The sequence below is a fragment of the Quercus lobata genome, chromosome 8 (assembly GCF_001633185.2).
Source record: "Quercus lobata isolate SW786 chromosome 8, ValleyOak3.0 Primary Assembly, whole genome shotgun sequence".
Classification (NCBI taxonomy): Eukaryota; Viridiplantae; Streptophyta; class Magnoliopsida; order Fagales; family Fagaceae; genus Quercus; species Quercus lobata.
Window position 1 is genome coordinate 50612762 of NC_044911.1, and position 62857 is coordinate 50675618.

The 62857-nt window shown below is 34.9% G+C and overlaps 6 protein-coding genes across 7 annotated transcripts; 4 read left to right on the plus strand and 2 right to left on the minus strand.

The window, feature by feature from the left end:
• The first annotated feature begins 4905 nt into the window (after positions 1–4905).
• LOC115956056 (probable xyloglucan endotransglucosylase/hydrolase protein 27) lies at positions 4906–5987 on the plus strand. The gene has a single exon (XM_031074515.1). It carries the CDS (start codon positions 5041–5043, stop codon positions 5680–5682), a length of 642 nt encoding a protein of 213 aa, XP_030930375.1. The 5' UTR covers positions 4906–5040; the 3' UTR covers positions 5683–5987.
• Positions 5988–32768: 26781 nt separating this feature from the next.
• Positions 32769–35190, plus strand: LOC115954725 (putative RING-H2 finger protein ATL69). Its single transcript, XM_031072647.1, has 3 exons — positions 32769–33571; positions 34275–34372; positions 34587–35190. The coding sequence occupies exons 1-3, from the start codon at positions 33416–33418 to the stop codon at positions 34939–34941; spliced, it is 609 nt and encodes a 202-aa protein (XP_030928507.1). The 5' UTR covers positions 32769–33415; the 3' UTR covers positions 34942–35190.
• Positions 35191–36277: 1087 nt separating this feature from the next.
• On the plus strand, positions 36278–41047 carry LOC115958298 (protein-ribulosamine 3-kinase, chloroplastic). The gene is made up of 9 exons (XM_031076703.1): positions 36278–36558; positions 37374–37527; positions 37626–37716; positions 37823–37897; positions 37973–38061; positions 38234–38352; positions 39320–39460; positions 40363–40439; positions 40758–41047. The coding sequence occupies exons 1-9, from the start codon at positions 36462–36464 to the stop codon at positions 40902–40904; spliced, it is 990 nt and encodes a 329-aa protein (XP_030932563.1). The 5' UTR covers positions 36278–36461; the 3' UTR covers positions 40905–41047.
• A 2070-nt stretch (positions 41048–43117) lies between these two features.
• On the plus strand, positions 43118–44270 carry LOC115955909. The gene has a single exon (XM_031074305.1). It carries the CDS (start codon positions 43394–43396, stop codon positions 43937–43939), a length of 546 nt encoding a protein of 181 aa, XP_030930165.1. The 5' UTR covers positions 43118–43393; the 3' UTR covers positions 43940–44270.
• Positions 44271–44389: 119 nt separating this feature from the next.
• Positions 44390–51825, minus strand: LOC115955908 (ribosomal RNA small subunit methyltransferase, chloroplastic). 2 transcript variants are annotated; one of them, XM_031074302.1, is made up of 10 exons: positions 51461–51825; positions 51172–51321; positions 50648–50704; positions 49102–49203; positions 48688–48783; positions 47556–47640; positions 47175–47227; positions 45853–45936; positions 45399–45509; positions 44390–44886 (listed from the first exon to the last, which is right to left on the minus strand). In XM_031074302.1, the coding sequence occupies exons 1-10, from the start codon at positions 51704–51706 to the stop codon at positions 44821–44823; spliced, it is 1050 nt and encodes a 349-aa protein (XP_030930162.1). In that variant the 5' UTR covers positions 51707–51825; the 3' UTR covers positions 44390–44820. The 2 variants fall into 2 exon arrangements, with proteins under 2 accessions (XP_030930162.1, XP_030930163.1); XM_031074303.1 differs by having other exon boundaries at positions 45391–45509.
• Positions 51826–53375: 1550 nt separating this feature from the next.
• On the minus strand, positions 53376–55477 carry LOC115958607 (two-component response regulator ARR2-like). Its single transcript, XM_031077034.1, has 4 exons — positions 55385–55477; positions 54951–55280; positions 54717–54793; positions 53376–54255 (listed from the first exon to the last, which is right to left on the minus strand). The coding sequence occupies exons 1-4, from the start codon at positions 55449–55451 to the stop codon at positions 53476–53478; spliced, it is 1254 nt and encodes a 417-aa protein (XP_030932894.1). The 5' UTR covers positions 55452–55477; the 3' UTR covers positions 53376–53475.
• Between the last annotated feature and the right edge of the window lie 7380 nt (positions 55478–62857).

A 62857-nucleotide genomic window follows, 5' to 3' on the forward strand; every position in this document is an offset into this window, starting at 1 on the left:
AAGGATAATAGAATACATGGGTTTTTTTTTTTTTTTTTTTTTTTTTTTTTTTTTTAAATTTTAAGATGTGGTATTGGTTTCAAATTTTAAGGATTTAGTTGGGATTTTATGTGGGAAAGGACTATTGGCTAGAGATTGGAATTAGAAATGTGAGTGTTGTTGCTGAGGAAATAAAAATGTGAGAATATGGCAAAGAATAAAGTTGATTATTGAGTTGAATTTCACTACTTGTTTCTTATTTAAAGTATCGAGCAGCTTTGCAGTTTGACGAGTTAATGGAATGGTAGTTTCTAGTTTGTAAGATGTTTACTTTACTATGGATGTTTTTGATTGGAATAGGAGGGAACAGATTGGTGGGTATGGAATGAAGAGCTGGTGCTTGGGAGCTAAAGAAAAAGAAAGTGAAGTGTGATGTATAGGAGAAATGGGGTTGGTCTGAAAATAAATTAGAGCCGTTGGTGGGGGAGTAAAGTCTAAAGTGTGATGTGACAATGCTCTGACCCTGAGGCCACCAATTTGCCACCATAACTCTGTTTCTATAACTCAAAAACACCATTTTTTTTTTTTTTAAATTTTCACTAACTCATAACTCAAATTCGTGAGATTTGAGTGATAAAAACAGAAAATGAAAACTCATCCAAACAAGTGTAGCATGTATGGGACCTATAGATTTTGAGTGATGAGTGATGGAAAACACAAGATCCAAACACCCCATTAGTGTCTTGAATCTAATTCCAACCTTTAATTATAGAAACTCCTACTATTACAATAACGAGTATAATAATTATATGAATAAATGGGCTGTAATGCCCATTAATCTTAAGTAGGTCTTGTCAATCTATAAATAAGACTATTTGCATCATTCCTTACACACACATATGTATATGTATAAAAATATTTATAGATGTTTGATGTATATTTGAGAATGATTGGGCAAAGAAAGATGTTTTATTTGGTGGAGCTTTGGGCTAAGATAATGGTGCAAAATTAGTTTAAGCCACACGACAGTGTAGTCAAGCTACTGTATCTTGGGAGTAAACAAGTTAAACAGAGTTTCTAGTTTCTATTGCACCCATTTGTAGAATTTGCCATCCACAGAGAGCTTAAATCTCCTTAAATAAAGAAAAATTTCCGAGCCTCAGCCTAACTAGTTTCATTATAATTATTTATTTATTTATTTATATATCTCCAATTGGCTTTTTTCTAGTTTTAAATTTCATGTAATTTTTATTATATTTATATATCTCCAACTTCAGAAGAGAGAAAACTAATTAGTTATTACCACTACTCAAATTTATTACTACCTTACAAGACCCAATCCCCTCACTTAAAATTTTGGAGGATCTAAGATTAACCTACTCAGGTTGATCCCGATTTAGAAAGTTGGTTTGTTTGTTGTTCACATAAACTACCAATGAAGAGAAGTGCCAGACAACCATCGATCCCCAATTTGGTTGGAATCCTTGCTGTGATTCCTATATTTTCCGAACACACTGCTTTTTAAAGACATCGTATATTTGAAACAATTAAAATCAGATCGGTAATATACTCTCAATAGAGCTTTTGTTACAAGCTATGTATCAAAATTTTCTTTTTTCTTGGTCGGCATCTTTCAAAATTTAATGAATATATATATATACGCAGCCCAACATGGTGCATACTTAGGCCCAATTGAAACTATGGGAGCTCAAATAATTAAATTTAGTAATGCTATCAATGATCAGTGTTAATCATAAAAGGGCTATGCGGACCGCAGTGTCAAGCCCATGCTTTTTTTTGCACTTTCTAGCTAGGATTTTTTTTTTTTTTTTTTAAATAAATAATAAATATATATATATATATATATATTTTTTTTTTAAATTTTGAAGGTGGCATCTCTTACAGCACGATGTGGGCATCTCCACATGTGAGTCAAACACGAGCATTTTAAACCCCAAGTTTAGGCCTACTCACCCCACTTATTGGTGAGAGTCGAACCCAAGTGCTTATGGGAGTAATCCGAACTCATACCACCCCACTAAAGAGCTTCAGTGGTCAATTTCTAGCTAGATTAGTCTTGCACTTTTCTACTTCGAGTTTCTTCTTCAATGGATAATTGAGTAGCCAAAAGACAATTTACACGGCTTGGTGCACATATGACATATATAATGTCCCCTGATTGGATCAACAGATCATCAGTAACACACGTACTCCACTGTAATAATTAATTTCAAGTCCTTAGCTCTTTGTGTTGAGTCAAATTTAAAGAAGGTGTTTGATTAGTAAAGCCATACAAAAAAGGTTGGAAGCAGGAGGAGGCTTGTCTAAATTAAAAGCTAGTACTATTGGTGTTTCATATGAGGAACCAAACTCACTTATTGCAAGGCTCCAAATAATAACTTTGAAAAAGCTTCGAATGATAGATTCACTTCTATCTTTCTCTTTGGTTTGGGGTGGGGTGGGGGATTCTTGATATTGATAGGGTGGAAGTTAATGACCTGGCGATAAATAGACTTAGAGGTAGTTAGGTTCTTTCATTTTACTAAAAAATTGACATAATCGTAATGTGATTGGTACTATATTAATATCATAAATAAATTGACATAATCCTGAAGGTGATTAGTATTATATTAATAATATCATGAATAATTTTTTAGTAATGCTACAGCCACAAACTATTTTACAATATTTTTATAAAATGTTGATGTAACCAACTTTTTATTGGTTTTCATTTAAGCCCATCATTAATATCATTTTTTCATTTGCCAATAATCACTCACCACACTAGCCGTTTATAAATTTTTTTTGTAAAATAGTTTATATCTCTAGCATAACTCATTTTTATTGGTTTTCATCTAAACCCACTATTAATATCATTTTTTCATTTACCAATAATCACTCATCACATTAGCCGTTTATAAATTTTTTTTGTAAAATAGTTTGTATCTCTAGCATTACTCATAATTTTTTTACTCCGTTGAAAAATTGACATAAATATTCCTAATATTACTCTAATCATAAATGTGTAGAGTGGTATGGTTTTCTCTTATGTTTATTTTGACATTAATATTTTCTAAAAAATAAATCATTTTTTAAAAAGTATTTTCTAGAAAACTATGTCATTTTCTTATGTTTAATAGTAAACTTAAAATGAGTTGGAAATTATTTTTTGACTTTCTTTATTTAGCTTGGCGTAAGATAGAGTTGTTTTCTAGAAAATTATAATGGAAAACTATTCTATTTCATGCCAAGCTATATAAGGGGAGTCAAAAAATAGTTTTCTTTTGAACCATTTTTTATGATATTACAAAAAAAAAAAAAAAAAAAGATGCAAAAAACTATCTTCACATAATGTTTTCTATTAAAACAAATAGAAAATATGACATGTTTATTAAATAGATTGACATGATACTACTTACGTAACAAGTTCGATAAACAAGCCATGCTGGGTTCAATGGGTTGATATTGACATGACCCATTTCAACTTGATTAAAAAAATGTGACAAAAAATGATTAACTAATTTTTATTTACATAAATTACAATTATTACAAACAAATAAATTTACCAATTGTATTTCATAATAACATTAATTAAAGTACAAATAGCAAACAATCTAAAACAGTCATTATTTCAACCTAATGAATTTTATCCAAGTTTAAAAATACACGATCTAATAGGGAAAAAAAGTTAAATCTTTGTTTTGGATAAAAACGTCAAAGACTAGGTTAAAAAAAATTACCAAAATTCTTTTCATTTCTCAATTCTAAATTTAAAATATAAAATTATATAAGATAAAATACCACTTATTTATATGGGTTAAACGTGTTCTTGTCAAGATCATTTTGTGTCAAAAAAAGGTCAATTCATTTTGATACACATCTATTTACATTAAACACTAATTCATAAAAAATCCTATCATCTCTGTGTCATATCAAACATGGTAGAAAAAACATAATACTAAGGGGGCTTTTTGTGAAAGAATAGTTAGCCTCAATCCAAATGCTATTTTTTTTTTTTTTTTTGAAACTGAACCTTGATTGGTATTCATTGATCACGAAATTGAAGTACAACAGAGACAAAGATTACAAACTACCTATTGACTACCCAGACTTAACATTTGGACCTATCAATAAGTAGTACATTCTGTATTATAGGTGGAGAACATCCAAACCACGTTTGAGATGTCTCTGTGCTCCTGGTGATTTGAGCTATATTGTGCGCCGCTCTGTTGTATTCCCTTTTCAGATGTTTTACACTCCAGCTCCTAAAGGAAGATAGCATGGTCAGAGCTCCTTGTAGGATAATACCAAAATCAGCACCAAAAGATCTAGAATTCAGCGCTTGGATAGCTATAGCTGAGTTAGATTGAGTAGGTATGAGGTCCCATTGAGTAGGTATGAGAGTTGCCTTTGATTTGGTTTTAGCTCATTTTGGAGTGGGTCCCATTGAGTGGGATCATAAAAACATGCAATTGTATTTATTTTATAAAAATTAAAACACTATCCAAAATTATAATCCATAAAAAATTTTAATGTTCTATTTTTATTTTCCATAGGAACTTCAGCATGGGAAAGCACAGGAAACTATTAATAGTTTTCTGCTTTTGATCAAATTATACTTTTGAATCTTTGATCCTTAACATTTGAAGTTACTTTATTTTGGTCATTTACGTTTTAATATTTTTATTTTGATGCTTTATGTTTGATTTATTTTTATATTAGCTATTTATATTTTAAAATTTTCATTTTTATAAAAAACCAAACAAAAAAAATTGAATCAAATATAAGTTTATTTTTACTCGTTTATATCTTAAGGAACATTAAGTTTTTTAAACTAATATAAATTAATGAGGGAATATTCCTGGAGGATATTAGATCGACAGTGTAAAATAAGATTCATGGCTATGCAGATCTGGACCAATCAACAATGAGTTTATCTTATCAAAAAAACCAATGAGTTTATGATCAGACAGACCCTCTTACATTCATTCAACCAGCTCATTACAAAATTTTCCATTTCTAATAATTATTTCTCTCATTCTTTTGCAAATTCCAACTCCAATGGCTGATCCAGCTCTTCATCCAGAAACCCAACCCCTGAAACAAATCGCCATAGACTACACCCCAGAAGCTTGCACACATTGCCCCAACTCCAACACCATCACCCTCACCTTCGACCACCGCGGTGGCGCCAGGTGGCGCACCACCACTCGCTTCCTCTACGGCACCTTCAGCGCCCTCATTCAGTGTCCTACAGGGAACACCGATGGCCTCAACTTCAACCTCTACCTCTCCTCCTTAGAGGGTGACAAGTCACAGGACGAGATCGACTTCGAGTTCTTAGGCAAAGACAAGACCATTGTCCAAACTAACTATTACACCACTGGGACTGGCAACAGAGAGAGCATTCACCAACTGGGTTTTGATTGCTCTGATGGGTTCCATGAGTATGTCATCAAGTGGGGTCCTGGTGAGATCGTGTGGCTGATTGATGGGAAGGTTGTGAGGAAGGTGGAGAGGAAAGAGGGTGAGGATTTTCCTGAGAAGCCTATGTTTTTGTATTCTTCGGTTTGGGATGCTAGCTATATTGATGAGGGAAGGTGGACTGGGAAGTCTGTGGGTTGTGATGCACCTTATGTTTGTGTTTATAAGGATATTCATGTGCCAACAGGGACTGCTTTGGAGTGTTCTTGTGATTCCTGATCTGGGTTTTTGATTTGGGGGTGTTTGAGAATTTTAATAAATGTTTGGTTTTTTTTTTTTATTGATGTGTTGGTTAGCTGATCTTTGGGTTGTTGATGATGTTGATTGCTCTTATGTTTGCAACTTGTGTTTCAAAGGATTAAAGAATTAGCTAAACATGGATGAATCAAAAGTGATGAATTGGTTTAATTACTATGCAAGTATAGTTATTTGTATGTTATTCTGAATTTTATTGTAATAGTAATGCTGTATGAGATTCTATTTCATTTTGAGGTGGTTTTCTGTGGAATAATGCAGCTTGGATATCTGATGGAGCAACATATCTTTACTCTGAACAAGCATAGTGGAATGCTTATTTGTTTTAGTTTAGTGGTCTGAGCATTTTTATCAATTTATGGGACCATATTTACCTTAAATGTCATGGAGGTTGCCCAGATCCATGGGTTTTATATATCTGTGCTGTGTTTCAGTGACATTCAGCTTCATGTTGCAATGACGCTTGAGAATTCAGTAAAAGATTATTTGAGTTCTTGATTTTGGTTTTCTGGTTATGTATACACTTAATATGTTTGTTGCTTGAGATTTTCTTTATAAAATTTCTTATTTGTATTGTTGCAGCTCTTTAACTATGTTTAAAAGATATCATTGTTGACAAATGGGTACATCTCTTGTATGCTTAACAGTTAACACTATCTATAGTTGAGTTTCTGCACTATATGTGGTGCAACTTAATATTAATTTTCTCCAATATTTTGATAAATTTTGCCAAAAATCTTGAAACTCAACTGATTAGCACCTTAATATTCAATAGAAATATCCAGGATTCAGATCCCTACCCCCAACTATCAATATATAAAAAAAAATATTTCAATAAATTTAATTGTAAAAAATTGTAATCTTTAGTTATTTTATATATAGACAAAATAGAAATACACTAAGAGTAGTATAGTGATTTGATCATACTATATATGTGTTTACAAATTAAAAATTGCATGATATAATAGCTAATATAGATAGACATGTTTCATGCCTACCAAAAAATGCATATATCTTTCAATATATATATATATATATATATATTACATTCTTGATTGTGTGTTACTAAAAATATTTTCCCCTTTTTGTTGGACATGATTTCAATTGTTGCAAAAACAACTAAATTTGAGTAAAAATGACATATTTCAAATCAATTGTTTCTCATATAAATCTTAGAAAAATTATATTAATTTTTTTTTTAGAAATAATTACAACATGCTGCTAATCCCGCAGTTTGAACCATTTTCCCCTTAAACTCCCAAGCACTTTGTATATGGGAAGATGTCAATTTAGCTACAAGGCCTTTGGCGATATTAAAATTTCATTATGCTTAAAATAATTAATATAACAAAATAAACATATTTATTATATGGGTGTAAATTAGGTCCGGTCATGGCGTAAAAGCAATGTTTTTCGCCAGTCTAACACACCAATAAATAAATGCCACGTTATCATCTTACTAAAAAAACAATACAACTTACCACAAACAATGACAGCTAAATTATAACCTATTCCAAAATTAATAATTAAAACCTCCTCCTTATTAGAATAGGTAACATCGATTCAGCAACCCACCACTGATGCACAAACACCATTGTCCGATTTACGCTCCCAGGCACAATAACATCAAAAACAACATATTTGAAGCATGATCTGAATTGATGTCCTATAAAATAAATTCAAAAAACAAAAATGTGGACGTTGATTAAAGCAAACAAGTTTGGGAAGCAAAAATTGGTTGACAAATATCAATTTTGAAGCTTCGAAAAAGAAACCCAAGTACACATAATCTTTAATATGACTAACCACCGTGAAGACCAAATTAATTTTTTTTAATGGACTAAAATTATGCCACAAAAATTCATTTCGTTAATCTAAACCACAATAAACGGCAGACCCAGCAACACAATTTCATTGAATTTTTACTTAAAAAAAAGGTTTTTTTCTTTTAAAAAATGGTTTTTTTTTTCCTTTTTAATTTACTTTCCAAGCCACAAGACCGAGTATGAGATTTACAAAGTGTGCAATCTGAACCACAATTAAAGCCAACAACACAAGTACTTTCTGACACACAAGAGTTTGCTCTTGAACTTCCTTTCTTGCTTCCAGTCCAAACTCTCGGATGTCCCTCTTTTCTTAAAAAACTTAGCTTTCTCAAGCGGTGTGTGCGGCACCATCTAATTTGTTGTTGATGTGGAGTGTGGGAAAATAGATCGGACGTTGGTAATGGTAGCGTCTCTGGCGGTGTATGACAACATTTGTGGTGGGTGGTTGGATCGGTGCAACCTTTTCTAAGGAGGATATTCTGATTTTTATTTCTAAAATATATTATAAGTTACTCCCTCCGTCCCAAATTGTTTGGCCTGTATTTCATTTTGGGATGTCCCAAAATTATGTCCTGTTTGAAAAGTCAAACACTATTAATTTACTATCCTTTTTATGCCCTTAATTTATTTGTGGGAGCATTTTTTTTTAATTAAAAACCTAAATTTTGAAATCCACTATACATGCCATCTTTATTCAAATTTAAAAATTAAAAAAAAAAAAAACCTTTAACAAAGAAAAACAAATTTGTTTAAGGGTAGTTTAGGAAATTTTTAACTTTTTTTCAAATAAATAAAGTGGTTAATGATGTTTCCCTAAATAATTGAATTTTTCTAACTAAACTAAATAATTTGGGACGAAGGGAGTAGTTGTTATTGTATGTGATAAGGTGTGTGGGTTGTTTAGTAAAATGCTGGTATGGATACAACTATTGGAGAGCATAAACTAAAGCTTTTCTGCCACATCCTGGCCGAATTTTAACTCTTATTATATTAGTAATCTTTCTAAATACATAGAATACATACTATAGTATTAGTTCCACACAAACACATACATGCGCACACGCACACACACACACATACAAAGGAGTTAGGAAATTTAAAAGATTAAGATTAATTTTAGTGAATTCACAAATATTTAAATTTTTTTATAGTTTTTGTGACAATTGTTTTCAAAACAACTAAATATGATTAAGAATGTCATATTCTAAATTTATTATTATTATTCCAACTAAAAATTATTTTCTATATAGAGTTTATAAAAATAATCATATAAATTCATTTAATATAAATAATTAATGCACAACAATAGATAATTAATATATGCATTTAATTTATTGGCTAATTCAATGAGCTAATACTTTAATAAAATTGCAAACTTTGTTGAAGTAGAAAACTAAATAAAGAGAACTTCAAGGAATGCACCATATGTCACAACCTTATACTTTCCAACATAAGGTCTTTACTTTTATATATACTAGTATTATGCGCGTGCAATGCACGGCTTAATAAAAAATATTTTGATAATCTAATTAAATTTAATAACAAATAAAATGAAAAAAGAATTAATTTAAAATTTAAGATTAAAAAATAAATTGTACTTGTACACTTAAAATAAATTTAATTTTTATTTCTTATTTTGATATTTAAATCATTTGTTTTAGTGTTGATTTTATTCAAATGATTACAAGTTATATCAACCCTAAACCAGCAAATGTATCCATATGTAACATTCTAAATTAATAATAAATAAAAATATAATACTCTAACTTAATGTAACATTCCAACTTACTAATAAATAAATATAACACCCTAACTTAAAGTAATGTTTGTAATTGTATTGTGTTTTAGCCTTTAAGAACACACACACACACATATATATATATATATATTTTTTTTTTATTATTATAAAAAAAACATAGATACTAATATTACACATGAAAAAATAATGAATTCAATAATTGAAGCGGTTGAAAACAAAATTAAGCCAAAACTTCAATTCATTAATGAAAAAATATCCAAAATTTTGAGCTTAAAAAAATAAAAATAAAAAAAAAAAAAAACTGGAGTTAAGTAAAGATAGACTTACATAGAAATTTGGACGGATAGATTCTCTTATATCCAATTTCATGTTTGACAGCAAATTTTGCTTTTAATTAAAGAATATAGATTACACGGAATAAAGCACCAAACAAAAACCATAAGAAATTAAATCCATTATAAAATATTGATGTCAACAATAAATAATCATGTAATAAGAAATTAAAAAATACAAATATATTGCTTGTTATATTGACTTCTAAAAAAAAACACTAAAATGTGTGATCAAACATAGAATTTCAGCCTATCTATAAAACTTGTTGATAAAAATCATATTATATATAATAAAAAGGCAACAAATACAAAAAATCTATTCAATTTGATGAAAGAAAAAAAAATACCTGCAAGGTTGTAGGTAGGGCAGAGAGGAATAACATAGCACTTTTCTATTATGAAAGCTGCAACATCAAAAATAAGTACTCATGAAAAGCATTACCACGCCAACATTGTTAAAGCCAAAAAAAAAAAAAAAACCAAAAGTAAAGAGACAAACACGGTTAAGCAAAATAATACTTGTATTGTATTTTAGAGTGAGATAAGATTTTAAATCTTTGTTTTTATAAGGAGGTAACTTCTTAATCCGATAAAGTTTGAATTTAGATGATTTATACTTAAACTAAATCTCCTTCGATCATTTTTATTGGATAAATATGGATAGAATTTCATATTAGTATAAAGAAAGAAAGTACTAATAAGGATAGACGTTTTTATTTTAATGAATTAAAGTACAAAACTACAAATGAATGGTAATTTAAATAAAATTGATAAACATTTAATGATTGATTAAGATTTCTGTACATCCTAAATATTGATTTAGGATTATAGTTTAAGTTGATAATAATAACTAAACTTCTATTTTATCCAAAATATTGCAATTTTTAAAATCTAAACAAAATTCTTCAATTTTTTTTCGTGTAGTAAAAATTTATGAAAGTGTGAAGCTGAATTTTTTTTTTAAAAAAAAAATAGAAAATTATAGGAGAAGAAGATAAAAACAAAAAAAATATATATCTATTTTTTAAAAATCTAAAAAAAAAATCCTGCAATTTAAGAAGATAAGAACAATATATATATATATATATATATCTATAAAAAATTATGAAAGTGTGAAGCTTAAGAAAAAAAAAAATATATATATATATATAAATATATATATATATATTTTTTTTCTTAATGGATGAGAAGAAGTTAAGTTGATATTAAATTATTGAGTTTTTGTGTCTATCAAACTTTATCTAAAGAAGTGATTTTAAATTAAAATTTTTATCAACTTAGAAATTATAGGAGAAAAAGATAAGAGCATAAAAAAATTATATTTATTTTTCAAAAATCTATTAAAATCTCTGCAATTTGGTGAAGCCATGTGACGCAACCTATTTTATCCAAAATATTGCAATTTTTAAAATCTAAACAAAATTCTTCAATTTTTTTACATGTAGTAAAAATTTATGGAAGTATGAAGCTGAAATTTTTTTAAAAAAAAATTAGAAAATTATAGGAGAAGAAGATAAGAATAAAAAAAATATATCTATTTTTTAAAAATCTATTAAAAATTATATTTATTTTTCAAAAATCTATTAAAATTTCTGCAATTTGGTGAAGTCATGTGATGCAGTCACAGCGTTTAAGTCTAACTTTTATTATATATAATATGATATAATATGATATGATATGATACGATATATATATATATATATATATAGAGAGAGAGAGAGAGAGAGAGAGAGAGGTTCAAGTTATACCTGGTGTAAATCTTCTAGAATTACACATTTTTCTAACCATTGATTTCAATTAGATCTTGTAGGGACACGATTATTTAACGACTCAAGAATGACATTGGGCTCGTGGGTAAAGGGCCCTAACAATGTAATTTGTAGAGAGTGGGCTTGAAAGGCAGGACCTTAGTCACCGGTTAGCGGTTTAGTCGTGGTTTTTATGGAAGCTTTTACATGGGTGGACTTGGCTTGATTAGTTAAGCATTCCATTGGTATGGGTTGTAGGATTTAGGTCCTCGGATTACGTCCGAGGAGCATAGTATCCTTCCCCTTCTCCCTTTCGTAGGATTTTTTCCTCCTTCCGGCCTCCCTTCCCTTGGCTCTCTCTCCCTCTTTTATACTAGTCTTCACTTCCCTTTAATGTCCACGTGTAAGTTTCACTTTCTGGGGTGCAGACCTGTCCTATCAATCCATACCTAGAGTGGTTGGGGGTGGTTGGAAAAGTTAAATAGCATGGTTTGGAGTATGGGCCTATCAGATGCAAGATTCTGTACTACGATGTTGGCAGCTTTCTCCCTTGTCCTGCCCCTGTACTGAGTTTGTCCTTTTCTTCATGCATTTTGTGAGGTGCTGAGCATAAAATCGTCCTCGGCCATATCCTTGGGCCTTTTTTGGGCTTTCATTATGCGTCCTCGGCAATAACTCTCCTCGGCTTAGGCCTTGAGCTCTAATATAGAGTGGGCCTGGACCACGAATTCTCTGGCCCCACAGATCTAATGGCTAAAAAAACTCTATTGTCCACATCAGCTTGTCTAATTAAGAATATATTTTCTCTCCCTTTCACCATTAAATTCCAAACCATTTTTAGCGCAGTAAAAGAAAATTAATTTTCTTGGTTTTTTACTTTTTCCGTTTTTCTCTCTCACTCTCTCTCTCTCTCTCTTCACATTCTTCTCCAACTTACAGCTTCTCTCTTCCCTGATCTCCACAGCCAGCCAATATCCACATTTTTTTTGTTTGTTTGTTCTTTTGCGTAGTTTCCAATATTAATTTTTAACATAAGAACTATTTCTAATGGTTTTCATTGTTATTTAATAGTGAACTTTAATCCTTGTGATTACATGAGATTTTATTAGTTTCGGTCCTTTTCTATTAATGCTCCAAGGGAGAGTTTTTTTGTTTTTTTTGGCAGCAATTATAAGATCTACAAATAATTGATACAAAGGCAAAGTTAATTTGCATCCCTTTAATTTCTTTTGGGGTGTATTTTATATATGCACAGATTTACATGAGATCCAAATATGTAGATTACAATTGTTTTGAAAGTTCGGATTGCACAAGTGTATCAATTCTGCGAGAACAAATAATTGATACAAAGGCAAAGTTAATTTGCATCCCTTTAATTTCTTTTGGGGTGTATTTTATATATGCACAGATTTACATGAGATCCAAATATGTAGATTACAATTGTTTTGAAAGTTCGGATTACACAAGTGTATCAATTCTGCGAGATAATATTTGACTTGGCTATAGTTATATGAAGTTTGAACTGATTTGTAGTTTTCTTTAGTTTTAGACGTATTCTCACTTAAGAGAAACCAAATAAAAGGACTCTTTAGTGCTAAGATTCAAGAAATATATATATATATATTTTTTGGATTACTAAATTGACATTTAGATCAGAACTATCTCACTTTATTGCCAAGGGATAGGACTCTAACGAGTCCGACCAGTAAAATATTTAAATTTTTGGCCTCAATTGGTTTTAGATTGATATCTAAAACTAAATTATACTTCTAGATTTAACAAACTAAATTCTACATACAGCTCCAATGAGTTGTGTGCGTCAATGGAGGAGAAGGACGTGAGTGGTCTAGAGAGAGAAGAAGAAGAAGATGGGAAAGGTGGAAGGAGTTAATGATTTTTTTTAAAGAGAGTTAATGACTTTTAATGCATTAGATTATTTCAATTTAGAAGTTTATGACATGGCTGCTTGTGTGTTATTAACCATTAGATCTAATTGAAATCAATGGTTAAAAAAATGTGTAATTTTGCTTGAACCCATCATATATATATATATATATATATATATATATATTAATGATGAGATCCACATGTATTTATAAGAGAACTTCGTAGACTTCTAGGTGGCGTTTGGTATGAGGGAATCTATATTACTCTTGGCATCTATATTTCTAGGAATGTGATGTCTTGCAATCTAGATACTTGAGAATGTAAATATTCTTATGTTTGGTTAATTGAAAATTTAAGGGAATGTGAGATTCTTATGTTTGGTTTATTCCTAGAAATTTTAAAAGAATTATTTATTTTTCTCATATTACCCTTAAGTTTTGTAAATCCAATATCAATTTTTTTTGTATCTTCCTCCAATTAAATAATGATAAATAAAATATAAACTACAAGGGCCTGATTGGTAGGGAGATTTTTGTTTTTAAAACAGTACAAAAACAATTTTCAAAAAATTGAACTTGAAACTAGTTTTCAGATAATAATTTTTATATTTTACGTGTTTGGCTTCCACTTTTAAGAACAATTTTCAAAATACTAAAAACAAAAATAATTGTTTGGAAGACCAATTCTATTTTTGAGATTTAAAAAAATATATTTACAAAAAGTAACATGTAGAATCTGTAGATTACTTTTTTTTTTTTTTTGGTATGAATAATGATAACGGAATAGAGCTCATCATTTTTTTTAATGATAAGTTTTAAATTTGAAATGTGAGAATTCTTTTTGTGATAAAAATAAACTCCTAATTTAAGAGATAAAAGAGTTTGGACAAATATATAGGGTCCACTGTTTTCAATTTATTTACAACTATATCATTAAAAACATTTTCTGTATCCTAAAAACACCCCTGGCCATTTTCAAAATCCTGTTTTAAATCAGGAAAATAGGATACAATTTTTTGAAAACTGTATTTAGAAAATATTAGCCAAACAATAAATTCAAATGTGGGACCCACCATTTTATGGATTGCAAAACAAAAAATTATATTTAAATACTCTTACCAAACAGTCCCTAAATCATAACAAATTCATTAAAACTATAATCTAATGTGGGGGGAAAAAGACCAATAGGTCCGTTTCAATATCTATACTGGGCCAGGGGCCCAGTCCATGGAAAAACCCCTCCTCGGCCATGGAAAAATCCTCCTCGGATGGATATGTCCGAGGGTAAAAGAGGTAACAGACCATTAGGGGTGAGACTCTAGACCACTCCACAAGGCAGGAAAAGCACGAAAGTGGAGAAAGACAACAGATAGAACGAAAGCGTGTAAGGGAAGGCAGCCTTTATTATATTCAGTGAGCTATGCCTGACACAGCCATACTTCTCTGCCCTTACAACTACTCCCAACAACTAGAGGTAGGGGCGGATGGGACAAGTACCTACCCTGGGGACCCCAGTCAGGAGGAGGAAAACGACTATAAAAGGGGAGTAAAGAGAAACAAAAGAAGGGGTGGAACCCCCAACACACCGGAAGCATCAGGAAAACTCTTCGGATTCTGCCGATGACAAATTCTCTCTGTTAAACTTGGCCCACGGTGAATACCTTGACGGTCGTCATCCACACACCAAAACCCAGCTCTTTGGCCCACTCTCTATAAATTCATTGTATTGGGCTCACCAAGGCCTAAAAACTAAACGTGACCCTACATCTAACATTTCAAAATGACATGTATAATTTAAAAATAACTATTTAAATTATTGTTTTTTATGGAAATCACAACATCATGTCTTGTTAATAAAAATAAAGATTTTATTTTATTTTAGCATCTAACCAATCCCAAATAGGAGACATAAATAACAAAACAACCTGACAATGTTTAGGTATATAAAATACTAGCAGATTATCTACAATGAAACAAATGCAATCTATTATTTCCGATGTAGATAGTCCTTCTATTTTCAATAGTTCATTGAATACTTTCATTATTCTCTCAACTTCCTCTAACTCAATCTTGAAGCAGATGCAATGGTGGTCATATTGCCCGTTATTTTCTTCTTAAGATTTTGTATCTAGATTCTATATGTGGACTTGCCTTTATATCACACCCTGGTAGTTTCTTCTCCATTAATTCCTCTAATTTAACTTTGAAACCAGGCTTAAAACCATTGTTTGCTTTCCATTTAACATCGCCAGCCAGTTCCAATAAACACTCAACCAAGTTATCATCTTCTTCTGGTGTCCATTGAAATTTTGGACCTTTCTTGCCTTCATTGACAAGTTCCATAGATGTAATTTCCATGCCTATGCAAAAGTTGAACATTATACATAATTTGTTGAGCAACACACACAATTGTAAAAGTGAATACCTAGCAACAATGGAAGGTTCCTTTCAATTTTTTTTTTTCACACATGAAACTTGAATAGTACTTTATTAATGAATATATCAACAGAGTTATCTATCTTGTTGTGAGAGTGCCTTTTTCGGGATACTCAGGCCCAAGGATCCCGGGCCTGAATGAAAAGGAAGGATTTGGTGGACCGGGCCTTGATTCACCGCAGCTAACGAGCTGTTTAAGAATCAAGTGAATGCAGAGAATACTCCTGACAATATACAGAAAGACAACAAACAAGGATATCGAAGAGTACCAAAATTAACAACGTAAGTTCAGAAGGAAACAAAGCAGGATTAGCAAAACGATAAAAAAAGAAATAGTGCTGTGGGGATCCTGGGAATTATTAAGCAATGTTTCATTAATAAGTTATCTGTTTTGATTACAGAAAGCTCACTAGGACGTGATACAAGGTCCAATCAAGCTCAAAAATTGCAGTCTTGAATGGCTATTTCAGCCTTCAAAACTTGCAAAGTTTGATTCTCGTTGAATCCGAGTATGTGCAATAGTGGCCTTTACAGGATATCGGGAAGCAGTATTTGTTCTTCCCTTAGTATTTTCTTTCTGCATAGATTTTTCTGATGGTTCTTCCTAGAGAATTTCTTCTTTCTTGTGTTTCTTTCTTTTTTTCTCGCTACCTTCTTCACAACCCGTCCCCTCCTTTTATACTGGAGTTTTTCTGGGTGTCCCGGGTTCCCCTGTTTTGTTCTTTTGTAAACAGAGCATGTTCTGTCCCTGTCGCCTCGGTAAGTCCCTTTGCCGTTTTCTCTCATTCTTTCCTTCTCTTGGTTCTGATTCCTTCGAAAGCTTCTGGTTGGCCATCCTCTTTGGGACGTGCTGAGGTATGCCCTTCTCGGCATCCCCATTTCTGGCGTATTCTTCTTTTCCCTTTCTTTCCTATTTGGGCGGAATCCTGTTCTGCCATTTTTGAAAGTCATTCGTTGCCATTCTTCTTCCCTGTCCTAGTTCCCCGAGGCCCTTTTGCTGTCTGTGCCATGAGAGGTCGCTCGCGTTTCTTGTTTTTTTCTTTTCCTGTCTTCTTTCTACCGATTTGTCCCAGTCTTCCTTTTTATTTGTGCTTGAAGGGATTTGAGGATCCTTGCTTCTTTATATTTTGCCATGGTCTCTTTTTGGGATGCTTCTTCCTTTTCTGGGCTTCAGGATCCTCTGGGCCTTTCTTTTATCCCCCATGGGTCATCCGTGCCTATTACTTTGGGTTTAGCCTGAGATTTTTCCTTTTGGGCTTGACTTGTTCTTCTGTTTTGGGCTTATTTCATTATGACCCTTTTTAGACCTCAACAACATTCTAGGTTATGAATTTCAAATGGCTATAGGAAGTTATTAGATTGTATTAGTTGCTATGCCCCAAAAATAGCAATTGCTTCTACCTTCATTGGAACACATTAGCTATATCATATTCTGTTTAATAAGGAAAGAAAGAAATAGTAAAATCCAAAAGAAATAGTATTGTTAAGATTTTTCTAAAACTCATGTACATAGTATTCTAGATATTCAAGAAGAGAAAATTCTAAATAGAAAATCAAGTTGTTGAAAAAAAAGCATAATTCAAAATCTAAAACTAAAAACCCAATTATTGTTCATGTACACAGTATTATAGATAGGTATTCAAAAATCAAGAACCAATTAATTTTTCTATCCATACAATAGTTAGCATAAAGCTAGGTACTTATGGAATTTAAAAATAACTCAATTCTTTGAATTTCCTCACTCCTAAAATACCAAAAAATTTCTCATAAGCTAAATAATCCCAAAAGTTATTCGTCAACCAACACGCCAACTAAGGTCCCAAACACAAAAATTCTAGCCACAACACAACAATCTACTTAAGTTGATGTACTTTGAAGAATTAGAGTTTCCTTTAAAAGATTAAGATTAAAAAAAAAAATTAAACTATTACATCCCAAGTTCCATACAAAAAAAAAAAAAAAATTAAGATTCAAACCCTACTCTCTTTTCTCTTCCATTTTCCCACAATTTCTGGGACACCAAATAGTCAAATTAAACAATAAACAACAGATTATTAGTATAAGGAAATGAAAATCTAATATAGCTGATGTGTATTGAACCATAAAAAGCAAATTATCAAACACCACCCAAGAAAAGAAACAAATTTATTCCTCTTCCCTTCAAAAGGTTCTAAGAAAAAAATGGTTACCAATTGATTAGTATGACCTTCAATAGATTAAAAAGCCTCCAGTGATTGCGAGTCTTGATCATTGAAAAATGAAACAGAGATAAAAATGAAATTTAGTTCAGCATATAAGATGACGGGAAAGAGAACAATAGCAATTTCTCTTTGATGAAAATGAATAACACTCTTACCATAAAACAAAGACCAAAATAAAAACATCACATTGAAGTTAATTTTCATACATTGTAGCAAACATATTGAGAGTAACATTCCTACAGTCTAGAGAAGGGCAACCATAAAAAAATTTATAACAAAAATGATCAAATGCCTAACTCAAATAAATTAAAAAAAAAAACAAAAAAAACATATATTTTAATAGTTTTAAGACCATGAAAACTCAATCTTGTTCATAATGAAATCTCAAAATTGAACTACGTTTTTTTTTTCCTAATAATGAGATGGGAATAAAAAATAAAAAAAGAATAAGAATAATACAAATAGTAGAATTCATTTTTAGTTTATACCCTTTGGACCTGGGCTACCAATGTTCACCTCTCATTTGCTTTAGTTTTGTTTGCAAGCTCTAGAGCCATTATCTGTCTCTTGCACTAATTTGATTGGGTTTTGGTAGACGAACTTGAGCCATGACCAAAAGAACGGAAAAAACACTCAAGAAACTATTGCATTGAAGGCCATACCAATCAATTTGTAAATAGGAACAATTGAAAATTTATAGAAAAAAAAAAATGAGAGGTGAGGAGGTTGCAATCTATCGGTGACTATAAGAATTCCATATAATAGCGGCATCTCAAGAGTCTAGGTTAGTGGAGAGACACATGATAGATTTGAAGATAAAGTATCGGTGACTAAGAATTCCATATAATAGCAGCATCTCAAAAGTCTGGGTTAATGAAGAGACACATGATAAATATGGCGATAAAGTAACAGCTGAATTTAAAAAAAAAATGGCAATTGGTAAAACAAAAAATAAAAAAGAAAAAAAGAAAATAAATGATGACATGACGTTGATGTGGCTTAACTAAAGCGTAGCAACAATAAATGCTATACTTTAACTTTTATATATATATATAGATTACCTGTAGAAGTTGAGGAATTTTTGTCGATTTATATGCTGATACCTATTTTGCTTTCATTCTATTTTTTTTTTCTTGTGTAAAGAAAATCTTGCAGCTCTTTCAGTAGAAGCTTCAAATTTTTTGAAGTAGTTTTGGTATGATGAACATCATGATTGAGTAACTTGAGTTACACTAATAGTTCTATACACAAAAGGGTGCTAGGCATGTAAATGATATTATTATTATTTTTTTTTTTTGGGTAGATTATACTATTCTCCTTTAGGATTTGGAGGAATGACACTCTATCCTAAATCCGAAAGATAAAAATAATCAACCTATGACACTGTTTAACCAAACTTTATTAACTTCCTATTAAATATTTTGTGGACTAACCTACCTTTATTTCTGATGATGCTGAAAAATCACCAGTGAGCCACACAGTCCTTGCACGCTCGCAACAATACCTGCACAACAAAAAGAAAAGACCTTACAAAGAACACCAGTGTGGTGCCGGCCGAATACCCTTCGAAGGTCAAGTTAGAATCTTTTCGCAATTCTAGAGTGCCAGATCTGTGATTAATTATGCGTACCTGTTTAATGAGGGTCTTTGGGTTTTTATAGTAGTGTAGAGCCAAACTCCTATAATTGTGTAACAAGTCTTTTCCTTATAGGGAAGATCTCCATTATTTTGCTTATATTCCAAAATCCTCATGTTAGAATTCTATTTATATTGGGACTCTATAGACTAGGGTTAGTCGTGAGATGCAAGTTATTTCCATTTAGGGTTTCTTGGAGACCACATAATGACTGATTGAGTGCCTCGTGTGATAACGCCTTAAAATATATACTTGTTATATATTTATGTGGGCGTTATCTCCTTATTACTATGCTTAATTTGCATAATTAAGCCATGATTTGCATTAGTCCCTATTATTTATCTTTACATAATTTCTTGAATAAGATGCTATTTATTGTGGGTAATTTTCTACTTTCAGGAAATCATGTGAGAAAGATGAGTTTACAAGAATTTGTGAGAGAATGGAGGCCAAACTAGAATTAAAGTGGAGCTAAAGGACCATGCTTAAATGTCTAAGGAGGTGCAGCTGGAGTGCTTGGATCGTCTACCATGATTGGAAGCTTCAAATAAGGAAAGAAATCAAAGAGGCAGAATCTGAAAAGGAAAAATCTAATTTGAGCACTGATCAGTATTTTGGGTGTATCTCTCTCCTCAAAAATCCAATTGACACAAGGCTAAATGGGTTGGAACTGTGACTTAAATATATACAACTTTTCAATTTTGAGTTTTCCAAAATTCTCAATTTTTAAAGGCCGAAATTAACTCACAAATTACTGCTGTAAACTTGTACGGAAATTAAAATAGTAAAAGTTTTATTTTCTTTGGGACACTGAGACATTAGGGTTTTGAAGGGAGGCTGTGGAGAACGAATTTTAGAGAGAAAACCTTGTATTTTCCTTTCTCTAATGGTAGCCTAAACTCTTTGCTAGGGTTAGGGGTTATGTTTCTTCTATACAGTATAAATATTTAATGTGATTCTTTCTAGGATTTTATCAACGACATATTTGATTGTTCAATTAGATTTCTTTTGATGTATTAGTTCTTCCATACTTTCAATAAGTTCAATCACGTTTTTTCTTATTGTTTAGATGAATTTCTAATAGTTTCAAGTAGAAATCAGGATTTAAAGTGAATGGGTTTTTCTGAAAACTTTTCTAACCGCATTATTAATCGAGGTTATCATGCGTTCTTGAATTGTCTCAATTCAACCAAATCATAAGTTTTTAATTGTATAAGAACAATCAATTATGAAATAGATATTTTCTTAGATCACAAAGAATTTCATATCAATATAGGGAAACACCCCGATGCCCTAGTATTTGCATTACTGATTAAAATCAATTTTTATTATTATTCTTGTTAACAATCACCAAGCAAAAGTATTTTTCTTCTTCACTCAAATTGTTATTTAATTATATTGTCTTTGAATTTACCCTGCTCCTTGTGGTTCGACCTCGGTACTCCGAGAAATATATTGCTACAATCTCTTGCACTTGGGAGTGAGCAAGCAACGTGTTCTTTTGATCCGTCCACCCTGTGTTCGTTCATATAGGATCCGTTCACTATTAGCCCATTTGTCCAGCACTATCAAGTCCATCTAAGTGGATCCGTCACCTCCAATTTTCTCTCTCTTCAGTTGCCCCCTCACCCCATGGGTCCATGACCTCTGAGTGGAAGGACCCATAGGTTGACGGTTCAATCCGGCTTTTTGAGGAACACCCCTAACCTTGACAGGCTAGCCTAAGATCATTAATAATGAAGGACACTTGGCGTTTACTGAATGGTCGCTCACTTGAATCGAAGCATCCCTTCGTCTTCCGTGTTGTTCCCTTTATATAAACCAAACTCTCTTCCTCTCATTTCTTTACTTTCTATTGAAATCTACGATCAGAGCGCACCCGACATCATTGTCAGACGATCATATAGTTTAGCTGTTGCATCCGTCATCAACGCCTCTTTACCGTCCAACTTCAACTTAGTAAGCATTCTTTTCCCTCTACTTAAAAATTTTTATACACTTTTTATTTTTCTAGACTTTGTAGTACCGTCATCCATTATAGACCCGTCAGAATTTTAGGATTTACTGTCACGTGTAGGTCATGTCTTGTGCGTCGAGTAACCAGTTGTTTGTCCGCGACGGGGCGGGCTACGATGAAGTGTACCAATCAGGTCACAAAGACCCTGACAGTCCGAGTAAAGATAGGAGTCCGTCAGCCAGTTCTCCTTCCTCAAGAGATGAGGGTTTAGAGACGGAAAAGCTAGAGGATGATGACGTTGTAGATGATGCTGAACCCCCAATCCAATCCGTCATAGGTTCAGATGGACTCAGGGAGTTCATCATGTTACCCATATAAACGGTCAATGACTTTACCTCTACAATTAAAGAATCTCACTTTAAAACACTTAGGAAGAAGTACCAAAAACCCGTCAACGTACCCCTCCGTCTACCCTACATGTCAGAAAAGTGTTACTACGAGGGTGTTGAGGGCGTTGGGGTCTATGAGCAGATGTTGAAGGTAGGGCTCAGATTCCCCCTAAGTTCACTTCACCGTCAACTCCTTTAGTATCTAGGTTTAGCCGTCACCCAGATCTCCCCAAATGCTTGGAGGGTCTTCCTCAGCGTGGAGGTTTTGTACGAGGTCATGTTTAACGGAGCACGGAGGCTGACAGTGAAAGAATTCTTTCACTGTTACTGTCCAGATGAAATTGCTCAGTCAAAAGGCATGTATAGCTTTGTGCCTAGGAGCCCGTTGTTGATGCTTGTGTGTGAGACCCCCGACTACAATAGGAACTGGAAGAGTCGGTATTTTTTCATGGAAGGTGATGAATGGATGTGTCATCCTGGTGACACAGATTATATGCCCGTCGACAAAACATGGGGCATACTGCCCCCGTCTAGTATGAATTTGTCCATATTCAGTATATAGTTTTTAATTATTATATCACTAACAGTCTTCTTTTATAGTTCGGGACCGTCCACAAGTTTCTCTAGAGGAGTGGAGCTTTTTGGAAAGGATTTTTAGCAAAACTAAGTTAGAGGAGAGACATGAGCAAAGTTGGTCACGCTAGACACCTTCCATTAGTACTATGACTGGCCAAAACCAACAATAGCCACCCGTCGATACAACGCTCAAGTTCGTCAACATAAGTCCGTCACCCTATCTTTGGGTTTCTTGGTTTGCACTTTATTTCACTCTAACCATTCGTCTTCCTTTGTGTAGAAATAAACGCTACCAAGAGAAGGGTCATCATCAAACAACAGGAAATTAAAAAGAAAGAAGAGGGACAACTCCCTAAGGAGACGGGTTCATCCAACCCATCCACAAAAAGAAAGTTGCCAGAGAAGCAAGGTCGTCTCCCCAAGAAGCCCAAAACCATCCTGCAGCCCGTCGTAGGACTTGAGGCTAAGGTCAAGAAGACGGTTACCCCTACCAAGCATGGAGTAGGAAAGGGTTTTATGAAGGGCCTGTCTCTTACCCAAGAAAAGCCACCCATCCTCCTCCGTGAGGATTCTAAATATGCTTTGGAGAAACTTTCATCCATCATATCGTCCGACGACTATGAGGACTTAAGCAACCATGCTACGGAAGCCATGGGGGAGACGGGGCTTTTTTGTATTGCTCAAGTAAGTTACATCCGTCCACATCCTATCCTTCCCGTCCACTTACCTCCGTCACTAACTGTAAAAATGTACTCCCCCCTAGATTGAGAGTTTTACATAGAGTCGCCACTTATTTAATTTAAAAGGAAAAACAAGAAAACCTTTAATGAAAAATACTTCTGTTGTATTAAGGTATATGACAATTTACATCGAATTTTGTAACAAAAATTTACAATGCTTTTTGTCCTAGGTACAATCTAAGAAAAGTAATTTACATTGCTTTATTTCCTAGTTACATTCTAAAAAAGGTAAAATTGTATATACAAGAGCATTGTCTAGAACCCTTGATCTTGGTTCGGAGGCTAATTTACGAGATGAGAAGGGATTAAGCACCCATCTCGCCCGATAAAACCGATCTCCTAGGTTAAGGTGGCCAATGTCATGTCATGTCAAACAAATACAAAGAATATGTCATATAAACATGTGATTTGCAAGAATTGTAAATAAATATGTGTTAGCGGAATTTGACATAAAGAGAAACAAAAAAATAAAAAATAAAACTTGTTAGATAACAATTTTAATGTAAAAAATGAAGGTAATGGCATGTTCATCCAAGAGATCAATATAAATAAAGAATTCCTAGCCTAGACATGTTCATCTAAGCATGTGAAGGAAAAACAAAATTGTCATGTTATTTGTCATCAACATAATTGCAAAGAGAAACAAATAAAAAATAAAACCTTTAAGCATATTTGATCATCCAAGCAATTATGAAGAGAAGTAAAGGAAAAACCCTAGACATGTTTATCTAGACAAAATCAAAATACTTTAACATGTTTGTTCAAGCATTTAAAAAAGTAAAACAACTACCTAGACATGTTCATCTAAGTATTAAAGAGAAAGTTGTGTTTTAGCCTAGAACTGCTCATCTAAACATTCAAAAGAAAATTGTGTATTAGCCTAGAAGTGTTCATCTAAGCATGTAAGAGAAAACCAATAAGACATATAGGCATGTTCATCCAAGCATAGCATAAAAGAAGTGAATAATGATTTGTAAGCATTTATTCTAGCATGTATAAAGAATTTAAAAAAAAAATTAACTACTTACCAGCATAAATTAAAAGGGGGAAGTGATCACTTAAAGGGTTAGGGAGAAAGCAAGGAAGTACTAAACTACAACCAAAGTAAGAACAATGGTTGCTCAATAGCTTTTATTTTCTGCTTTCTCACTAACTCTCTAGAGAGAATTTGGGGTCCAGAAAATGGAAGAGGTCTTCTCTATTTATAGGGGAAGGGATGGCTTAGCTTTAAAGCTAAGTTATTAGCTTTCTTCTGAAGCTAAGGGAGGAGATAACCTGTTTAAATGAGCTGGGGATGGATTTGGTGTTGATCCCCATTCAAATTTTGAAATGATGCTGCACCTGCTTCGTATTTTGGCTCTAATTTTCCGCTCAAAATTCAAATTGATTCAAGATGGGTTTTTTTTGAAAGGAAATTCAATTATCTACAACTTTTTCAGAAATAGAGAAAGCCAAATTTCAACGTTATCCATGCCAAAAATGTGTTTCAAATTGCTGCTGAAAATAGTAACGTCTTTTGAGCATTTTTGAATTTTTTTCATAGGCTGTATCTGTTTCTTTACCCAATTTATTTTTCAAAAATATTTCTTCTGAAGCAAAGGGAAAGGGTAAGTCTATTAGATAGGCTTGAACAGATTTGATGTTGAACTCATTTGAAATTTTGAGAGAAAATTGAAGATAATGCTGAATTTGTGTTATCTTCTGCACCTGTTTCGTATTTTGGCCATAACTTGCTGCTCAAAATTCCAATTGATTCGGGATTGATGTTTTTTGAAAGGAAATTTAATTCTCTACAACTTTTATAGAAATAGAGAAATCCAAATTTCAACGTTTTTCTGACCAAAAATGCGATTCAAGTTACTGCTGAAGATAATGACGTTTTTTGAGCATTTTTCTCTTTTTTTGAATTTTTCATGGACCATATCTCCAGAAATTTTTTTTAAAAAAAAACAGAGCAGATAAGATGCCATAAAGAAAAACATTTTTTATTATTTCTTTTTAAAAAAATGAAATCCAATCAAAAATCACACTTAATTAATTTCAAATTAATTCTTGTGAAAACCAATCAAAATTAAGTGTTTAGAATAGGATGTGATCAGACCCATCGTACAGGCGAGCCATGATCATTGAAAGTTGTTTGTATGATAACTTTTGATCAGGTGGCCCGATCAAAACCCATGACATACCATTATGATCGTTAGAGCATCAAGATCTGTTTTGTATCACAAATCTAAAGATCTACCGGATGGTTAAATGCAAGTTGTAAAATTGGGTGTCTACACTAACCACCTTTGTTTTCAGGCAATGATGATGATGAAGGGGTTGATGGGACGATGCGTAAACCACGAGACGACACTAGATCGTGTAAGGGCGAGGGCCAATGAGACGAAGGATGAATTGAACGGTCTTAAGGCTTGGAAGGTTGGCATGGAGAAAAAATTTGATACGTTGGAGAAGGTCAGGAAAGAACTTGAGGAACATATGGAGACGATGAGAAAGGTCCTAGAGGATAAAGAGAAAGAGATCAAGGATGCCAAGGACCAACTCCGTCAGGCAAAGGAGGCGGCGATCCGTGAATATCGCGACTCTGACGCCCTCTTAGAGGAGCTTGGGACCTCCTATGCGGACGGCTTCGATGACACTATTTGTCAGGCCAAGAAAGCTTATCTTGACCTTAACTTTTCTCAACTCAACATTGATGCCCAAGCCCAAGCCACTGCTCAGCCCATCGCCTCTGAGAGTACGAAGGATCTGTTTGCTAATGATGCAACTTTTGGCGATGAAGAGTCAACTCCTATTCAAAGCCAAGCTTAGCCCGTCGAGGGTGATGCTCGTTAGCCCGAGAACGTTGTCCAGGATAATGTTGAAAATACCCCCCCCCTCATTAGTGATTTTTTTTTTTTAATAGAATTGTAACTATTTGGGGAACAACCTTTTAACTTATCCGTCATTCATGGCATGTAAGACATTTCCCTTTAAGGGCTTTAAGTAATATCTACTTATTCTATTGTTTGTCTACTTTTATGATTTTGAACATGTAGTTAGTGATTAAATAAAACCATCTTTTAGATGGATCCGTCTTCTGATGAATGTGTAGTGTCAATTTTAACTTTACCATGAACCCATCTACTATAGGGATCTTATAATTATCCTCTTCAAGGAGCCCGTTCAATTGCGGACCCGTCTATTATATGGACCTAATAGTTATCATCCTTTAGGATGAGTCCGTCCATTCATGGACTAGTTGTCATCTTTTTAGGATGAGTTCGTTCATTTATGTACAAGTAACATTAATCCAACTTTAAGTTGTATCCGTTCACAATATGGACTAGTTATCATCTTTTTAGGATGAGCCCGTCCACTGGTGGACTGGCAACATTAATCCATCCATAAGTTGGATCCGACCACTATATGGACTTTATTTTGAATTTCTAAATGGAATCCATCCACTTTGCGGATTTTATAATTTAAATCCATCCACTTTCTATGCTTATCTGCTAGCTTTATTTTATTCATGATTATAACGGGTCCGTACTGTTGAACTCGTCCACCGTGTGGGCTAGAAGCCGTTGATTCTGACTTGTATGCTCCTGTCTATTTTATGGACTTGATAACATTTCATCTTTCCTAGATGAATTTGTTCATTATAGGAACTTAATGATTTTTATCCTTCTTGGTTGAATCCGTCCGATTTAAGGACTTAAATAATTTGTCCTTTTCAAGGACTTCAGAATATTTCATCCTCCTGGCATGAACCGTCCATTTTATTGGACTTCGTAATAGACCCGTCCACTTGTTGGACTAATATTTTCACCCTCCAAGGATGAATTCGTTCGCTTTATAGACTTGATAAAATTTTGTAGAAAAAACACTAGTCATATGTGAATACTCCTCTTATTATATAGTCTTTCATTTATAGGAGAGTAATTCTCCAGGGAGAAGCTTAAAAAGATACTTAAAAATCATTGTAGCAAAAATAAATTGTCTAAATAGTGAATTGAAAAACTGGAAAATGTAGCAAAAATTAACTAAAACTAAACTGGAGGTCTAGTAGATGTTGCTCTCCATGTCGTCATCTCTACTGGTAGTACTTCTGTAGGTGCTTAGCATTCCATGGATGTTGCAATTCTCACCCGTCTAGTGTCTCAAGGTGGTAGGTGTCTTTCCCTTGCCATGATGTAACTCTGTAAGGTTATTCCCAATTAGGGTCAAGTTTTCCTTGGGTAGGATCTTTAGCGATGCCCATTACCTTCCTCAAGCAAAAATTAACTAAAAGTAAACTAGAGGTCTGGTGGATGTTGCTCTCCACGTCATCATCTCTATTGGTAGTACTTCCGTAGGTGCTCAACATTCCATGGATGTTGCAATTCTCACCCGTCTAGCGTCTCAAGGTGGTAGGTGCCTTTCCCTTGTCATGATGTAACTCTACAAGGTCCTTCCCAATTAGTGTTGAGCTTTCCTTAGGTAGGATCTTTAGCGGCGCACATTACCTTCCTCAAGCAAAAATTAACTAAAAGTAAACTGGAGGTCTGGTGGATGTTGCTCTCCACGTTGTCATCTCTACTGGTAGTACTTTCGTAGGTGCTTAGCGTTCCATGGATGTTGCAATTCTCTCCCGTCTAGTGTCTCAAGGTGATAAGTGCCTTTCCTTTACCATGATGTAACTCTATAAGGTCCTTCCCAATTGGGATCAAGTTTTCCTTGGGTAGGATCTTTAGCGGTGCCCATTACCTTCCTTAAAACAAGGTCTTTGACTTGGAAGTCTCTATGTTTGACTTTGGAGTTGTAGTGTTTCGCCATGAGGTTCTGGTATCGTGCCAACCTTTGCTCAACTGTTGTCTGGACCTCATCCACTAGGTCAAGTTGCAGGCGTATAGCTTCATCATTCTTATTCTCGTCATAGTTCTCCACCCGGTAGCTTGTGAGCCCTACTTTTGCTGGGATGACTGCCTCGTTTCCATATACTAGTCGAAATGGTGTCTCCCCCGTAGGTGTCCTTGTTATTGTCTGGTATGCCCGTAAAACACTTGGTAGTTTGTCTGGCCATATGCCCTTTGCTCCCTCTAGCCAAGTCTTGATGATCTTGAACAAGGATTGGTTCGCAACTTCAACCTGTCCATTGGCTTGTGGGTGGGCACGTGACGAGTAATGGTTCTTGATTACTAGTTCCGAATAGAAATCTCTGAATGTGCCATTGTCGAACTGCTTTCCGTTGTCCAAGACAAGCACCCTGGGTATCCTATATCTACAAATGATGCTCTTCTAGACAAAACTCCGAATATTCTTTTCCGTGATAGTGGCTAAGGCTTCTGCTACCACCCATTTGGTGAAGTAGTCAATGCCAACTACTAGTAACTTTAGCTGCCTGACTGCTATTGGGAAGAGGCCCATGATATCTAATCCCCATTGAGCGAACGGTCACGGGGCTGTCATAGGGGTGAGTTCCTTGGACGGTTGTCTGATGACGTTTTCGAATCTCTAGCACTTGTCGCAAGCTTTGACATAAGTTTGCTCATCCTTCTGCATAGTAAGCCAGTAGTATCCTGCTCGAATTAGCTTGTGCCCCCGAGTGATTTCCGCAGATCCCCTCGTGGACCTCTCTCATGATGTAATCTACCTCCTCGGGGCCCAAACACCTTAGGTACGGGCAGGAGAAACCTCTTTTGTATAAGACGTCTTTTATTAGAACAAACCGCGATGCTTGAACCTTCAATTTTCTAGCGGCATCGTTCCTGTCCGGTAGCATGCCGTTCCTTAGGTAGGAGACTAATGGCGTGGTCCAGTTGCTTTCAGAACCTATCTCCTGCACACTCGTAACCTCATCTATAAGTGAAGAGATTTGGACAAAAGATAGTATCTGATCAGGGACGAGCATGTATTCTGCTGAGGCGGCCTAAGCTAGTCGATCGGCACACTCGTTCTCCTCCCTTGGGATTTGGAAGAATTTGATTTAGAGATTGCCAATTCGACCCTTCACCTCCTCAAGGTACTTCTTCATCATTTCGTTCTTGCATTCATAGTTGTCATTAATTTGACTGGTTACGACTTGGGAGTCGCAATATACGACCATGTTTTCAGCTCCTGCCGCTTTCGCGAGGTCCAAACCTGCCACTAAAGTTTCATATTCTGCTTCATTATTGGTCGTAGGAAAGTCCAGGCAGATCATGCACTCGATCTTATATGAGTTAATAGTGAATGGATCCACTTATATGAGAAAATTGAAGGTGACGGATCCACTTAGATGGACTTGACAATGTTGGACAAATGGGCTAATAGTGAACGGATCCTATGTGAACGGACACAGGGTGGACGGATCAAAAGGCCATGTGGCACTCAATCGGTCATTATGTGGTCTCCAAGAAATCCTAAATGGAAATGACTTGTGTCTCACGACTAACCCTAGTCTGTAGAGTCCCAATATGAATAGAATTCTAACATGAGAAGGATTCTGGAATATATGCATATTAATGGAGATCTTCCCTATAAGGAAAAGACTTGTTACGCAAGCATAGAAGTTTGGCTTTACACTACTATAAAAACCCAAAGACCCTCATTAAACAGGTACGCATAATTGATCTCAGTTCTGCACTCTAGAGTTGCGAAAAGATTCTAACTTGACTTTCGGAGAGTATTCGGTCGGTACCACACCAGTGTTCTCTGTAAGGTCTTTTCTTTTTGTTGTGTAGGTATTGTTGCGAGCGTGCAAGGACTGTGTGGCTCACTGGTGATTTTTCGGCATCATCGATTTCACTGGATGCTTTTCTCCTTTAGACTTTCAACTTGAGAGTATAGGCATGTGCTCTCTTGGAAAAACCATGTCCAGCAATTTGGTGACACGCTTTGTCCTTTTTAAATTAAAATTGCTAAAGAGTTACATTCAAATTAACATATTTTATATTTGATGGCTAAAATTTAGCTCATTGTAGTTTAGTTCAATTGTAATTTAATTCTACGGATTTTTTAACTATTATATTTTGATCTTTAAAATTTAAATTTAAATAAAATTATTAACAATTCTTTGGATAGAACTCATAAAGATTTCATTTTTATTGTAAGGGAGTTCAAACATAACAACTGAAAATTGGAAAAAGTTTAGCTCCAAATCGATTTAGAGTTATCTTCCTTCGAATTACTTTGGTAATTGATAAGATCATTAATGTTTAATTTTAGTAACATGATTTTTTTTAATGAGTTATATGACTTATTTAAATAATGTACATAAATGATTTTATAAATAGTCATATAATGGGTTAGAAAAGATAGCTACAAATTAGTTTGAACTAAACTTTCTCCTTACAAATAAAGACTAAATTATCATAACTCAAAAATCATAGGTAGATGAGTTGTTCTAAGGTCATAACTTTATTTTGCTATAATTTTGCCACAATTCTGATGTGACAGATTGTGAGTAACTACCTGTCACTTTCATATAAACTTATTATTTTTTGTCAACCACTCATAATCTATCATATCAGAGTAATAACTAGTATCAAAGTCGTAACAAAAAGATTGACTAATTTTAGTACCATATAAAAAGTGACAACTATCATACGTGATGGATTGTGATTGGCTGCTTGATTATTCCACATAGATAGACTGTTTTTTATCTATTATTCACAATTCGTGACAAAAGTTATAATTTTTTTCGTGTTACTAAGTGTGTGTTTGGATACTAATGAAAAATTAAAATTATTTTACTATTTAGTTTATTTTTGTTATTATTCATAGACTCACTGTACTTTTTGGTTATATTTATGGGTCTTACTTTACTATTTCAACTAATTTTTACTTTTATTTACAGTATTTTTAACAATAAATTTTTAATTTTAATAAAATAAGCTGTATCTAAATATAGCATAATTTTTTTTCATAATAATTGAGGTTAGTGCCGTACATCATACGAAAGAGAAAAAATTCTAATGCGCGTGGCGAGTCTTGATTTGAGCACAGCTACAACGTTCGGCACACGCACACGTGGTCAAGGTAGGTGATGATACTTGGATTAAATTCTGCGTAATGGAACATGTGCCTTGTCAGACTTCAAAAGTCTTCCTCCCCCCATGTTTTGGTTTTGATTTATGCATATACTACGAAAAGACACCCCAAAAAGAATTTTGAGAGAAAAAAAGTAGAGCAAGAATCACGACTTGTCAAGGACTTACTGAAGATTCCACCTTTTGGACCAAGGCATTCCCATTTCAACTAAACAATATTTCAATATACTCAACAAAGTTTTACAATTGATTGGTTTTTGATTGTAGAAGTGAAAATGATGATAGAGATGACCCATAAGAAGTGAGAAAATTTGTATACACAATACTTAAACAAATAGAAAATTTATGAGAAAGTGATAGATAAATAATAGTGGATCATATTAGATATGTGACATAAATTATAATATGAAGGTTGTAGCAGAATTGGGGTGAGTTTAGCATCATTATTTAGTATTGGCTTTTAACTTTTATGTACAATTTTTTAAACATTGCCAACAGGGGCTTGGCTTAGTTGGTAAGGTTCGGACTAGGGGTGTCCATCGGTCGGTTCGAGTCAGGTTTGTGCCCAATCCGAGACCAACTCGCCGAACTTGGGTGGAGAACTTTCTGACCCGCCGCCGACCGGCGAGAGAGTCGGATCGAAGCGGTCGGTTTTGCGCTGGAAACACGGACGGTTCGGTCGAAACCGTTCACGGTGGAAAATCCGGCCAAAATAGTTAATTTCAGGCCAAAATGCGCTAGATCCGGCGGAGATCTCACCGGATCTGGTGAGATCTCGCTAGATCCGGTGAGATTTCCACCAGATCTGGCTGAGATCTCATTAGATTCGGTGACATCTCCCCAAATCCGACCTAAATCTCATAAAAATCTAAGGTATTTTGACCAAAAACTCGCCGGGAAATTCTTATTTTGCCGGATTTCGTTAAGGCTTCGGTCGGGTCGGTTGAGGCGGGTTTTAGAGGAGAGAACCCGCCATCCGAACCGCCGGACTCAGTTTCTGGGCTTTGCAACCTGCCGCCGACCACCGGAGCTCACGGATCGATCGCGGATGGGTCGGTTTCGGTCAGGTATGGTCGGTTGGATCGGGTCCGGTTCTAGCTGGACACCCCTAGTTCGGACGTTTCGTTTAACTCACCTAGGTTCGAGTCCCACTGCCAATAGGTGTTTGTTGGTGGACTTTCATACGAGTTCGTTGAACTTGTCCAACTTTAGCGCCTTGCCCGGATGCTAGCGTAACCTAATGAACCCCTATTTTTTTTAACAAAAAAAAAAAAATTTAAACATCAGTTTTTAAAGATATTTTAGTATGCTCTCAGAAAAAAAAGTTAGATATATTGTTTCTGTTTTACTTTGTATACTGCGAATCGTTTTTTTGAAAACCTTTGTATACTGCGAATCTAAACCTTACTTTCCTTCCAGTTAAAAAGAAAAGAAAAAAAAAAAAGAACCCATAGCAAAATTTCTTGTCAAATAATTGAATTAATTTCACCTAACTCTACTAGTCTTATCCAGTTATCCATATGTAGCATTTAAGCAAGATTGGGAAACAGCCAGAGCTGCAAAAAGCGAATCGGGCATGAGATTCTCTACCTTAAAAACACACACACACTCAACGACACATACACTCTTACACTCGTAGGAATCTCCCAGAATCCACTTTTTACCGTTGAGTTCATTTGCCGCCAAAACTAACAAGCATCTTCAACCGTCTGATCATAATAAAAAAACTCTCTTAAATTCTGTGGGGGGCCCTTTCACTTTGTGGGACCCTTCACCGAATACGATTCCACCCCAATTACAATGGGCTAGGGAAGAGAAGAGAGGAGAAGAGAGTGAACGGTCTTCGTTCCATCCTCATTTCTCACTTCTCTCATCCCCACCAACACAATTACACAAAAGCTCAAAGGTCCCAACTCACCCCTCAAGTCTTCTTTGACAGCTTTGAGTCCATCGAAAGCAATTCTGATTCTAAGAAGGGGTAGTTTTTGTATTTTTTTGTGAATCTTGCTTTCAAAACTTGCTCTTTCTTGGAAATTCCTTATCTGGGTCTTCGTCAAAACTTCACTTCCTGTCAGTTTAGTCACCAAAAAGAAAAAAAAAGGAAAAAAAAAAGTTTTCATCTTGTTTTGCCTGTTGGAGTTGTTGCTGTTTTTCCATCTTGGTTTTTGCTTGTGGACTTTGTGTGGTTTTTTTTTGAGAATTGGGAAGTTGGAGTTAATGGGTACAGGTATGAATTTGATTACCACTATTATTGGGTTTGGGATGAGTGCAACATTTATTGTATTTGTCTGCACAAGAATAATCTGTGGGAGGCTCCGCAGGGTCGAATCGAGACCCATGTTCGAGATTGAATCAAGGATTGATCTTGAACAGGTATCATACTATACTTTAGCTCTTTATGCCTTCATTTTTTTGGTAGGTACCTTGTAAGAATAGCGGATTTGGGAATTTGACTATTTGTCTCAATTTTTGTGTCTACACTAAGTGTTGTAGTGAATCGTGCTTGACGTGTTTTAGTTAGTATACACGCTTTATGTAAAGTGTAGTGACTAGGATCAATCTGCAACTTTGTACCTTAATAGCTTTGTGGATATGTCCTACAGTTCATGTTTCTATTATGTTCTGATTCTTATGTCAATTTCACGATTGCTTGGACGCAATTGCGCAGTGAAGTATTGAAGAAGTGAATTTAAAAAAATTAATAATTAGTACTAGCAAGTGTAAAAGGGAGTGATAAACACATTAGCTGAAAGAGAAAGATAACAACAAAATCTGGGGGAGATTTGGGAGCATCTCATGTAATCTTGTTTATTCACCTGTCATAGTTACTTGTAAAGATAGTTTTCTTGTTAATTATTGACTGAATGTTCTTCACAACATTGACAAGAATAAAGAAAATACCAACTACTGTTGGTGAACCTTAAGCCTGTATTTTTTTCTTCCCACTCACAAATTCAGTGACTTAATAGGACTAATTCATAAGAAAGTTGCACTTTCCTTCGTATTCCTTTCAATGTGATTGTATTGTAGTTGAGGTTGGAGCATTGGTTTTTAAATTTTCACTATTTGCTGACAGCCAGAGCCTCGGGCTGGTGGCCTTGAACAAGGTTTGGTTGCTGCAATTCCTACAATGAAGTTCAACCGTGAGGCTTTCAGTTCTATGGAAGATCCACAGTAAGTTTAACTGCCAATATTTGTGGTCATTATATAAGAACTTATTCACCTCAACATTCGTGTGTTAATTTTTGGTAATATTCATTGAAGAGATTTTTGTTTCTCTTTTAGCCTCTTCAACATTTAGGAACTTCTTGTTTTTTCAGTGTAAGTGATTGGTGTTTAGTCCTCTTTGATATAGATAAAGTTGAGGTTAGTCCATTTGCTCCTGCAGGTGCTCGATATGTTTGGCGGAGTACCAAGAGAAAGAAGTATTACGAATAATGCCAAAATGCGGCCACACTTTTCATCTCTCTTGCATTGATGTGTGGCTAAGAAGGCAGTCCACGTGTCCTGTCTGTCGTCTACCTTTACAAGACTCTATTAGACCGAAACCTATGAGGCCACTTATGTTTGATATAACTCAGCCTTTTGATAATTCTGAGGTCTCTATGGACCATTTTGAGCAATGGCTGCTACCAGGCCCTCATCGTTCAGGAGGGAATGTAAGTAATCAAGCACATGTTGTGTCTGTTCCTGTGAATCCTCCAGAACCAACAGTTTCTGGAGAAGAAGAAAGAAGACAATGAAATCAACTAAAATTTATTCTGCTCCAAAGCATTACATGTCTCTTCTTCTACCAAGCCATGTTTTTATGTATATTCAATGAGTGAACAACTTTTGGGTTTTGAGGCATTGAAATTAACAGTGGGCAGGATATATCTTATTGGAGATTTTGTATTTCTGAATGTACAGACTCAATTGTTTGGACCTGTTGTAACAAAATCCTCAAAATTCTAGGAGTATCATAATGAAGTTTAGTTGATGTTTGGCATTCTCACTTTCTTATTCATAACTTTATTAATTAAAACTTCTGAATTAATAAGTAAATAAGAGTTCTATATCCAAATTTTGGTGGCTTACAAAAAGAAGAGTGAAGCTTCCTGAATTATTCTGCACAATGCATAATATATGACAGTATATGGTACTCTATTGTGGAATGCATTTAGCTCAGTCTCAGATTCATTTTTCTAATTGATCATGGAATTCTTTCCAAATCTCGCAATTACTAACAACTTCCTGAGTTGCCAATTAAATTCCAAACCTTGAATTTTTAGCTACAGTAGCACTAAAGTGACAACATTCTTGCATAGCACTCTTTGGGAAGCAAAGAATAAAAAAAAAATTTAGAGAATGCAATTCAAGATAGTTCTTTGACTATAGATCTTTCACATGTTCAAGTGTTTTCCAAGAATAACATGGATCAGTGAATGTGGCTTTAATTACTTGGAATTTTAAATTATGGAGGTCACTTTGAAAAGAATGAAAATCCTCACATAAACAAAAGGCTCTTCCCTATTCGAATAGGGAAGAGCCTTTTGTTATTTCAATTAATTATGAAAAAAAAAAGCTATGCCCTTAATATCAAAGAAATTAATTTACTTACACAAACCGTGAAAGTTTAAACAATTTTTTTAGATAAAATAGGATTTGAAACTTGTAGTATTCATTTCAAAATAATTATTCTTTAGCATTAGACCAAGACACTAGTTATTTTTCTTTTTTATGTTGATTCTTATTCGACAATAAAAGAGTTCACCACTCAAATCATGTAAACCTTAGTATTCATGTTTTGGTTTTTATTTTTTTTCCCCTAATTTTGTTATTTTGTAGGTTAGTTTTTGGTATTTTACATGAGTATGCATAGAGTTAGTTTCGATCTATGATGTCTGCTTTTAATGATTGTTTTTTATCTTCAAACTAAGACACCGATTGATTTTTTGGTGTAAGAGAGATCGAACCTCATATTTTTTATTTGACGACAATAAATTTTACAACTTTACAAGATCAACTAACTAGAACCACAGAATATGTTTGTTATGTATGTGCTCTACACTTGGACTTGATCATAGCAATAGTTCTGGTTAAAAGGCACAGAATAGAATAGAAGGGACTCTCAGTCACCTTGTACACATCGTTATCTTCTCCCCCACAGGAAAAAAAAGCCCAGTGGCAGTAACCAATTAACCAAAAGAAACGGGCTTGCCACCGACTTAAGTGGTGGACTAGCTTGTAAAAGGCATTTTTGGAGTGAAAGGGAGAAGAGATAATGGTGGCACACGTGGGACTCATCTCTCTTACCTCATGCTTCTCTCCTCTCTCTCGTCTTCCTCGCCTCTCCTCCACCAAGCACAAACCATTTGCCAGTACGTACACGTATCAAAATTACCAAGTGTACCATATCTAATATGTGTATGCACTGAATTTTAGTTGTCTGTCTCTGATTGGAGCTTTAATGGAGTCAATATATGAGCTTTATGACACTACCCATCGTTTGTTTGTTTGCTGCGTGTGTAAAATATATGGGCATTTTGTTATGAAATTTTTTTTTTTTGGTGATATCGAATTACTTTGTTATTGTTGTTATTAGGGGTTCAAGAAATTACCCATCATTGATTTTTGATGAATTTCTTGAGTTTCTAGCTATCTGTTTGTAGTGGGATACTACTTTGTTGTTTTAGCTAATAAAAATTTGGACTTGATTTTTGATGGTGCAAATTCATATTATTTCTCTAAATGCTTCTTGATACCTATTAGTCCTGCGGTGAAGGCAATTAATGGGTTTCTGGATGTTTTCCTCCTCCCAGTCCTTTCTTTTTATGGTTTTTCGCTGTGATGGAGCAACCTATGGGTATTAAGAGATTCCCATCACTGATTTGTGGCTACCATGAAGTGCTTTTGCACTTAATAGTGACTGATTGTGAGCAGCAGTGGAGGCAATAATATTTTAGTTGGTCTTGGGTCATTGATTTGGTGATATGATGACTTAAACTTAAATTCTAAATGTGGTCTTTTTTCAATTTGAGCTGTAATAAAGCTGATTTATTGGGTTTTGGAGAAAAAGAGAGCTTACTCATTTAAATGAAACTATTAAGCTGTGTTCCTGTTCCACAAAATTCTGCTGAGGGAACCTATGTTTTAACTGTGCTGGTTAAATTAATCAGTGTTAGTTGTTTGGCAGTGGCTGCAATGAATGAAGATCCAGTCCGTCAGTGGATTCTGTCAGAAGGAAAGGCAACTAAGATAACAAATATCAGTCCCATAGGCGGTGGTTGCATTAATCTTGCTAATCGTTATGACACTGATGCAGGTTCTTTCTTTGTGAAAACAAACAGGTAGATGGATATGGTAAATTTCATATTCTGATGATTCAAATCCTTTTAAATCCACGTCAAAGTATCAAATACATTATGATTTTCAAACACTGGATCAGGAGTATTGGACCTTCAATGTTTGAGGGAGAGGCTCTTGGTTTAGGTGCTATGTATGAAACCGGATCAATCCGTGTGCCTAAGCCATTTAAGGTCTGCAACGTTAATTTTTTGTATATATACCAAATTGTTTGTTATTCCAACTTAAGCCCATTATTTGGCAATACAGCTTAAGTGAGCCTGTTGCTAAGCATTGTAGGTTGGACCCCTACCTACGGGTGGTTCCTACATTATCATGGAATTCATTGAATTTGGTTCTTCCAGAGGAAATCAGGTGAGACAGGAATTGTGAATATGGTGTGGGTTGTAACAACTTATTTTTGAATTTTAACCATTTGTTAATTCTCAGTCTGTTCTAGGGAGAAAACTTGCTGAAATGCATAAAGCTGGAAAATCTGAGAAAGGCTTTGGTTTTGATGTTAATAACACCATTGGCAGGTACAGTATCTGGATTTTTGAACTATGGATCTCATCTCCTCTCTCTCTCTCTCTCTCTCTCTCTCTCTCTCTCACACACACACACACACACATGCGCACACATTTACAATTCTTTGGCATTTATAGAATAATACTGATTGCTTTCTAATAAGATCATATATATTCCTTGTAGTACTCCACAAATGAACACTTGGTCATCAGATTGGATTCGGTTTTATGGGGAGCATAGATTGGGTTACCAGTTGAAGTTGGCACTAGACCAGTATGGTGATAGTACCATTTATGAAAGAGGTTATCTAGCATTTGAAATAATATTTATTCCCATCAAATTATTATGATTCTAGATCATAGTTTGTTAAATACTTGTAGATACATTAATTAAAGATGATTTAGTCAATCAATTTAACTCAAACAAAAGTATAATAACTATATGACATGCCATACTCCCTTTTCTGGTTCTGTGATTGATATGTTGGAAACTTTTTCCTATTCGAAATAACAGTCCCATGGAATTGTTACATGCCTTTTTCTTTGTCTTTACTGTTGCATTTATAATTGAAATCCAACCACAAGATAGTTGTGGGATATTAAAGTTCCCCTTTTATACTTGGAAGTGTGTGCAGCGTGCTATAAAAGTATATCCCATGGGAAACATAAGTATCTAAATGAAGTGTGTGCAGTGTGCTATCCAAATAAGGAGTATTTTAAGATAATATCTGACTACAATATTATGGTTATCATTCTCAATATCTGACTACAATATCATTTGAAGCTTACAAGATATGGTTTGAACTAAGTCTGTCTAAAATATAAATCCTTTGTCCCATTTTTTGTGTTCCACTTTATTTGTGGTATGCCATGTGTCAGATTTTTTTTTCCATTTTAAACTTTAGTTATTTTACAAGAAAGTAGAAAGAATACATGGCAAGTTGTGATTGGTGGAGTATAAAGTGGCAAACAAAAAATTGGGAAAAAGGATTTGTATTCGTCAGACTATATATTTATATTTCAGAGATTGTTGCTCTATGGCAGTTCAGGCTCCTCAGAGCTGATGAGACAGAATTTAGAACTTCAATTACCTAAATGCCTACTTTTTCATGATAATCTTTTTAAAATATGTTGTAGGGTTATACCATCATACCCCCTTCCCCCTCCACCCAAAAACAAAAGAGAGTTGCTATCATCAGCTTTTGCCAATTCACTGAAGATTTCTGGAAATGATGTATGGCATATGATATATATTCATCATTTTAAGCAGGACAAAGACTGGTGAAGAGTCTGGGACCTCTCTTTGACAATGTGGTGATAGAGCCATGCTTGCTACATGGAGACCTGTGGAGTGGAAATATCAGCTCTGATAAAAATGGCGAGCCTGTTATACTTGACCCAGCATGTTACTGTAAGTCCAAGATAGTTAAGATATATTGTGCCAGGAGGCCCAGGGAAAATCATTTTGAGATTAAAAACTAAAAAGTGTTACTTTTAAGCTTTGAAAATTAAGCTTTGCTTGTAGTTCTGTGAAGCTGATTTCTTAATCTTTTCTCTGAAGTTAGCTTCTGATATTAATTGCTTGTGACGTGGAATCTTAGGATGGACATATTCTGCCTGAGTGCACGAAGTGAGGAAAACAAGAATATCTTGGCATGTTTTAATTATTTCAAATCTTCATAGAGAGAGGAAAAAGAAAAAGAAAAAGAAAGAAGCAACCAAAGCTTCTTCAGAATAGTGCCTCTTTTTCATTGAAACACATAAAGTTATTAACATACTACTTTGTCAAACCTTAGCAGTTACTGTAGAAATAACCAGACAGCCAAAGATATTAAAGGAGGCTTCCTTACTGTAATTTAGATGAGAGTGACTTAGATGGATAGACGAACTTCCATGTATCTACTGACGATTGTCTTTAGAGAATATGGAGAGATGGCAGTTGAGGACGTGTCCAGAATAATGGTTGTGTTTTTTTGGATAATAGTGAAGTTTAGATTAGAAATCAACATGTTGTTACTGAGCTGTTTAAGCAAGAAGACTTATTTTGTCCCTAAAAAAAGGTTATGCTCACATGTGAATAAAACAACCAAAATAACAGAACATATGGGAATTATTCAGAGTTTTGAAATCACACTCTAAAAATGCAAATGGTTTGTACTGTCTACCAATAAAAGTTGCAAGGGATGTAATAGTATATTTTTGCATTTGACTAGGATTTTAAGTTTTTGCTTTTTCATCCCCTCGATCGTGTTATGGAAATTGATAATTTAAAGCACTACATGCAATGACACTGTTAATTAACTTTTTGTACGGATGGACATAATGAGGCAGAGTTTGGAATGTCGTGGTGTGCTGGATTTGGAGGAGCATTCTATAATGCTTATTTTGAGGTAATATCATCTGCTAACAGATAATCCAAAGAATTTCAGTAGCTTGCATAGGCATATCATCTGAACATAACCCTATTGTTAATTGCTTAAAACCTAGACTTGAACCATATTTATTATTATTACAAAATAAACTAGATCATATTCTTAACAAGTTTTCTGGAGGAAAACTGACTAACCCAACCTCAAGCTGATTTGCACTTGTATTTTGAAAGTGTCAATCAATCTGAAACTTCTTTGTATTTCCTTTTAAGCACTAGGTTCTCAATATCTACATTGACATTAAAAGTTATCTTTTGCTAAATTGTATGCCTTCTTCAGGTGATGCCCAAACAGCCAGGCTTTGAGAAGAGGAGAGATCTTTATATGTTGTATCATTATTTGAATCATTACAATCTCTTTGGTTCTGGCTACCGGTCATCTGCCATGTCTATAATTGATGACTATCTAAGAATGTTAAATGCTTAGCATTTGGTCTAAAATGATTATCATGTTTATACACAACAAAGTTAACTCTGGCTGTATATTTTGCTGCTTTGGCCTCAGTAGTTTTTTTCATTGGCACTTGCAATTTTTTCTTTGTTAAATGAAATGGTACATCAAAGTGATATCAGCACTCCTGTTTTCTTGGAACTAAAAGAAGAAGAAGATATTAACAAACAAGTTGCAGACATTCTTTTTGAGTAGCTTCAGTTTGAATTTCTTCATTAGGTATGATCTCTCAAAAGTCAGAAGATGGAAAAAGGAGGTGATGTTTTCTTACAAAGGTGAAGCAATACACAAAATATGTTCCTTTAGGCTCTGTTTGGGAGTTCATAAGGGAATGAAATGGAATGGAATAAAATGATCATAAGGGAATAGAAAAGAATTAAGTAACTTTGATTAAATGTTTTAAAATAAAAGAATGGAAATGAATGGAATGTAAGTAATCTTGTTTGGGAGCAACATAGAGGGAATAGAATGGAATTATTTTATGACAATATTACTATTAGACCCCTATTTTAAAATAAATAGTTGAATATATAGGGGTATTTTGGGAGTTTTAGTAAAAAAATTATTAAATTTAATTCTATTCCTTCTCATTCCTCCCAATTTCGAGGAGAATGAAAATTTGAGATTTTAAGGGAATAGAAGAATGAATGTTCCCTCTTACTCATTCCATTCCCTCTCACTCTCACTTCCACTTAAACTCCCAAACAAGGGAATGAGCTTTCCATTCCCTCCATTAAAACTCCCAAACAAGAGAAGGGAAAAATATTCTAAAATTATTATTTTTATTCCTTTCCATTCCATTTCATTTCTTTCTCCTAAACGAGGCCTTAGGTAATGACACCCTTTCTAAATTGCAGGAAGTCAGACAAATGATAGAAAGTTCGGTGTGTATTTAATGCATTAAAAAAGTGCTCTTGTTACTCATCTCTAGATTAAAAAAGCAATAACTTCTAAAGATATTTCTGTAGGTTGTTATGTGATGGTAGGATTTTATGAGAAAATCATATTACTCAACCATGTATGAATTTCAAGTATTACAATTTCATGAAAACCAATGGGATAAGATTCCCTTCAAAAAAAATTTTGTTTGAGAGACGGATTAAATAAGTGCCATGTATTGTAGGAAAATTATTGAATACTCTGAGAATACCATAAATCTATACTCCCCCTTTTCACATAAATTGTAGATCCCATTATAAATTTAATTAGTGGAATCTACATTTTTATGAGAGGGGAGTACGCATTTATGGTACTCTAGAAGTACTCAATAATTACCTTGTTTTGCACATCCAACTAAAAATGAGAGGGAATTGAATGATTTAATTGGAGAGAGTCATTTCTTAAAACGAAATTAGATTTGGCTTGTCATTATAGTCTTTAAAATTTGTAATTTAAGGTGCATATTGTAAATAGTCTCATAGTTTGGATTAGATAGGTTTCCTTCTCCTTGCTAGGAATGCAAGAATTCTTTTGTAATTTTGTTGAGCAACCACATCATCCATGTGTAAAGGAATAAAAATCATTTATCCTAAAGTGGATGTTTCCCTCTATACTCTATCAACGGTAGTTGATTATATGTTTATTTTTTAACTCCTCCTTTATGTCCACAACATTTTTACAACAAATACTAAACGGAGGGTTGTTACAAATTGTTATAAGTGGGCAAAAAAATAATTTAAGTGTTGGATTAACAATTTACTCTTTAGAATTTGTTGTGTTAAGTATTATAAAAATGTTATGGATGTAATACTTTTCCAAAAAAAAATACCTCACAAACCATAAACAGCAATTCTTTTTTTTTTTTGGGATTAACGTTGATTAAGTTTAAATAATGTTTAATACTCTAATGAGACATGAAATAAATTTAAATGAAAATTCCCACTCTCTCAATTACTGAATTAGAAAAAGAAAAATTGATTGTCTTGTTCTTAATTTCTTATCTTATTTGTTTCTCAAAAAAAAAAAAAAAAAAAAAAAATTTCTTATCTTATTTCTGTTTTGGTTGTAGAGTGAATACCCTTTCTTATTCGACTTATTGACTATCCTATAAAAAAAATGAACTTTCTAGAACATAAATGAGAGTGATTTTTTATTTATTTATTTATTATTATTATTAGGTGATCAAGGAATAAAAAATATAAATAAAGACGGATACCATATGAGTTCATGAAAAGCCTGAGTGAGCCCAAGAAACAGTTAGCCCATAACATCACATCAACTAAAGAATTAAGAATTTACAACAGAACAGAACTCACCCCACCTGCACTGCACTTCCCAGTTCCCCCTACTTAACCTGTTACCAGACCAATTTCGCATCCTCAGAAAGAACTCTCCATCAGCAAAGAAGTTTCTAGAAAGAAGAACAATAAAAAAACAAAACACACACAGAAAAAAACAGAGAGAAGAAACGCTGTACACACGCACAGTGAGAGACAGAGGAAAAAAGAATCAAAGATCATTAAATCATGGAAGGCATGGCAGAGGCAGCAGCAGTACCACCAGCACCATTGCAAGAGCTGGTACTGACTCTAGAGCAAGCCACCCACATGGCCAAACAGCTCCCCGCCACCGCTGACCCCACCCACCTCCTCCAAATTTACACCTCTCTCCACCAAGCCCACCACCACCTCTCTAACTTTCTCTCCAAAACCCATCAACAACAATTCCCTCCTCCTCCTCTCCCTTCTCTGCTGCCTCTGCCACACGCTGCCTCCGAGAACTCCGTCTCCTCCACAACCGGCGGTGCTGACACTGACCCGATGCAACTAGCGGATGATGATGGGGAAGATACTGAAGGGAATTCGAAGGGCATAATTGAAAAAGTTGAGGAGAAGATGAGGGATTGCTTTATTAAGAATAAGCGGCCAAAGCGGCCGCTTTCGCCTTCGGCGGCCACGATGGCGGAGGAGAGAAGGCTTTATGATGATGGGTTTGGTAGGAGTGTAAAGGGTTTTGATCCTTATGCCACGAGGTTGAGGGCTTTGGACCTTGTGTACCAGTTTCATGGGTGAAGATGAAGAAACAGAGCAAAACAGAGGAATTCAACTTTTGGGCAACATGTTATTTTATTTTTAAATTAAATGTAGCTCAAATTTTTGTTTTTTGGTTTCTGGTACGGAAGGATATGGATTTTGGTGGAATAAAAATGGAGTAGAAGATCGGGATACTGGAATTATGGGTCTTTGTGGATTCAGTCCTTCAGGAACATGTGGATGTGGGTCAACTCTCAACTTTTTCTAGTGAACCCTAATTTTAGGATTTTGTAATTAATTCATTTTGGTTTTCTTTTCTCTCCGCCATTGTGTTTGGAATATGAGTGAGCAAGATGGCGAAATTTTTTTTTCTTCATGAACTTCAGTTGGGATTTAACTCCTTGATGGTTTGCTGATTCTTTACAACAGAGAATGAAACAGAACTGGTTCTTTTGTTTTTTCTGGTAAAAAGAACGCAACACCGTGGCATTTTGTCTTGAATTATTATTAGCCTTTATTTACAATAGAGTATTACATGTAATATACAGTAAACATTGCTTATAATTTGAAGCGTCCCGCTAAATTGCTAATGCAAGACTTTTGGGTTACTTCATGATAAAATTCACTGTATGCACTTGAAAGATGCTACTTCCACCATTAAGTATGCTGGCTACAGCCCTTGGAATATCTATGTGAAAAGAGATTCGCCCACGACCCATTTGTCTCCGCGATTTCACCATTAGCTTTAAGCATGGACGCCACTCATATGGAAAATGTCGGGCAAATGTTTTTCATTGTTGAATGTTGACTTCAATATTTAAATAATATCTGGTACAATCCAACAATGAGGTGTAACAGTGTGTGCGCACCAATTTTGTGGGTGTTTGCTTTGATTGCCCTTTCATGAAAACCAGAAAGAACTATACTTTCACAATCAAGTTATGCAACTTCACAAAATCATCCATGGTAAGCTCCTCTGGTCTTGACTGCAACAGAAACCAATTGTATCAATAAATTAGCAGAAATTATGGGACACTTACACCTCTTGTTGTTGACTCTGTTACACTTCTCAAAATAAACGAAAGTATCAAAATATAAGACAGGAACTGAAAATAAAGCTCTTCTATTTCCTCCATAGACAGCTGTAAGGGAAGAGAAAACAAGAGACCAATGAACTCTAGCTCAGCTGGCACCTCCTCTCCTTAGAGGTAGAGGGTGAGGCCGTGGGTTCAAGACCTATTGGTTGCATGTGTAACTTACCAATAAAGAAAAGGAAAGAGAAAATATGAGGGCATAGTTGATAATTCCATATATTTTTTGTTAATGATGTTAGCTACAAAAGACATAAATGTTTTTTTTTTTTTTTTTTTTTTTTTTTTTTTTTTTTTTTTTTTTTTTTTTTTTTTTTTTTTTCGGGGGGGTGGGGGGAATTATGACCAAATGAATGAGTTTTGCAGTGTTTACTGATCAATCAACTGGATATTATTTACCAACTTACTGTAGCTGGAAGGCCAACACTTCCCAAAGCTTCCTCAATTTCAATGGGCGTGCATATGTGCTGAAGTGATTTTCGCAACATCTTACGTTTCCCATTGAATGCTGAATTGACCTATATCCAAACAACAGAGGCATGTTAACAGAAAGAAATGATAAATAAGCATAAAGAGTTAAAAGGCAATGTTTGATATAGCAGGCGACAAATAGATAGGCTTGACTCAAGTAATGAAGGTAGTGGGCAGGGTTAGATAAGTTTTAGGTTGAAGTCTCACCAATTAAAAAAAAAATTATAAATTTAAAAAGAAAAAAGAAAAGCATGAGTTAATTGTGCATCCTTTTTCTACTGCATGTCAGGTTATCAGCCAAAAGTAGACAATATAACATAATTGTTGCTAAAGGCCAGCATTAAAACTAGCTTAAGAGTATAATATCTTGCATATTGAAATTGAAACAACCATTGAGAAGAAGCTCTTAGTGGAAGAAACTTGGGGATAGTCTGCAGCTTGTTTGAGCTTAAATACGACAACAGCGGCATCAACCTACAGAAACAAGAAAGGATCAGCTTAATCTCCATTCATTTAACTAATAGGATGTGTGATGTGTGATGTGTTGTTGATATAAGACATTCATTATATATAAGAGAAGATGTACGATGTGTTGTTGATAGTCATGCATCCCTCATACATTGTAACTGTCGTTCATAGTCAAGCATCACTAACTATCATGCTATCCCCCAACCCACAGCACTAACATCATTTAATATTTTTTAGCAACTACTATGGCAAAACAGAGTATTTAGCATATATAATCAGTAACAATTGAGGGCCAGCGCTTCTATACTTGAAAAAGTTGCAAGTGTCCTGATGGGTTTGAGATGAGTGATTTTCTTTTCGGCGCAGAAAACAAGTATTGGTCAAGTTTTGCCATATTTAGATATGTTACAAGCATGATGAGGTATGCCATGGACGGATGTCAGCTCTATAGAGAAGGAGTTATCAGACCAAACTTAACTCTACAAGCTCTCACTCAACATTGTTTCAAACTCATATAGCCAGAAATTGATGGACTTCTTTGAAAGTTTCTCATCACTGTTTGGTAAAGTGGCAACATGGGAGAAAGCATACAGGTAAGAGACATTGGCCAGCTACTTCAAGTTGTGACAGGCACATGAAAAACCTAGAAGTTGCAGGCTAGAAAGATTTCCATCTTTCTGGCTGAGGAAGACAAGGGTAATACCTTTATTCATTGGCAAGTTACACATACGCCCGATGGACATTGAACCCATGACCTCACTCTCCACCTTACACTTACATGGGGAGGAGATGCCATTCAAGCTAGAGATCATTGTCATATTACATGAAGTTCAAAAAGAAAGGGGGGAAAAAAGAGAGAGGAAATTTTAGTAGAGAAATGCTTTCATGAAGTGCAAAAGGCCATGGTATCACCATTTTATGTTTGCTCATATGTCTAGTGTCTCCCTCCTTGAAGGAAATAACTTCGTGCATTTTACCTTTTCCCCCTTGCTAGTAAATTTTACTTCTTGTTTAGATAGGTAGATAGTGGGGGAGGGGCAGGTGGGGTTCAAACCACAAGCATGGAAAAGGCTTGTTATGCACATTATGCATGTATAAGATATACTAGCTGTAGTCTAGTAAAAACTGACATTTATTCAGTCAAAGTTTCTATATAATTGTTATGGCATGTGCATTTAAACAGAAATTACAAGTGATAGTGTTAAGAAGTATGTATATGAATTTATGGAATATTAATCACTTACATTGGGCTGAGGGAAAAAATTTGTCCGTGGGACCTTAAACTTGTATTCAGGATCTGAAAAGGGAATTCACAAACAGAAAGCCTGTCAGAAAGATATCTACAAAATTGTGCAAAATATTCTGGGTAATAGGCAGGCAGAGAAATTTATAAGCACCAAAATTTGATAACTCTTTAACATAATCTTGTTTTGGCTTCTTTGATTGATTTGAAGAAAAATAAGCAAACTTGACCGTCATTTATAAACAGCATTAAAAAAAGGGTAACAAATTGATCCACTCATCTTCACATTTTTCAGTACAAAAGCTCACCAGTCATGTTATAGATCCTCAGTTGCTATCCATTTTGAAATCGTTTTAAATAGTTTATATTATTGCAAAGATACCTGAATAGAAATTGACAAAGATATTGATAGGTCGGTACTCTGATGTTCGCAAAGATGATTGCACCAAGCGCACTGCCATCTCCTCCTGGAAATATTCAATAGTGAAAGTAAGTAGATAAGTCTGTTAAACAAATCTGAGTATGATCCACAATCCAATCTGATAATCTGTGAAGTAAGAATCAGTCTTTTTCTCATTTACTTGGCTGTTTGAAAATCATTTACAATTCTGTTGATCAATTTAGTCAAGCAGATCAAACCAATAGTCCAACTACCAAGCCTACTGACACATTCTGCCTTGCTATCATTCATCTTTTCCAAAGCAAATCCTTTTTTTTTTTGAAACCTAGAAATTAAGGAAAAATTTAACTTCTAACCTCACAAGAAAGTCTGAAGTCTTCCAAAAAAACCCTCTTGTTTATCAAGAAATAATTGTTGAAAACAACCCTATCAGAATTATCTCTTCATCCTTTGCTAAAAGATAAAATATTTGGCCTTTATACTATCCCTTATGCCATCAAGTTTCTATGGCTCTTCAGGCCCATGCTTGAACCTTAAAATGTAGAATGCTTCAATCAAAATCAAATTTTTAATAAGTGCATTACCACAATTAAACAGTGGAAGTGGATTTAATAGAAATGACAGAAAAGTTAATTTAAGCAGCCTAATTCGTTCACATTAATAGAGTTAAGGAACCATCATATAGCAGATAAAACTAGAAAAAGGTCAGAAATCCCTTTTGAGGATTTAGAGAGATCTGTTTCAGATCTTAAACACTTCTTCCTTAAGACTCTTCTGGATTGGGTTGCAGTGTTAGGCTTTCGTTCTTTTTCTTCAATCCATGGTTTCATGGACTTTTGTACTTTATGCACTTGATTTGTTTTTGTCCTTGATGTATACTTCCTGTATACTTAGGTGACACCCTTTTTCTTTTTAATATATTTTTATTACTTATCAAAAAAAGAAAAGAAAAAAGAAATCCCTTTTCCAATTCCAAAGGCAAGTGCCTCCTGATAATAAATTTCTAAAAAACAGTACAAATAAGCAGTAAATAACAGAAAGGTAGATATATTAACCTGTATACTGAAAAGAAAGGAGAAAAAAAGGAATAGAAAAAGAGGGGGGAAATACTGACCTGGAGTAAGAGAACAACTTCTGAAAAAATGTCACCCATTGGAAGTAATAGCTTCACTACTTCTGTACTTATATTGAAGGGTATATTAGAGACTACCTGCAAACAAGAAACTTATAGCTATGTTGTCTTTAATGTTTACTCGAAGTATATTGTAAGATAAAAAAAATAGATACTCAAACACATGCACACATACTGACATTCAAACACATAAATATACGAGATCATCCCAGACTCATGTTCAGGTGAGTCTTGAGCCACATTTGTAAACAAGTGCAATGAATTTAACCATTTGTGCTACATACTTTCTCATATTGTACGAAAGATGCATTTGCTGCAACATATCTATAAATAGGACCAGATTTAGGAGGATGGTGTCCAAAAAAAAAGCACATAAATATGAAGAAGGGTTCTCACTTTGGCATATCTTGACTTTGGATGATCCAATGACTTTTTACTTCCCAGCAACAACTTCACGTGCGAGTGAATGTGACATTTGACAAAGTCTTCTTTCAAAACCTACAGGTTTCAATTATAGAAGTCAACATTGTTCCCAATGTACAGCTGGAAATGAGAACTCAAAGAGTTGCACAATAATAGGAATCACACCTTGGAGAAGGTTATCTTTTCAGAAGCTTTGAAGCTTCGTTTGAGGTTGTGTGATACACCTTCTCCAAGGTGTGATGCCCTCCGTCCCAAATTGTTGGTCCTCTATTCCATTTTGGGATGTCCCAAAATGTAGTCCTCTTTAAAATTCAATAAATAAAATTCCTATCTTACCCCTTACTTTATTTAAAAACTTAATACCATTCTTTCTCTAGAGTTTAAATTAATGAGGGCAGTTTTGGAAACTTGTACCTCTTTAAACAAAAGGCAACGCATCAAATGATGTTCCCCTAAAAAGTTAGATTTTCTAAATAGGACCAACAATTTGGAATAGAGGGAGTATTTGTTTATGTTTTCTGTTCTTAAATTCCCAACCTTGCAAACACACGTTGGTTTGCCACCTTTTAAACCAAAATCCAAAACTTCAAAACCCTAAACCACCCATCTATCAATTAGCCCCAAATAATTGACAAATAGTCAAAACACTGTTCACAGGTTACTGTCTATAGCCCTGGAAACAGCAACCCAAATCCTAATTTTCCCCTATAAGTCATCAACAAATCCTACCATTCCTCTTTACCATTAAAAACCCTATATCTCTTACTATTGTCTACCCCTTTTCTGACCAAACCCTAACCCAAATTTCTCAAAAATTTCAGCTGTCCAAACTGCTAGATCTGATTTGGTTTTGCTCCCTTTGTCCTAATTTAATTTTGGTATCAAAGTGGTTAGTTACACCACTACATTTCCACACAGTGGTATTTTACACACCTTCAGTGATGTGATGGGGGGGAATTACAGATGTGTCTTAAAGTAAAGGTTTTTCAAGATAGACTTAAAACAAATATTTTACGATGATAATAGTTAGTTTTCAGTTTTCACCAAGGTTGTCAATGATTGATTATGCTAGAAAGTTTGATGAGAGTTATCAAATGTGGAGTAGATGAAAGTGTATGCATGAAAATTGGATATAAAGTGCAAAAGTAAAAATCTCCCAGAGTTCAGTGGAAACCTGTTACGCTAAAAAGTGCATAGCAATTTGTATGATGGCCATTTTTGCATAGCATCCAGGAAATTCGTAAACTTACCGAGAACATATCTTTATAATGAAATACATCTAAAGTCGTTCACTGAAAAGTGTGAAAAGGTAACTAATACATGAAATTTCTGAACTGCAGTCTTACATTCTGCTGGTTTATTGAAATGTTATACTGAAAAGCAAGTACCAGCTCCTAACAGATGATGCATTTAAGTTGTCACTTTCAAAAGAACAACATGTGCATCTCAGCAAGAAAGAGACTAGCCGGAACACATTATTACTTCTCAAAGGTTATTTATCATGAAAAGTATAGTTTACCTTGAACCTTTCTGTACTTGCAAATCTTTCACTCACAAGAGAAGCCATGTATGGATCCTAAAAATCACAAGTACACAAATAAGTCTGCGATATCAAAATAAAACAGAAAAGCATTGTCCTAGTTTTTGCAACAAACAACACATTATCTCCTCATGGTTGCTTGCATGGCTTCAGATTGTATAAAATCCTGAAAAAAATCTCAAGATCCTACTTTCATAATAAACAACTACGAATTGTCAATGAGTCAGAGGCCTATTATGAAAACCCAAAATGCTATTCTAATGAAAATTCAATATTCCTGGATAGTGTTCACTAGAGTTGAGGACATATTTTATGCTTAAACAATATGCCATAAATCTTAGGATGTAAAAAGTACATAAGTAACATATGCATCATATTCAAGTTAAAGAAAGCATATACATGCATGAATGGGACACGATTACGCACACACACAAAAATACAAATACATATACATATGCTTACACAAATACACATGAATAAAGCATGTGCATTTTGGAACTAACCTTTTCAATGGCTAGCACAAAAGCACCGGCATTCAAAAGAACATTAGTCAAGGAGCCAGTTCCAGGCCCAATTTCTAGCACCACGTGGCCTTCTTCAACACGGGCGGCACTCGCGAGCTGCTCATTGATGTCAGAATTCAACATATAATGCTGCAAATCACAACAAAATTAATTCATTGAGGCATTTCATCGAACACCCAACAGAATATACAACCGGCTTCAAGTATATATCTCAACGAAACTAAATTTAGAAACTTTTTAAGTGAACTGAGTGTTGGGATATATGGACCTGGCCGAGGGATTTTCTTGGGACGCGGCCTTTGGAGTTGAGAGCTTGGAGAGTGGACTGGTAATCGTCTGGGCTTCTGCTTCTGCTTCTGCTTCCATTGGTGGCGCAAGCTATATATAGTGGTGTGCCTGCGGTGCTATTGTGCGCCGGTAGTGTAGGTTTGAGGGTTGTTTGACTTCGTGGTGGTGTAGTAGGAGATACTGGCGGGAGAGATTGAAGTGAGAGAGGTCTGGTACCCGTACACATCTTTCTATCTTTCAAAATGCAATGCTAAGTAAAATGTACTTCATGCATATGATATCTTTGGGAATGGCAATGTGACGGGTTTTCTTTTCTCCAATCTTGTCTTAGCGGGTAACCGCAGGTACCTGTCTCCCATCACACTTAATTTCGTTTATATATAAATAATAAATAAATAAATTTTAGTTAAAAATATATATTATCATTCACTAAGTTTAAACTCATAAAACATCTACAAAAACCTTCTCAAAGTATAGCTATAACTATCATAAATTTAAAGTTTAAACAAATATATCTGCGTGATTAAATATTTTTTTTTAATCTATAAATATAAACAAGGCAAGTTCAGGGAAAAAGTTAATCCCGATCCTCATCCTATTTACTTGTGGGATGGGTAAAAGTAAAACCCACTCATTAAGGGTCAGTGAGGCAAGTTTAAATTGTCATTCTATACTAAGCTATTTTATAATTTCTAAGACTTTTATTTGTTACTTATTTAGCAAATATACATACATACATACATATATATATATACCTTTATTTGTTTTGTACTCTCAATAGTATACCATCTTCGTATCTTGCCTTAAATGTGAACATTTTTAAAAATGTGAACACCATTAGTATGTGTTTGGCATCAATTATTTAACTTTTTGTTAAAAGTGTGCTAATATACTTATACTTGAAAAAAATAAGTGAAAGTAAAAAAAAAAAAAAAAGTAAAGTTTTAAAAAATTGTACATAAAAACTAAAAGCTAACCAAATAAGCTGAACACAACCAAACAAACAAATGTGAAAGGAAGAACATTGTGTTAGATAAATGAGTGTGAAACAATATTTTCCCCTTATTAAGTTATCATTAATTCATTATGATATATACTTTATTTTGTGCATGCCAGTGTGAGTGTGTGCACTATTACCAAGTTACCCTTGGCCTTTGGCATGCTTTCCATAAAATGTATGTGTACGTGCAGTTGTGTGACACCCTTTTACAAACTACACCATTATCATGATCAAAGCATGATTCAAGTGGATTTTGGTTCTATTCTTACTTTAAAAGAAAAAACAATGGGTTTGCTTTTATTTCAAGCAAAGGAGAAGGTGTTTTTTTTTAGTGAGTTTCAACCTATAACTTTTGCTCTTGATGATAGTTCTTTATTATCAAACCAAGACATCAATCAATTTTTGGTGTAGGCGGGGATTGAACAAGGGGAATGTGATTTGGTTTATTTATTTGAGTAATAAATTAATGTAATGCATCTTTTTGTCTATAATTGGTTCGTGCATTATATAATAGGACTCCTGTGAATGGATGTCTTAATGCATGAATGGACTCCAGCACTAATGTAACAAATAAGTCAGAGAGTCAAATTTGCTGCCAGATCTACATTCTTAATAGAATCTTCAACTTTAAAATGATATATTTCTCTCTAAAAAAAAAAAAAAAAACCTTTAAAATGGAAGAAACTTATGCTTGTTTGTTCGCTTGAGACCAATTTTGTTACTTTTTCTAGTTTATGAGGACTAAAAATGAACATAATGATCCACAGGGGAATAAGAGGAGAAAATGGGATAAATATATCAAAATTCATGGGTAAACGCAATATCTTTTCAGTTGATTCAAGATCAATGGATAGCAAAGTGGTTTGTACTTTGTATTTAAAAGGATTACATAACAACATAGAGCAAAAAATTCGTTTTACTACAGGAATTAAATACAAGAAAAGTAAGAATGAACCTTCATGTTTTGTTTGTTACAAAATTGCATGACTTGAAAATTAAATGTCCTCTTCGGAGATTAAATTGTCAAAATCACTGCTTAGAAACAGTTGAATAATCTCTTCTGGAAAATCAATATCTTCATTGGCCCCAAAACTGTATGATTCATCTTGTAGCAGTGATGGAAGTGGTGGAGGTGGAGGTGGAGGCAGAGAATGTTGCTGCTGTGGAATGGAGTTCATGAACATTGAAGGGTACCGGTTCATAGTCTCGTGACCGGAATTTTGGGACATGGACGGAGTCATACTTCTAATTTCATTGGCATCTATAAGACTCCCTTCGTCATGCCCAACATACTTCCCATCACTGGTCATCTTGATTCCACCAACACAAGGGTTACTGGTGAATAAACGTGGATGTTCATTGGCATTGCTTTGTGATTCAGTGCTTAACATGCTTATTAGACTGTTAATGTTAACTTGGTCATCTTGGAAATGAGTTGAACCCACCTGAGTCAAGCCCTTATGAGTACCATGTTCTGCAATCCCAAAATATGATCCACTGTTGTTGTTTAGAGGAGCTGCATCAATTTTAGATGCCTTCCCATGGTTATGTTCATATGCTTTGGGTTCAAGCATATGAGCATAACTATAGGAAGGCACGGTAATGTTGCCATCGCATACTGGTTGAGTCAGTGTCCTGTTGGGTAACTTAATGGAGAACTGAGAATTTAGCTGTTGTATATTAAGAGGAGAACCGCCAAATAGCTGTTGTATTTCATGCACAGAACGTGTAGACTGCTTTCCTTCCTGAACTTGCTTTAAGTTCCGACGGTATTTCTGCAAAAAAGACACATCCTTCATCACCAAATATATATATATGAAAGCCTCCAGTATATAATCCAAGAGCATATCAAGTTATTCTGCAACACAAACTCATACTTGGATGAGTCTGAAATTAATTGGAATTTCTTTAAATTTGATTTGTCTTCCATTGCAAGATTTGGTGATGCAAGGCGGAGAGATTGCATAATATCTTTGGACAACAGAAATGTGCATAAGAGTTTGCTTCCTATTTTCAGAAAGTAGAGATTTGGGTATATTATCCAGGTAGATATTCTACTGGATCGTTATTTTCACACAACAAAACATTCATGAACTTGCACCTTGTTTTTCTTTTCTTTTAAAACAAGCTATCTGTTATAGTATGAGCAAAGACAAGTAATTTCTTGTTTCCTTAATTAAAAAGGAAATATGTGATACTATTGCAAGGCATATGTAAAGCAGACCAAGGAACATACCTGCAAGTGGCTTGCAACATGACGTCTAGTTAATCCAGGCACATTCATAAACTCAGATACTCTCTTAGGGACAGCCCCTACATTTAAATAATGGGAAAAAAATCAAGAAAAATGAGAGAGAGAGAGAGAGAGAGAGAGAGAATAATAGTTAAAATTTGAAGATGGAGAAAAAAAATAAAAACAAAAGGAGAATGACAACCATATCTGATAGAAAGCATGCATAAGGTCTCTTACTTTCAAGTCCCAAGTGGTTGATAGCTTCCAAAAAATTTTCTTGCAACTCATTAGTCCACCGAACCTTATGCTTTTTTTGTGGGGTGGAATCATCTTTATCTACTTCTTTTTGTTCTCTTCTCCTCCGTGGTTCTGGTCTATTAGCGTCTTGATGTACCCAAGTTGCTTCACTAACAGATGTGCTTGCCATTGTTTTACTTGCTTTCTGTGCAAGGAGATGTTGCCAGAGGTTTTGAACTTCATTTGAGTTTGAAGGCTTCATGATATATAGTGAAATGCCACATTCAAGATCTTGTGATACGAATTTCTCCATAAAATTGGCAGACATCACTAAATAGACAATGAAAAAAAAATTTCAGAGTTTCACTTATGTTCAATTCTTCTCAGCAATTAACCTATATAATATATGTATGTAAATGAAAAGTTATACTTACAGATAACAGGAAAGTTGAATTCCTTCTCAAGGCAATTCAGGAATTGAAACCTGTTCACTTCTGGCATATAGACGTCTGTCAGAACAAGGTCAAGTCTGGCCTTCCTCTCTTGAATAGCCTCTAATGCTTCAGTTGGCTTATCATAATGAATAACTGATAGAGAGACAAAGAAAAAAGTCATGACCATGTAATCAAATGTTGGCAACCTTTTCTAACTAAGATTAAGGTTGACATGTTTTTACTGTTATCATTTTTAACCATCTAATTCTATCAAACTGTCATTTATTAAAAGCTATGGAGAATATTTGGAATGAATTTATAGCATACACAAGTTGGAAGCAAAATATTTCCAAATATCTCAAAAGGAAAATTCATAAGAGAGATTTAGACGTATGGACTCGTATCATTTTAACGCAGTACCTTCATAATTGCCGGCTTTAAGCATCATGGTTGCAATGTGATGACATGTAGAACTACCTTCTTGTACCAGAATGCAGATTTCTGAAGGAAAGTTGTCAGTTTTGTTCCACTCAATTGTGCTAGAATGAGTAGAATCCATCATTGAAAACTTATGTAGTCTATTTCCAAATGTCTTGATTTATATCTATGATCATGGACCGTCAAAGCCGAAACGCATACATGATAGTTTTCCATTCAATCTCTTCAATTTATAGTTTGTTATTAATAGGACAGGCAAGGATTTCAACTATCTAGGAGCAAGAAAAACGTGTTGTAGGCATTGAATTTACCGCACATAATCAGTAGTAATTATAAAGGGAAAAAGAAATGCGTAAGGAGAGTATGATGTGTATTTTTGCCAGAGTGGTAATAAAATAATTGAGATACCTGTCTTTGTTTACAGTATGTTCCTTCTTATTTATTTATTTTTCTTTCTATTTTCGAGTTTATTCTTGTTGTGTGGTGCATTGGTTACTAACTAAAAACATTTGTAATGTATTAATGGTATTTGTCATAAAATACAAAGGAAAAGGGATTATAGTGGAATAAAGAATGTTTAAATGATGAATTTACTTCCTTTCACATTGTCATGTGTTTGTTGTGAACTAAGCTTATTGTAAAATGAAGCTCATAGCAACAAGATAATATTGCAACCTAGAAAGCATGTGTTGATATATTAATTAAGGGGACATTTGGCACATTGTAATAGACATTATAATGAAATAACTATTATATAGGAATCAGAGGTGGTGCCAAGTACTAATAAGGGTGGTCATAGGACCACCTTGAATTTTTTTTTTTTTTTAATATACCTTAAAAAAATTTTGAGTTTTAAATTAATATGGGTCTTTTGACCACCCTACCAAAAAAAAAAAAAAAAAAAACCTTAAACACCCTTAATAACAATTGAACCCATTAAAAATAAAATTCAACCTCTCCAAAATTTTGGTCCATTGAATTTCGAACAAAAAAATTATAAGAAATGCAATGTTTACAATATTTTCGTAACAAATCCTAAATAGCAAGTTGTTAATGGTAAAAAAAAAAAAAAAAAAAAAAAAAAAAAAAAAAAAAAAAAAAAAAAAAAATCAATGGTAAGTTCAAATTAGAACCAATAAAAACTTACTACCTAAACTTTGTTGTGAAAATGTTGCAAAAATATTGTAGACATAGCACCTCTCAAAAATTGCCCTAACAAACAAACTAGCCTAAAATCTCAAATCAAATGTTTAATTATGATTTTTTTAATTTTGTTTTCAAATGACATATTTTAAAATTGCTATTTTTTTATATACAAAAAATGCACACTTTTTAAATAGCTAATCTGTTAGTACTTGCTTTAGTCTTTAACCGAATTTGTTGGATTTATGTGATATATTTTTTTTAAAAGATAATGCATTTTGTTTATATTAGTACTTATTTAGGTAATATGTTAGTAATTGAATGAGAGGTTAGTAGCTTAATAATTGTTTGATTGTGTATATTGAAAAATATGTAACTGATAGCATTGATAGTGAAACTATCATATTACGCAATGATTTCAAAATATGAAAACTTGTGAAAGGAAATTTTAAAATTTTATGTATTTGCGTATGTTTTTATTTTGTGAGGTTAATATATTTAGGTTTTATTATTATTAAATTTTTTAATTTAATTGCTTTTAATAACCACCCTAAAAAAAATTTATGGAGCCGCAACTAACAGGAATAACCATTCAATTTTTTGGTTATATTTTTATTATAAGTAATAGTTATTCCTTATCCTACATAAATAAAGAATAGTTATTCCTTCTCAATATGAAGGTAATTGTTATTCCTTATACTACATAATTAACTACTATTAATTTCTACAAGTTTCTAGGCCACTAGTGAAAGTTAGAAACTCTAACTTCTCCTAGACCGTAGAAGTGTCGTCCCTCTTTGGAGGTGCCTCTGTCCCTTAGAGTAACAAGTTTACACTAAGGTTTGTTGGTTTTTTTCTTGGGTCTTTGGGAAACACTGTACTTTACCTCCATGGACGAACTCACAAAAAAATGGAACGGACTCTCTCTTTCTCAACGGGAAGGTCCCAAGTTTCAAATGAGATCAGATTTGGCTACGACGGAGTATATTATCGCAGCCAAATTCTTAACGAAAAGAGCCTTAAATATGGATGCCATTGCAGCTACTTTTCAACCTTTATGGCGATCCAAAAATGGTTTCCAATTGAAAAATCTTGGAACCCATATTGTACTATTCATTTTTGACAGTAAAACTGACGTTGAAAATATCCTTGCAAACGAACCATGGAGCTACGATAAAAATCTTACGGTACGAAGCGGACTCTGAAGTTGAAAATCTGTCCTTTAACCTCACCCATTTTTGGGTTCAGGTGCATGGGATTCCGGTCAGGTTCATGAACAACAAAGTGGCAGAGGGGCTGTGTGAGACAGCCGGTCAGGTGTGCCACTTGCAGAATGCTCCAACAGAGGACGGGGGGAGTTTTATGAGGGTCCGGGTGTTAGTGGACATATCTCAGCCCCTGTGCAGGGGGCGTGTGATAGCCTTTGATGACAGTAGGGAGCAATGGGTCACTTTCAAATACGAACGACTTCCTAACCTGTGTTACTGGTGCGGATGCTTGACGCACAGTGATAAAGACTGCGATCTATGGATCGAAAGTGAAGGGACGTTACCTGAATCGGAGAAACGGTATGGATCATGGATCAAGGCTTCGCCGTTTAATGGAAAGAGCAAATCGGTGCTCTCAGTCCCGGGCTTTTACGCGTCGAAGGCAGCCAAGCAGACCAGAGAACATTCCCAGCGACCCACCTGTCACGCGCCAGTGGCTGAGAAGTCAAACCGGTTTGAAAAGGCAACACAGCCCGAGATGGAAAGTACAGACTCGGAAATGGCGTCAAATCCGCAGGCAGAAGATACTTCCCTTACTGGTAAGGCCACTGCAAACTTGTCTCCATCAAACCCGGAATTTATGCCGCACTCTACTCACATGAATGATTTCCAGACTGTTCTTGAAGATATAGACCGCGATCTAAGCAAATATGATTTGCCTCTGCCTGAAAATAACTCCCATAATATCCCAACCCAAAATATCACCCACCCCACGTCACCCCATAATATCCCAAAAACAAATGACCCCACCTCTCATACCAAAATCCATATTACGTCATTCCAAAATACCCATGACTTACATGACCCCACCCCTCATCCCAAATGTCCTAACACGTCACCAACATCACCTATCCCTCTCTCTGATATTACCAACCTGACAGTACCTTCACACAAAAAAGCTAACCCCACGTTAACCCATAATACCATAGCTACACAGTACCATGCTATTCCCTTAAAAAACTCTACCACGACACTTACACCACCCAAACCTCTCTTTGATGCCTCCAACACGAAAATATCTCCAAAAAAAGCTAATCCCACGTTAACCCATGATACCATACCAACACAATACCATGCCACTCCCTCCAAAAATTCTACCTCGACACTTACACCACCCAAACCTCTCTCTGATACTTCCATCCTAAACGTAACTCCACAAAACAAAACCAACCTTACAACCTGGAAACGTTTACTCAGAAATGGAGGGGTACCACCCTCAGACACACTTGACATTCTGGGACAAAAGAGGCCAACAAACAACCATGCAGACCATACTGGGTTACCCAACAAGAAAATGGCGGTTTCTCAGCTTGGTAAGGAAAATGTTCAGATATTGGCAGAGGCTGTTCAACAGCCATGCCAGAAGCAATGAGTCTCCTTGTGTGGAACTGTCGTGGGCTTGGGAACCCATTGACAGTTGATCAGCTTGCAGAATTGGTGTGGGCAAAAGATCCCTCTGTTGTGTTTATAGCCGAAACATGGACAGATAAAACTAGGCTAGAACAAGTGCAAAGAAGAATTCAATTCAAGAATCTGTTTGAGGTTCCAAGAAGAAATAAAGCAGGTGGTCTGGCACTATTTTGGAAGGAAGATTTCAACCTGGATATTGAAACTTTCTCCTCGAACCATATAGACACCACAATTAATAAAAATACACCTGAGGAATGGAGATTCACCGGTTTCTACGGTGAACCAGACACCCAAAAAAGACATGAATCATGGGATAAGCTGAGGAACTTGAAAATGAGGAGAACTTCACCGTGGTTATGTGCTGGAGATTTCAATGAGATCACTCGGCAATCGGAAAAATTAGGGGGAAGAACCCGGCCACATTTACAGATGCAACTCTTTCGGGATGCTCTTGATGATTGTAGTTTCATGGATTTGGGATACATTGGTTTCCCGTACACTTGGCATAAACACTTTACAGATTATACAGTCTTTGAGAGACTTGATAGAGGTTTAGCCACCACAGATTGGTTCACTAGATTCCCGGGTACAAAAATCCACCATCTAGATGTTACAACCTCTGACCACAAACCGTTGTGGATAACTCCGGAAGGGATGGATTCGAGTTTCCACAAACCATTTAGATTTGAACAAATGTGGCTTACGGATGAAGGGTGCACTACTACAGTTGAGGCCGTGTGGAGGGAGAGAGTTGTAGACCCGTGGGACACCAGGGTTCTCAATAAAATAGATAAGTGCGGAAGGGAGCTGACTCGGTGGAGTAAAAAATGTTTTGGAAGTGTTAGAAGAGACCTTGAAACAAAGCGTAAGCAACTCAAGCAGGCAGAAAATGAGACAGCTCGGACTGGAAACTCAACCCGTATGAAGTTGTTAGAAAGGGAAGTTAACCAGTTGCTGGATAAGGAAGCAAAGATGTGGGGCCAGCGCTCAAGAGTAATGTGGCTTAGAGATGGTGATCGTAATACAAAATTCTTTCACAGCAAAGCTTCACAACGTCGCCGATGGAATTACATTACTAAGTTACGAGATGCCACGGGTAACTGGTGTGGTGGGCAAGAACAAGTGAATACTACTATTCTTGATTTCTACCAGAATCTATTCTCATCCGCTGAGCCAAATGACCTGACCGAAGTGATTGACGTTATCCCAAATGTGGTTACCCCCGACATGAATGTTCAGCTTGACAGGGAATTTGCTATTGAAGAGGTGGAGGTGGCAATAAAGCAGATGGCTCCCCTTAAATCTCCCGGCCCCGACGGTATGCCCCCTCTGTTTTACCAAAACTATTGGTCTTTGATTGGGTCTGATGTTACTCACTCCATTTTGCACTATCTCAATAGTGGTGTGCTCCCGCAATCACTTTGCCACTCTTTTATCACTTTGATACCGAAAGTTAAGAATCCAGAATATGTGTCTCAATTTAGGCCAATAAGCTTGAGTAATGTGCTTTATAGAATCTTCTCAAAAGTTCTGGCTAATAGATTGAAAATTATTATGCCTCATCTCATTTCAGAACACCAAAGTGCTTTTATGTCTAATCGTTTGATTTCAGATAACATTCTGATGGCCTTTGAAACACTGCACTACATGAGAAATCATAATAAAGGGAAGACAGGATTTATGGCCTTGAAGCTCGATATGAGTAAGGCATATGACCGGGTAGAGTGGTCTTTTATGGAGAGAGTCTTGGTGAAAATGGGTTTCCAAGAGAGATGGGTGAAACTGATGATGGCATGCATCACTACGGCTTCATATTCAGTGTTGATAAATGGGGAACCCCACGGTCACATCACACCATCAAGGGGTCTTAGACAAGGGGATCCCTTATCCCCATACCTTTTCCCCATGTGCACAGAGGGGCTGCATGGATTGATAAATAAAGCAGTAACACATGGTGATATTCGTGGAGTATCAATCAGTCGTAACGGTCCTAAACTTACCCATTTACTTTTTGCTGATGATAGCTTAATCTTTTGTAAGGCTACGGAGAATGAATGCCAAGCTTTATTGAACATTCTTGCTAAATACGAGCGTGCCTCTGGTCAACAAATAAATCGAGCTAAAACCACACTCTTTTTTAGCAAGTCCACCAATACTGATATCCAAGATAGGATCAAGGATATGCTTGGAGTAACGGTAGTTCAACAATATGAGAAGTATTTGGGTCTCCCCTCCCTGGTGGGTAGAAACAAGACTGAGAGCTTCACCCACATAAAGCAACAAATTTGGAAGAAACTACAAGGATGGGAGTCGAAGCTCTTATCTCAAGCGGGTAGAGAAATTCTTATTAAAGCTGTCGCACAAGCTCTCCCCACTTACACTATGTCTTATTTTAAGTTACCACTCACTTTGTGCAATGAGATTGAGGCCTTAATTCGCAAATTTTTTTGGGGTCAAAGAGGTGATAATCGAAAGATTCATTGGGTGAAATGGTCGGAATTATGTAAGCCTAAATCACAAGGAGGCATGGGCTTCAAAGATTTAGCCATGTTTAATGATGCACTCTTGGCAAAACAAACGTGGAGACTTCTGCATGACACCCAATCACTGTTCTACAAGGTTTTCAAAGCCAAGTTTTTTCCCAATACCTCCGTGATGGAAGCAAGATCCCCAAGTAATGCTTCATATGCTTGGAAAAGCATATTAAAAGGAAGGGAGGTAATAAAGCGTGGAGCGGTGTGGAGAATAGGAACGGGAACTTCAATACGGGTGTGGGGAGATAATTGGCTCCCTGTGAAACACAAACCCAGAATTTTAACACCAAAACCGGATGGGGATGCTACTGTCTGGGTGAGTGACTTGATTGACCCATTGAACAGAACGTGGAAAGATGATATGCTTGACCGGCTCTTCTATGACTTTGAAGCAGCTACCATTAAGAATATTCCTCTGTGTCGCTCCATTCAAGAAGATGTCCTGATTTGGCCTTTTAATTCGGACGAAGAATACTCTGTTAAATCGGGGTACAGGTTCTTATTCGAAGCAAACACACTCCAACAGCCGGGACCCTCGAATGCTGAAGCCATGAAACCTCTCTGGAGTAAAGTATGGAGTTTGGAGGTGCCAAATAAGGTTAAAAACCTGATCTGGCGTGCATGCTTAAATTCCTTACCCACTAAAGTGAACCTGGCTCGCCGTAAAATCACCTCTGATG

Bases quoted from the DNA above. Each gene is read 5' to 3' on its own strand.
- LOC115956056 (XM_031074515.1), top strand. From the start codon at position 5,041: ATGGCTGATCCAGCTCTTCATCCAGAAACCCAACCCCTGAAACAAATC.
- LOC115954725 (XM_031072647.1), top strand. From the start codon at position 33,416: ATGGGTACAGGTATGAATTTGATTACCACTATTATTGGGTTTGGGATG. The intron at 33,572-34,274 runs GTATCATACTAT...ATTTGCTGACAG, and splicing joins CAAGGATTGATCTTGAACAG to CCAGAGCCTCGGGCTGGTGG. The intron at 34,373-34,586 runs GTAAGTTTAACT...TTGCTCCTGCAG, and splicing joins AGTTCTATGGAAGATCCACA to GTGCTCGATATGTTTGGCGG.
- LOC115958298 (XM_031076703.1), top strand. From the start codon at position 36,462: ATGGTGGCACACGTGGGACTCATCTCTCTTACCTCATGCTTCTCTCCT. The intron at 39,461-40,362 runs GTAAGTCCAAGA...CTTTTTGTACGG, and splicing joins ACTTGACCCAGCATGTTACT to ATGGACATAATGAGGCAGAG. The intron at 40,440-40,757 runs GTAATATCATCT...TGCCTTCTTCAG, and splicing joins TCTATAATGCTTATTTTGAG to GTGATGCCCAAACAGCCAGG.
- LOC115955909 (XM_031074305.1), top strand. From the start codon at position 43,394: ATGGAAGGCATGGCAGAGGCAGCAGCAGTACCACCAGCACCATTGCAA.
- LOC115955908 (XM_031074302.1), bottom strand. From the start codon at position 51,706: ATGTGTACGGGTACCAGACCTCTCTCACTTCAATCTCTCCCGCCAGTA. The intron at 50,705-51,171 runs GTTAGTTCCAAA...TGTGATTTTTAG, and splicing joins TTGTGCTAGCCATTGAAAAG to GATCCATACATGGCTTCTCT. The intron at 47,641-48,687 runs GTCAGTATTTCC...GAATATTTCCAG, and splicing joins AAGTTGTTCTCTTACTCCAG to GAGGAGATGGCAGTGCGCTT.
- LOC115958607 (XM_031077034.1), bottom strand. From the start codon at position 55,451: ATGCCAGAAGTGAACAGGTTTCAATTCCTGAATTGCCTTGAGAAGGAA. The intron at 55,281-55,384 runs GTAAGTATAACT...TTGTCTATTTAG, and splicing joins ATTCAACTTTCCTGTTATCT to TGATGTCTGCCAATTTTATG. The intron at 54,256-54,716 runs GTATGTTCCTTG...TCTTTTTTGCAG, and splicing joins ATGTTGCAAGCCACTTGCAG to AAATACCGTCGGAACTTAAA.